This window comes from Zingiber officinale, chromosome 3A (assembly GCF_018446385.1).
Source record: "Zingiber officinale cultivar Zhangliang chromosome 3A, Zo_v1.1, whole genome shotgun sequence".
NCBI classification, from domain to species: Eukaryota; Viridiplantae; Streptophyta; class Magnoliopsida; order Zingiberales; family Zingiberaceae; genus Zingiber; species Zingiber officinale.
In genome coordinates, this window is record NC_055990.1 from 146310606 (window position 1) to 146371148 (window position 60543).

Consider the following 60543-nt stretch of genomic DNA (forward strand, 5'->3'; position numbering starts at 1 on the left):
TGTACCAGAAGTCCAAACGCAGAAGGAGAATTTCTTGTGTTGGATTGTAAACTATGGGTGCATGAGGAGTCCTAAGATTTGCTTACTACCATAGTTTATAGAATCAGATCATAGAATCGTACGATCCTATAAAAACGTTTAAAATTTTACGATACATAATTAATAATTAGAAGAAAAAAAAACTACAACGAACATTTACACATAAATAAATTGGTAATTTTACATATAGCTACAATCATCAACACTTACATCACTAATGACATTATTACATATATAAATTTAAATTAACTAGTAATTTAATTATGAGTAAAGTAGAGAAAAATCTTCAATCACAACTTTAATTTTACGTGCAATCCCCACTCATAAAAAACTTTGTTTCCACTCTCTGCATGCAAAGTTTTATTTGCTTCAACTCTTTCGTACAAATATTATTACCTAATTGGCCATCAGATTTTTTAGGTACAAAAGGTCAAAAAATGAGTTTAATTCCTCTTAAAGTCAACACTTTACACTAGAATTGAGTATATTTTCTATTAAATTGAGCATGATTTTTTTTCTTGTTTTAATATAATTCCTCCTAAATTCAATACTATTTAAAAAAAATCTAGTACATTTTCTATCCAATTAAGTATTATTTAAAGAAAATCTAGTATATTTTCTATCCAATTGAGTATCATTTAAAGAAAATCTAGTATATTTTCCATCCCATTGAGGGGAAAAAAGAATCATGCTCAATTTGATAGAAAATATACTAAAATGAGTATAATTCCTCTTAAAGTCGATACTTTATACTAGAATAAGAGTATATTTTATATTAAAATTGTTCTTCATATTTTTTAGGTATAAATAGTTTAAAAATGAGTATAATTCTTATTAAATTCAACACTTTAAATTAGAATCGAGTATATTTTCTATTAAATTGAGTAAAACTTTTTTCCTACTTAATATAATTCCTCCTAAATTCAGCACCATTTAAAGAAAATTTAATATATTTTCCATCCAATTGAGTATCATTTAAAGAAAAACTAGTATATTTTACATCCAATTGAGGTGGAAAAAGAATCATCCTCAATTTGATAGAAAATATATTAGATTCTAGTTTAATGTACTGGATTTAAGAAGAATTGTACTCATTTTTAGATTTTTTATACTTAAAATATCAAGAGCAATTAGGTAAGTATATTTGACTAGGGAGTGGAAATAAAGATTTATTCTAATAGAGACTGTATGCAAAATTATGTTTGTCAATGGAGAATGCATGAAAAATTTTCCTTTAATTATCATTCTAACACAATAACACTTAATAACATTTATAATTTTATATCAAAGAATGAAAGAGTATAAATTTTTTACTAACACAATAACAATAATATCATTCAACTTAAAGAATATTTATTTGATTCATAAGATAACTCGATTTAAAGATCAACAAAATAACTGACGTAGCGATTTTGCAAACTTGACTTAACACCTCACAATAGGCCGGAGGCTTTCTTTTCTAATTTAGTAGCTAGCCTTTAAACCATATATATTGACAATCAAATTCTATAGCGACCCACGATACAATTTGAATGGCACCATGTGATTGCCAACTAATCCCTAAATGAACTTGCCCTATTTAGGACTGAACTGGTGCGTATGTACTTCCATTAATTCGGCGAAGCAAGCGTCGTTAGGGCAAGGAAAGGACCGGGGCTCCTGATGACATTCATAAGGACCGCGCAATCTGGTGAAAATCTAATTAAAGTTGCCTCTTTCAACCTCCAAATGTGGCTCACTAGACAACTATCTATCTATCCATCTATATATATGCAACAATCTATATATATATAATTTTATTTTATTTTCTGAAGAACTTAACGCAAATCATGCATGCAAAATATACCTTTGCCATGAATGACGTCCACGGTGAATTCAGGTAATGAGATCGATAGGCTTTTTATCCTGCCAAAATGAACAGAAGAATGGCTCTCAATACTCACATTTATGATTTATATATGATTGACCGCATTGAAGATCTTGCAATAAGTTATTAAGATCAAGTTGAAGGCCTTGATCACATTTAAGATCAAGTTGATTGATCACACTGCACCAACTAAGCTGAAAGCCTAGCTAAATACATTATCGCGCGATGTGGACAGATCGAATTGGTCCCATCCAGATCGCATTATGTGCTGGTCCGGTTACCCGGAAGAGCGGATGAACAAGAGATAGATAGCTAAGTGGAAAAAGACTCATAGTGGAGATGGAGAAAAAAAAACACAGGCGAGTTCAATATTCATATTCATAGAAGAAAGAAAGGGAAAACTAGCTACTTCCAATGGTAAACTTGTCAGCGTATGATCTGATGGTCATAAATTTAAATCATAAAAATAAACTCTTACAATGTATATATAATGAAACTACGTACAATTAACCTTATATGATTTAATCTTTTCTTAGGACCCTCATTATTAAAAAAAAAAAAAAAAGAAATCAGATGATTTCTTTCAGAACAATGTTAAAAAAAAGTTCAAGGATAGACACATAAATTCATGAGGCCCATAAAAAATATCCTTATGCTTTTCATTGAGATTTTTCTTTAAGTATATTATTTTTCTTTCATGAATACGTCTAATTGATATAAATATTTGTTATAAAACCTGAAAAAAGAATTGATAAAAAAAACATCTTTTTATCCATTTAATATTAAATTATAATTCAAATTGAGAAATGCATATTTCAAGAATTTATGATAACCACCATTCTAACTTTTATTAAACTGATAATTGCCGGTTTTGACCATTTATTCAAGTGTAATTGTCGAATATCGTATCCTATAATTGAACTAGATGGAACTTACAATCTAATTTTTTTTGGGGTGGAATTAATGATTGATCTTGTGTGAAATCAATAGAGATGGAGTGTTGAATATGTGATTATATTGTTGACTAAATAAAGACTCTTTGTTATCTAAAAATAATTATGAATCACTATTTCTATATATTGAAAGGAACGTTAGTAATTGGGTCACGATAGGAGTTTCCGACGTAAGTCCTCTTCCGCTCAAGTTAATGATAGATAGAAGATGATGAACACAATAAATAGGTGTAAAATTAAAAAGTAGGGAAGTTTGAAGGGCACTTTAATACCTTGGAGCACAGTATAACAAAAGGCGTTCAATGGATTTACATAGTATGATTTGAAATTAACTGAGATAAAAAAATATGGAACTGTTACATTAGCGGTCCTTCTAGAGCCGGTCCTATAGATATGAAGAAAGGTAAATATAAATACACAACTGAAAGTGCATGGCTGAGACGCTAACACTAGATAATGACATCCCGAGAATCGAACCATGGACCTCTTGGCCACGAAACCATGTGCCCCCAGTTGTGCTACGCCTTGGGGACAAACGTTAACTGAGATAAAGATAAGCCTTATAGTGAATTTTCGATCGTTAAGGTTAGTTGCTGAATAAATAACTATGAATATTGATGCAGCGAAAGGAGGAGGTTCACTTGGCACGGGGTCAACTACCAGGGTGGAGGTCAAAGTCATAATGGTCAACATCCCAGTGTCAAAGGGTCAAATGGAAGATAAATATAACGGCTGGTCGGGACAAATAGGGCTCGATCGGCAGGAGATATGCCTGAGCGGGCAATCCTTCTGACTCGAGAGAATATCATAGACAGACACTCAAGTCATATTATCAAGATGTCGAGGGAGACCGATAGTTTGTCCGAACGGAGGAAGACAGATTACTACACAGACAGCGCACGGAAGAGCAACTAAAGTTGACAGAGCGGAGGACTCTTGGCCGAGTGGCTGATCCACTCGGCCAAACAGCGGGACATGACTGTGAACCGAGTGGAGTCCTGGTCGAGCGGTTGATCCACTCGACCAAGCAACAAGACTGTGGTCCTCGTGACATCCTTTCATAGGACATAGTGGAGAGCGTGACCACGAACATGTTGGAGAACGTGGCCACGAACACATTAGAGATCGTATCCACGTCTCGAGAAGCGTGTACGTCGTCCACCAAGACTCTATATAAAAGGGAATCCATCACCGGCGGAGATACGCGTGATTTACGATTTGCGCATAATTCTACTATTTCACTTCTTTTCCACATTCCGATGACTGACTTGAGTGTCGGAGGGTCAACACTGGGGACTCCTTCTCTGACTCAGTACTGACATCATTTATTTTGTAAAATAAAATAGAATCCACATCCGATGACCAAAATCATTATATCTCAATTTTCCACTCGCCCGCTTTTAAATAGCATCAAATACTTTCAAATTTACTCAATTAGTGATTGAAAGGAAAATATCGTCCGCCTCCGAGATTAGTCAGGTATATAAGAACCTGCGATACTAAACTAATTGAAAAAAAAAATGAAGATCACTTTAATATTTTTAAATACCAAAAGCCATTTTGAAAAAATGAGGTAAAATATTTAATTAAACTCGACGTCTTTTTCTGTTTTGCCTCCTGAGTCAGTTTAAAACGGAATTAATGGATACCTTTGTCTCATCGAGCTTCTTCCACCGTGCCGACGGCCGCGCGCTGTTGTCTCCTCGTAACCGGAGCCAGAATGGGCAAGGCGAGCAAGTGGCTGAGGAGCCTCTTGACGGGCAAGACCGCGCCCGACGACAAGAAGGAGAAGGCCGAAGCCTCCCCGCCGCCGTCGCCATTGCCATCGCCATCGCCGACACAGTTGCCGGCTGCCAAGGAGAAGAAGCGGTGGAGATTCCGGAGGCCCACGGTAGCCAGGAGGAGCATAATAAGAACGCTGGGTGATGACCAGCCTCCGGAGGCTGAGTCTGCGCAGATAAGGCAGGCCATGGCAGTCTTGGCGGCCACGGCTGCCGCAGCGGAGGCTGCTTTTGCGGCGGCGCAGGCGGCCGCCGCGGTCGTGAGACTCACCGCCGGTTCCAGCCACCAAAAGACCGTGGAATTCGCGGCCACCAGGATTCAATCTGCCTTTCGGGGATACCTGGTTCTGCTCTGCTCTTCCTTTCTTCTATCTGTTTCGTGTTCAATCATAAAATTCTCTGCCTGTTCTCCCCAGGCAAGGAAAGCTCTATGTGCATTGAGAGGCTTGGTGAAGCTGCAAGCTCTAGTGCGAGGCCAGTTGATCCGCAAGCAAACCGCCGCCGCCACCGCCAATCGTCGATGCATGCAGCTCAAAACCTTCCCCTGGAGATCATCGCCACAGCGCCCAAGATCTCGACATTCACACGCAAGCCCAATCCATGCTTTAGACAGAAACGCCGAGGACATCAAGATCGTAGAGATGGATCTCGGGACACAGAGCTCATCAGGATACTGTGGCCATGCTGCTACGCCTTCAAAGGTCGATCAGTCCCCAGAGTTCTCGCCTTGCGGTAGGGCTCACGGCAGTCCACATTACTTGTCCTCTATCTCGGTGCCTGATGCAACTCCTCCTTATGACTGCCGCTGCTTTCCAAGTTACATGGCCGACACTGAATCTTCAAGAGCAAAGGCCAGATCTCAGAGTGCGCCACGGCAGCGAACAGATGCAATTGCGCGACAGACGAGCAGGCGGAGACCTCCTGCAAGCGTGACCAATTACGGCATATCACCGGTGGCCGATGAAAATTTTCATGAAATCGGATCGGTCACTTTTGGGATCGCTCATGGTAGAGTCTCATATGCTCGCAAGCATGACTAGCTAAGAGTAAATGCCAAAGTGATAAATCCTGAGGATTTATTCAGTATTAGTAGTATTTGCACCTGTCTGAACAAATCCTACCGAACCAACTCAGGCTAAATAAAAACTTTTAAATACCTATCAACTTAAGAAGTTTGGACGGTCTAGTGGTTAACATATGAAATACTACGACCATAAAGTTTGAAATTCAAATCTCAACATAACTCAAGTAAATATCTTCTTTATGCGTCAATCATTAGTCTAAAGACTAGTAATCATCCATGATTTACCTTCTCCATATTAACTTTGAGACAGATTGACAAGGACCAACGTAATCACCTTTTACTACCATATTGGAATCTTATAACATGATTATAAGAATGCAAGTTTGATGATAACATACATATCGTAGCTACAGTCCATAAACACAAGGTGAAATTTCAAACATCCAGCAGATCTAATAGAGGATGAACACTTACACTACTCTTTGTCCAAACTGCCTAATAAAAGTTCACAATAAGAGCTACAAATCACTGATCTAGTGGTATAAACATTACATGCCTAGCGATACCAACCAATGGAAACGACACCATCACTCCTTGGAGGACTTGTTGATGAGGGATTTGTGGATGTGTGGGATGACTCCGCCACCGGCAATGGTGCCCTTGATGAGGGTGTCTAGCTCCTCATCCCCTCGAATGGCAAGCTGAAGATGGCGCGGAGTGATTCGCTTCACCTTGAGATCCTTGCTCGCATTCCCTGCAAGCTCCAACACTTCTGCTGTCAAGTACTCCAGTATTGCAGCTGAGTACACGGCTGCAGTGGCTCCGACGCGGCCATTCGCTTGAATCCTGGACTTCAGCAGCCGGTGAATTCGGCCAACTGGAAACTGCAGACATCATGTGGTTATCCAATAAATCTTAAGCATTTTTTCTCAAAAATAAATGGATATAAGTGAATTTGACCATTCTGAATTTTAGGTTATTGACTATCAAGTAGCCATCAGACAACAACATTAATAAAAGACGTGAAAATGCAAGTAACACTGCATGTATTGACAGACTTTAGTTCAAAGCTAAAGAGTTAGTACCCCCAAAAGGATCAGGATGTAAATTGCATTCACAAAACCGTTGCTAAAGTTTCAGGAACATTCTTTAAGAGCTCATAATCCCCATAAAAACAAAAGCATTTTAAAGTTTGCCTCTACCCCTGCTTGCATCGTTGATCTTAATCAATTTGCTCTTGCTAACCTATCTGATCGTGTTTCATTGTCTATTGGGATTACAACTAATTCAAGAATTAGAGATGATATATTCCTGAAAATTTTCTTTGGTAATTTTTTGCTTTTTATTGACACTTAGATATAATTTCATGCATGAACCCTTACCTATCTCTCACTATATACAGATAAATTCTGGGAATCTTCTGTTTAAATTGATTCATTGAAGAAAATTGTCTATCAGTGAAACATTTTAGTGACCAACAAGGGATTCTTACCAATCAATCTCAACTATTCTCTTTATTTTTCGACTAGTATTGATCTGACTAAATTCATTTAATAATTTTATTTCAAAGCATTCCCCTTCAAGTATATAGACAGATTTTACATCTTATATGGAGTAACAAAACTTTCATATCTTGAGATCATTTGAAGAACAAGCAGTAAGATAAACTGAACTATGAATCCTCCAGCAATAGTGTATAAATATACATCCATGATGATTGAAAAGAGTGTTCACTGAAAGCAATTTGATCTAAACCTCTCGGTTTTTTTCGCATGACTACTTGAGGCTGCCTACATTTTGTTACAACCATCGATAACTAGCAGGTAATTGGGCACAACTAGATCAGTCTTTGTTGAAGTAGAAGCTTTGATTCTGACTTATTGAGAAATTTCTACACAAATTCGAGACCTAATATGCCTGCAAATATCGACAATATAATCTACAATATTTGTTGATAAAGCAGGAAATTACAAACGACTGTCAGTTCATGTTTGATACTGAAAAACATAGAGTTTCCTCTCTGATCCTTTGGAGGGAAGAAGCATATTTGAAAAACTAACCACAAAATGTATAGGTAAATAGCCACAAAATGTTTCTCCATAGTTCATGTATATTATCGCACAATTTATTTCACGACAAATTACTACCATTCTAGCTGTCAATCAAAGTTCTAACCAAATCAAACTAGATAACTTGAAACTAACAAATGCTTTCTTGCAGATAAAAGGGCATTGTAGAATGAGGACAACAACACATCCCATTCATCCAATTTCAGAGAACAGGAGAATTTCACGATGAGAAAAGGAACAAAGGGAGATTAACCAGTATTACCTGCAACCCAGCGCGCGCAGACCGGGAGACTGGCTTCTTCTTGTCTTTATCCTTGTCCTTGTTCGCCGCCGTCGTCTTCGCCGCAAGGAGCCCCTTCCCTCCCTTACCCGCCATTTCTCAACTCCCTAAACCTGAAAATCAAAGATTTAGAACCCCAAAAGACACAGAATACCAAAAACAACACGCCAATCCACCGTGTACAGACTCCCGAACGACAAACGATCACCAGAAACACAACTAAATCAGGAGAAATCAAAAAACCCCGCAAAAAACCAAAATCGTTGCGCCAAAACAGAAGTGAAAGAGCAAGACAGCGAGATCGACACATGACCCGACGGAAAACCTTAAGATCCGAGAAAAGCGAAGCCGTAGTAAAGGAAAAGCTACTCTTTCTCTTCTTCTCCTGCCTACGATACCTCGAGAGCGAGCCCGACTCTGACTGAGAGGGGAAACGGATAAATGAAAAGCCGAGGGGGTAAAAGATAAAAAGGCCACGTGGTGGCGGTTGCTTTCAGGAGAACCAATAGGAGTTCACGAGGAAATTAAGTTCCATAATTGCCCTCATCTTTTGTTCGCCATTTACGCCACGAGAAGTCACAGATGGAGAAGAGAATAGGGTTATTATTGTACATTCATTAAACAATGGGAAATGCTTCATTTGATTTCATTTTGTGGGCTGGCTAATCCTTCAACAGCGGGCCTCATTTTAAACATAGATCCGGCCCATATTGAACCATACATAACCTCTAGAAGGAGAATCGCGACCATAAAAAGGAGAATCTAAAACAGGAAACTTCCAGTTGGATTTCCTTTTTTCACGGCTTTATTTTAGGTATCTATTTTCCCGCCCTAAACCGCGGTGAACCCATAAATTTTAGAAGAAGAAAGATTCGCCACTTCTCTCGAACTCAATCTTCAATCACAAGTCTCAATTATCTGTCTTTTAATTTTTATATCCCGCATAAGATTTCAGAGTTTCTTCTTCTTCTACTTCTCAAATTCGCTTTTCTCTATCGCAAGCTTTTCTTTGATATCATAATTTTAGTAAATTATTTTTTTGGTAATTTTTAAACTATTAGGGGGTTAAATTAAAGTTGCATGGGGAGAAACCTTGATCAAAGTAAATGACAGATTCCGCTCCGTCTCCAGCAACTTCCGACAATGATACAACGCCGACGACGACGACCACATCGCCTCCTCCGACCTCTTCTGATGCGGTTCCATCGCCTCCGGAGGAGGAGCCGGTGAATCCCAGTTCCCCTCCGCCGGCGTCGCCTTCGGACTCTCCATCGCCGCCTGCGACCACAGCTGTCCAAGCTCCGCCTCCTGCCACCCAGCCTCCTCCAGCACAGCCAACGGCGACGCCGACGAATTCCAGCCTAAACGCTCCCACTCATCCGTCAAACACCGTCGCCTCGCCTCCGCCCCCCGACGGAAATATCCCCTTAAACCCGCAGTCGACTAATCAACCGACGACGACCCCTCCTCCTCCTCCTCCTCCTCATCCCCTGCCTCTGCCAGATGAGAAATCGTCGGCCAACGCGTTTCCGCCTCCGACGACATTGCCTCCGCCGTCTCCTCCTGCGGCTCCGAAGAGCCCCCCGACGACACCTCGGCCGTCGACGGCGACGGCGAATGCTACTCCAATTCCTAGTCCTCCGACCGGCATTTCTCCTCCGGCGAACGCGATGCCCACGCCTCCGACCCCGCCTGGCACTCCTCTGCCTCCTCCCTCGACGGTTACTGGCCAACAGAGAACCAGCACCGACAGTGTGAGCTATCACTCATCGAGAAGCGCTGCCCCTGAGACGGTCGATTCATCGAGGCGCACCGAAACCGACGTTTTCGTCGTCGGAATCACCGTGGCCGGAGTGCTCGCGGTCCTCGCCTTAGTGTTCGTGGCTTTGAGGCGGAAGAAGAGAAGGCGGCCGGGAACTGGAGGGCGATACAGGCAAACCCCCAACGCCGAAACTTCTCCCGGCGGTCAGTTTAATTTCTCGACTGCAATGCTTAATTATTGGCCAGTTCTGAAACCGCGATCGAACTCACCCCATTTCTATTCTAGACATGATTCAGAGTTCCCACAGAGGGCCGGCGAACTCGTACGGGATCTACGTCGCAGACTCAATCGACGCCGGCGGATCCAAAGCCTGCTTCGGATACGAGGAGCTGACGCGGATAACGAACGGGTTTGCCCAGGAGAACCTGATCGGGCAGGGAGGGTTCGGGTCGGTGTACAAGGGGGCGTTAGTGGACGGGCGGCAGGTGGCGGTGAAACAGCTGAAAGACGGGAGCGGGCAGGGGGAAAGGGAGTTCCGGGCAGAGGTCGAGATCATCAGCAGAGTGCATCACCGCCACCTGGTGTCGCTGGTCGGTTACTGCGTCGCGGAGCATCACCGCCTGCTGGTGTACGAGTTTGTGTCGAACGACACTCTGGACCATCATCTACACGGTAAATACGTCAGATTCCTCGAATTTTTTTTTTTAATATGAAATTTGAAATATGAAATATATATTTGAAAATATTTTTTTAAAAAAAATAAATTGATAAAAATCAAAATAACATCTACTGGCATAGATTCAATAGGAGAGATGACGTGTTAGGTGAGTAATTGGTTGTACTATGACGGTAAATGAGCTGAGTTAAATTTAGGTCGGCTCGAGTTCAAGCAAATTAAAGAGACATAGCTCGAGTTCAAGTGAGTTTTTGAATTTGAACTTGAGCTCGGCTCGGTCATTTAATCATGAGCTCGAGTTAGGCTCGAAAACAATGAATTTAAATATAAAAATAAGTGTGCACAAACTAAGGTTCAAACCTTCAACCTCTAATAACCTTATGAAACAACTCTAGCTACAAATACTTCCTTAACATATTACTTAATTTTAAAGTAATAATTGTTTTAAATATTAAAATACTAAATTAGTCGAGCTCGAATAGGCTCGACGAGCCTTCGAGCCAGTATTAAATGGGTTCGAGGTCGGCTCGAATATTAAACGAGCTAGCTCGAGCTCGGTCAACTTCGAGCTCGAGTTGAGCTTTGACCGAGCCGCTCGTGAGCGGCTTGACTCATTTACACCCCTAGACAGTACTGTTGACTACGTGAAGACTTTGAATTAGAGAAAAAGCAATTTCTTCTTCTTTTCTGCATACACCAAAGAGAGCAAACAGGATGTCGGTACCAAAAATCAGGGAAGGAGTCTATGACGTAAGCTCTCCGACACTCAAATCAACATTTTGGTCAAGCGGAAACAAGAACAGTAGATAAGTGTGGATAGCTGAGCGTAATTGGGAAGCCTAATTGAGAGTAACTTAATGTGATTTCACATACCTCACAAATAGAGAAAATCCCTCCTTTATATACCATCTCTAAGAATCTCCTCAATCATGAGGTGATAGAGAATGTAGGGTGTCAGAAGTTTTCTAGTAAGAAAATATGTATAACCTAGGAGTCGTATAGTTACCATTCGAGGAATCTTCTGTTACTCATGTACACTCCTTTTGTAACTTACGTCATTAATGAGACGGTTAAAGAAATGTGTTGTCATAAGTTGTCGGCTGATAGGAAGTGTAATCATCTTCGAAGAAAGTTCTAGTGAATGCTCATATTACAATAGAGGAATATTGTCTAACAAAATAGTTGTTATTCTGACATGTTGTTGTGATTTTTTATCATGTTGTTTGCTGAGTCTATCTCGACCGGATCTTTAAATCGGCCGACTGTATAGCCGTCCTTTCCTTAAGCCGCTTGGTTATGCACTAGGTGATGTTGGAGAGCTGCTCTAGAAGTAATATGAAGTTAAGTCTCCTAGGTCTAATCAGTTCTTACCAATCGGCCATATACCGGGATACTTGCCTCTGAGAAATAGGGAACTAAGTCTTGAGAGATTCGATCGATACTTCAAGTCGATCGCCTAGATGATCGAAGACTTACCTTTGAAGTGAGACTAAGATCTAGAAGTCCAGCCAAGTTTATAAGGAGAGTTAATTTACACTTAGAGCATCCACATCAGTTACCTTATCCAAAGTTTTTACCTTAAATTTTGGATAGGGTAGCTAAAAAACCTTTGCATCAGCTATCCTATCCATTCTCTAAATTTAGGAAATGGATTTCATTCCCTATACATCATAGATGAGAGAGAATAAATAGGAAAGCTGATATATGGTGTAGTGAAAAGTGGATATCCAAATTTAATAAAATAACTCTTTTATCTTAAATTATGTATTTTGGATAGAAAAGTTAATGTTGATGCTCTTATCCTCTGTATGTATAAGGGACAAGCATACTACACTATATAATTCTGATCGGAATTATTACTGATCGATTATATGAAGGAGGACTATTATGTGAGGAAACCTATAGGGTCAACTGGTAGTGTGACGATCAGTTATATGCTGAAAGACTTTTATTGAGAGTGGGAAGCTGGATCCTCTTACGCCGGTTGGACATATGACCGACCGACTCTTTGGTAGGTTAAGCATCCTTTGAACTTGGTTGACTATCGAATGGTTGAAGATACAATAGATATCTTAATATAGGAATGGAATACTAGGTCCCCTAGGTCCGACTAGCTCATAGACCGTTCATCCTTCTACTAAAGGTCTTAGCACCGAGCGAGAAGTAAAGTACTATAGAGAATGACATGCTGGTTGTCACCTCCCTATGAATTTAACTATCACGTCATCTTGATTTTAACTATCATGTCGTATCCGAGTTCACCCATAGCATCCAGTATCAACCGTTTTTTTTATCAGGAAGTACTTTTTTTTTTTAAAAAAAACATCAAAATATATTTCTTATTTTAAAGATATTTTTTTGGGACCTTTATGATGGTAGGGAAGGATATTCCTGTGTTGGATTGGTCCAAGAGAATGAAAATTGCTATAGGCTCTGCTCGTGGATTATCATATTTGCACGAAGATTGTAAGTATTTTTTTTCTTTTAAATGTAAATTATAAATTATAAATTATTTATTTATTTATTTTTAGGTCATCCTCGAATTATTCACAGGGATATCAAGTCCGCTAATATACTTTTGGATGAATCCTTTGAAGCACAGGCAATTTGTTCTATCACTTGAAATATTAAATTTAATATTTTAATCTGTTTAACATTGATAACTAATTAATTATTCATATTTCTAGATATTAATTTTCTTTAATAAGATTATTTGCTTATGTACAGGTTGCAGATTTTGGGCTAGCAAAGCTAGCAAATGACACCAATACTCATGTGTCGACTAGGGTTATGGGAACATTTGGGTGATCTCCTAATTTACTTATATTCAATGACTTATTTGCTTATTTTCCTAATTGCAAGTTCGAATTATAATTATTTATCGGTTGAAGATACTTAGCGCCCGAATATGCATCGAGCGGGAAATTAACGGATAGAAGCGATGTGTACTCATTTGGAGTGGTGCTTCTGGAACTCATAACCGGGCGAAAGCCCGTGGATATATCGTTACCTCTAGGGGACGAGAGTTTAGTCGAATGGGTACGTAAATTATCCACTTCAACCCTCTAAATTCTATTTAGATGAGTAAAATGTACAAGTTATTTTTTTGACATATAAAGGCTCGGCCCCGTTTGATTCACGCTTTAGAGAGCGGTGAGCTTGAGACGCTAGTAGATCCAAAGCTCGGGAACAACTTTTCGAAAAGCGATATGCTATGCATGATCGAAGCCGCGGCTGCTTGTGTTCGCCACTCGGCTCCCAAGCGCCCGCGCATGGTTCAGGTATACGAATATATTCATACTGTTTTACTATTTTAGAAACATACTGATTTAAATTTTGAGTAAATTAATTATATATTTAAAAAATAAAAATAATAAAAATAAAAATAAATTGTTTTCAGGTGCTGAGAGCACTGGACAGTGATGGGAACATGGCTGATCTCTCCAATGGAGTGAAGTTTGGGCAGAGCATTGTGTATGATTCCGCACAATATCAATCTGCGGACATCCAAAGGATGAGGAAGATGGCATTTGAGAGTGATAGTTTCAGCATCGATTGTGATAATAATTCTTCCTCGGAGCATTTGAATCCAAACAGGAGCTCGAATTACAGCAGCAGTTAATTGTTCATCAACGTTAATCGTTAGATTAGCAGAGGAAGCTGGACCTGTTATATTATCATTAATCATTTGATTTCTGTACAGAAAGGTATATTGGATGAGTCTATGTGTATATGACTTCGTGAGGAATTATGCGGGCGGGAAAACAAAGAATACTCTGGATTGTTTTAACATTAAAAGATGAAATTTCAATTTGCCCCCTGTAATTAACTAAATTTCGCATTTCATTTTTTTTTCCCTCTTCTCGATTTCTTTAATTCCAACGCGAGCAGAGCGGAGTAGATCGTCGAAATGAGGGCAACGGAGCGGCTGCTCCAGGAGGTGGCGAATAGGGTGGAGCGGCAGCCGCGAAAGCTGAAGGCGTTCGTCTCCGTAGTCTTCGGCCGTGAATGTCGTTTCCTTCGTCGTCTACGACCGGTAACCTGTTCGTCGGCTCTGACGCCGTGATCGAGGAATCTCCGCCCTGATCTACAAGCTCGTTGAAGCGAGGAACAGCGCAGGCACACTACTTTTTTACCTTTCTGTTTTATTCTATTGGTCTATTCAGCCTTATTTTCGCGTTGTTTTGATCTCGTCTCGATTCGATCGATCGGCCTTCATTTCTTCGAAGTAGATTCAAGAGATTTTGCGGTTGTCCGCTTTAATTGTTATGTTAATGGTGGTTTGGATATCTATTTTCCTCGCTCCTGATCTACAAGCTCATCAAGGAGAGGACCTGATCAGGTACCCTGATCTATCTATTGATCTATTTACCTTTTTTTTTCCCTCTCTCTCTTTCGCCATTTTGGTTTGCTTTGTTGAGATTGTTGGGTTCAGAGCGCAGCTGAAGATATATATTGATCATGGATCTTTTCATGATACATATAGTATTACATAAAAGTAACATAAAAATATATCTCGAATCCTCAATAGACTTGAATGATATTACAGACAGATAAGAGTCTCACGTGTGACTCCTCTAGCAATATCCATGCACACTAGATCACGATCTTGATACGATTCGTTAGGTGTTAGCATCTTGAATTGACAAAATCTTGAAAGCACTACTGATCTCTTCTGGTGGAAGGTCCACGAAGAAGAAGTTGACGATGGAGAAATCGAGAGAAGGAATTCCACTCTTGCATCTTTCCGAGGATGATTATTTATAACCTCCAAGAAATACGAAGAGTTAAGGTCTCAATTAATTCATCATTTATGATCTTCATTAATTAGGAAGATGAAGAGTTATAGACTCCATAAATTCTTCATTTATAATATTCATTATGATAACTCTTCAAATTTTTCATTAATTATCATTATGATAACTCTTCGAATTCTCTATTAATCATCATGATTATGACTATTCGAATTCTCTTTTTTTTTTTATCAAATAAATTCATATTTGATCTGGATCTCTACTAGCTTCCGTTACCATTGTTCATGTCTAAGTGCTATGCGTGCGACCCTCTAGGTTTTATACACGAAGACAGTGTAGCATACACAGACTAAGCTAACCGTCTAGTAACAGTTTTTAGCCACCCAAAGTGATAAAATTAATATCAATCATAAACTGTAAATCACCGTGAACCGATTACTGTGTAATTCAATCTCTTCATCTAAGTTTACATCCCAATTAATTCGATACATTATGCATCATTACAAAATTAATTGTTTTACTTGATTTCCAAGATATAATAGACTCCTCTTGAATGATAAATCCTTCCTCCCATGACCATGGATTTTGAGTCACTAATATCTCTATCAAGCGGTCAGGATATTAACTCCTAATCCAAGAGAGCGGTTAATCGTCTATTGACTCAATACTATTCTCTCTACGCTTTGTCATACACCAAACTACTGTATTAATCACAATCTGATTAAAGACTGCTTTTAACGGCGTCAAAGCACATAATTCCACACATAGAATAAATGAAGGTCTCAAGTCAAAAGATCAGTTACATTCGTTCATAAGAGAAATAACCAATGATGCTTAATATGTGGTCTCCTCTTGAGCGGGTCGTGTCCAGTGTACCTCTAAACTCAAGGCACCCCCAAGTACAACTTGGATATCCATCTCTCGGTCTATCTCAATCTAGTCATACTTAGCGTTGATCTAGATATTCATGTCCCCTCTAGATATCTATCCGATCAAGGACGATTTTCAGATTAATATACCCATTAATCTGTGGGACTTTATCATTAATTATATTCCTACAAAAAAGTAAATAATTAATGATAAATACTTGCCTTTATTAAATAATTATCCATAAAATACATAAGGAGTGTCTTAGCACATAAGTGCACACACTAACAATCTCCCACTTGCATTATTACCAAAACTACGGACTCTCAATCCTAGGCTCACATGGGTCTCATGTTTCTGTAGAGGTAAGACCTTTATGAGTGGGGCTGTGATATTCTCGCTAATATCTACTCTGCTAACCAACTCATCACCCTTCTGAACAATCTCTCTAAGGAGGTGATACTTTCTTAGTACATGCTTGGATCGTTGGTGAGACTTTGGCTCCTTTGCTTGTGTTATGGCCGCATTATTGTCACAATATAGTACAACTGGATCAACAATGCTAGAAACCACTTCAAGCTCTGCTATGAATGTTCTTGATCCACATAGCTTCCTTTGCTGCCTCTAAAGCTGCTATGTACTCGGACTCAGCTGTTGAATCTGCAACTGTGTCCTGCTTGGAACTCCTCCAGCAAACAGCTGTACCATTCAGACAAAACGCATATCCTTACTGCGATTTCATATCATCCAGATCTGTCTGAAAACTTGCGTCAGTATATCCTCTGACGACTAATTCCTCGTCTCCTCCAAAAACTAAGAACATATTCATTATTTTTCTAAGATATTTGAGAACAGTCTTTATCGCAGTCCAATGATCCTCTCCAGGATCTGACTGATATCTACTCATCATGTTTAATGCATACGAGACATCTGTCGAGTGCATATCATAGCATACATTATGGATCCTATAGCTGAAGCATAAGGTATCTTGTCCATTCTACTTCTTTTCTCTTGTGTTTCTAGACACATAGCCTTGGAAAGATGCACACCATGTGACACTGGTAAATATCCTCTCTTGGAGTCATGCATACTGAATCTATTCAGCATTTTACCAATGTATACACCTTGACTCAACCCTAGTAACTTGCTTTGTCTATCTCAATATATTCTAATACCTAAGATATAAGTTGCATCTCCAAGATCTTTCATTGAGAAATACTCTCCCAACCAAGTCTCGGTAGATTCTAGGCTAGGGATGTCATTGCCTATAAGAAGTATATTATCAACATACAACACTAGGAACGTAATCTTGCTCCCACTAACCTTCTTGTAAATGCAAGGTTCTTCTGTATTTTTGGCAAAAGAAACATCTTTAATGGCTTCGTCAAATCACAGATTTTAACTCCGAGATGCTTGCTTTAGTCCATAAATGGACTTCTTGAGCCTACATAATTTATTGACATTCTCAGATTTTATAAAATTGAGAGGTTGTACCATATATATTTCCTTCTGTAACCTTCCATTTAGGAAAATAGTTTTAACATCCATTTGCCAAATCTCGTAGCCCTTGTAAGCTGTTATAGCTAGCAAAATTCTAAAGGACTTAAGCATTGCAACGGGCGAAAATGTTTCATCATAGTCAATTCCTTGACGTTGATTGAAACCCTTTGCCACAAGCTTAGCTTTATAGGTACTTATGTTCTCATCTATGCCAATCTTTTTCTTGAAAATCCATTTGCACCCTATGAGTTTTACCTCAATTGGCACATCAACCAACTCCCAAACTTGGTTGGTGTACATGGAGTTCATTCAGATTTCATGGTTTCCAGCCATTTCTCAGAATCATTTGAAGCAACTGCTTCCTCGTAAGTTGACGGTTCATCATCTTCGATGAGTAACACTTCCTCATCTTGGGTTACAAAGCCAACCATATCTGCTTGATTCTTGGTGTATTCTTGTGGACTTACGTTAATCTCGCGTTTCTTGAGCAGTCTCGGACGAAGGAGACACTTGTACTTGTGGCATTGCCTCATTATCCAACTATTCATCTTCCAACCTGTTTGTAGAGTCTATAATTTCTTTAAAACTTACTTTACTCCCACTACTTTCTTTAGAAATAAATTATTTTTCCAAGAAAGTAGCATATCGAGCAACAATAACTTTGTGCTCACTTGGGAGATAAAAATAATATCTCATTGTAGCTTTGGGATAACCTACAAACGTACATTTTATGGATCTTGCTGCAAGCTTATTAGAATTTTCATTCTTTACATAAGTATCATAGCCTCATATCTTAAGATAAGACAAATTTGGTTTCTTTCCAAACCATAATTCATAAGGAGTCTTATCTACATTCTTGGTTGGAACTCGGTTAAGTGTGTGTGCTGTTGTTTCTAAGACATAACCCCAAAATGACATTGGAAGACTTGCATGACTCATCATTGATCTAACCATATCCATGAGTGTGCGATTTCTCCTTTTTGAAATATCATTCCACTCCGGCGTTCTAGGAGGTGTAAGTTGGGAAATTATCTCACATTCTTTTAGATAATCAATAACTCTTGGCTTAGATACTCACCATCTCGATTACTCTGAAGGGTCTTAATCTTCCGCCACGTTGATTTTCTACCTCTTTCTTAAACTCCTTAAACTTGTCTAGAGTTTCAGACTTATGTCTCATTAAGTAGACATATCCATATCAACTTAAATCATCAGTAAAAGTTACGAAGTAGGTATACGCTCCTCTAGCATGAACTTGCAATGACCCACAAACATCACTATGTAAGAGTTCTAGTAGTTCCTTTGCCCGTTCACCTATCTTGGTGAATGACTTCTTGGTCATTTTGCCTTGTAAACATGCTTCACATGTATCTATGGGCTCTAATTCAAAAGAGTCCAAATATCCATTACTGAGTAATCTAGCGATGTGTTTCTGGGTTATATGACCAAGTGTACAGTAAGAGATATGTTAAGTTTGAGTCATGTAATTTCTGTTTCTTACTTTTAATATAATAGATCGGTTCATCTAAGTTAAGAATATAAAGACCATTATTTAATGAATCATTCCCATAGAATATATTATTCAAATAAAAGGAACATAACTTATCCTTGAATTGAAATACAAATCTCTTGATGTCTAAATTTGACACCGAAATGATATTCTTTGAAAAACTAGGAATAAAATAACAGTTTTTTAAATTCAAAACAAGTCCACTAGGCAAATTTATTGAATAGGTTCCTACAGCTAATGCAACAACTCTCGCACCATTAGTTATTCGTAGGTCCATTTCGCCCATGGACAACCGTCTGCAGTCACTTAGATCCTGCATGTTCGCACAAATGTGAGAACTACTTCCAAAATCTATGACCCATGATAAAGAAACAGAAAGATTGCACTCTATCATAAAGATACATGAAGCAGCCGCTCCATTGGCATTCTTCTTCATGAAAATATAGTAATTTTTCTTCCAGCGACCTTTCTTGCCACAATGGAAGCACATGACCTCCTTCTCATCAGATTGGGGTACATGCATCCCTTTCTTAAGCTTCTTCTGAGTTTGATATCTAGGATTCTTCACTGCATTATCCTTGAGATTAAACTTCTCGGTGCTAGGGCGCTTGTTGGTCTTTCTGACCATTATTGCATGCAGTGAAGGATTTACCTTCATATCCTTCTCAGCAGTTTTCAACATTACCATCAGATCAGTCAAACTCTTGTCCATGTTGTTCATGTTGAAATTCAACACGAACTAGGAAAATGATGGAGATAGTGATGACAAGATTAGGTCAACAGTCATGTCCTGGTCCAACTTGGAACATAAGCTCTCGACCTCTCTATGTACCCGATCATCTTGAGTACATGAGACCCAACTTAGTTGTCTTCCTCTAGCATGATATGAAATAGTGCTCGAGATGTTTCATACCTCTCTACTCTCGTACTATCTTGGAAGAGGTCACACAAGTGCTGATCAATCTCCCTAGCACTCATGTTCTTATGATGTCTTTGCAACTCGGGAGACATAGAAGACAACATGATGCATTGCACATCCAGTGCATCTTCCATATACTGAGAATAATATGACTGATCTTCGTTTGAAGCATTGGGTGTAGGCTCTTTCAGTGGTTCATTTTCGAGTACGTAAATTTTTCTCTCGTGTTTTAAGACGATTTTCAGTTTCCTATACCAATCCAGGTAGTTGGAACCGAGGAGGATATTCTCTTTCTCGAGAATGCTTCGCAGTGATAAGGTACTTGTGTTTGTCATCTAAAATTTAAAGCAGAGTTTTAGTATTTGTGGAATATATTTAATAAAGGTCTTTTATAACTCCTATTATTTTATTCAAGTCCAACAACCCTCACTGTTACAATCGGGAATTGGTTGGTAACAATTCCTAATAGGACCGAAATCCTAAATCATATAGAATGCACACAATTGAGCTGTACCTACATACTATATTCATCAAGTAGGCCTTAACTTGCCAATCACAAATCTATGTGACTTTCGGTATGTTCTTGTTGAGCCTTATATTCTCAACACTTGCCCTTCAAATCAGTTAACCTTAGCTGAGCTAAACAAGTCAACGAATTTGTGTTAAGTCTACCCATTAATAATTATGATAAATTACAGATGTTTTGACATAAGTTCATAGCTGAGCTGTACCGACTTATGTAAAAACTCTAACTATCATCATAGTTATTAGTGGAGGTCTTTTAACAGATTTTGACTTTAATATATTTAAGGGATTTTTATAATTATTAAAATGTCTCACCATAATTAGCTTCTTGTGTATTTGCACAATCTAATTATGAGATTTATCTACATTAATCCTCTTAGTCTTTTAAGACAAATAGGTCTCGGAGATTTTAACATGTTAACCTACTTATGCCATAAGGAATTTATATCTAAATTACAACATGTATTACTTTATAGGTTTTAGACAAAATTCATTTCTATCATGAAATGTTACGACATATAACTTGAAATAAAGAAATTAAGATTTCTTTGAAATCTCTCGAAACACTGATTCCTCAAATAAATTTTGAAGAATCGACTTTGTACTATATGATCCAACCACGAATTGACTCTGATACCACTATTGAGATCAGAGCGCAGCGGAAGACATATAATGATCATGGATCTTTTCATGGTACATATAGTATTACACAAAAGTATTATAAAAACATACCTCGAGTCTTCGATAGGGTTGAATGATATTACAGATAGATAAGACAGATAAGAGTCCCATGTGTGACTCCTCTAGCGGTATCCACGCGCACTAGATCACGAACTTGATACGATCCTTTAGGTGCTAGCCTCTTGGATCGACAAAGTCTAGGAAGCACTACCGATCTCTTCCGGTGGAAGGTCCACGAAGAAGAAGTTGACGAGGGAGAAATCGAGAGAAGGAATTCCACTCTTGCATCTTTCCGAGGATGGCTATTTATAGCCTCCAAGAAATACGAAGAGTTAAGGTCTCAATTAATTCATCATTTATGATCTTCATTAATTAGGAAGATGAAGAGTTATAGACTCCATAAATTCTTCATTTACAACCTTCATTATGATAACTATTCAAATTCTTTATTAATTATCATTATGATGACTCTTTGAATTCTCCATTAATCATCATGATTATGACTATTCGAATTCTTTTTTTTTTTTTATCAAATAAATCCATATTTGATCTGGATCTCTACTAGCTTTCGTTACCATTGTTTATGTTTACGTGCTATGCGTGTGACCCTCTAGGTTTTATACACGAAGGCAGTGTAAATCCATCCACAGACTAAGGTAATCGTCCAATAATAGTTTTTAGTCATCCAAAGCGATAAAATTAATATCAGTCATAAACTGTAAACCACCATGAACCGATTACTGTATAATTCAATCTCTTCATCTAAGTCTACATCCCAATTAATTTGATACATTATGCATCATTACCAAATTAATTATTTTACTTGATTTCCAAGATATAATAGACTTCTTTTGAATGATAATTCATTCCTCCCTTGGCCATGGATTTTGAGTCACTAATATCTCTATCAAACGGTCAGGATATTAACTCCTAATCCAAGAGAGCGATTAATCGTCTATTGACTCAACACTATTCTCTCTACGCTTTGCCATACACCCAACTTATCGTATTAATCACAATCCGATTAAAGACTGCTTTTAACGGCGTCAAAAGCACATAACTCCACGCATAGAATAAATGAATGTCTCAAGTCAAAAGATCAGTTACACTCGTTTATAAGAAGAATAACCAACGATGCTTAAAATGGTATGATCCTCTTGAGCGGGTCGTGTCCAGTGTACCTCTAAACTCAAAGCACCCCTAAGTATAACTTGGATATCCATCCCTCGGTCTATCTCGACCTAGTCATACTCAGTGTTGATCTAGATATCCATGTCTCCTCTAGATATCTATCTGATCAAGGACGATTTTCAGATTAATATACCCATTAATCGATAGGACTTTATCATTAATTATATTTCTTAAAAAAAATAAATAATTAATGATAAATATTTATCTTTATTAAATAATTATCCATAAAATATATAAAAAATATCTTGACACATAACTACACACTAACAGATCTCGTCTTGATTGGATCAATCGGTCTTCATGTCTCGAAGTAAATTCAAGAATTTTTACGGTTGTCTGTTTTATTCGTTCTGCTAATAGTGATTTGGATATCCGTGTCCCTCTCGAGCTTTATTTTTAACCATACATCTCACTTTTACCTTGATTCATAGTTCCATTCTGCATCATAGAAGAACATATAGCCACTATTTTTTTTTCTTACTTCGCCATGTAACAAGATTATTACCAACTAATGCTCAATGATGAATGATCGAACGAAGATTGCTTATAGACTTTGACATAATCAACGTAAAAAATATTATTCTGCCTTAGAATTATATAATCGAGAGAAAAGAATATCTCCCTTAGGAGTCTAGGACAATGCCAGGGTATAACATTCTTAGCATCAAAAGCGTCTTGGGATGCTAACAAACTCACTAATTTGACAGTATTAATGGATCGATCTCACCAAGCCATCCTCTTAAAATAGTTGCACCAAACGCTTCAAGCAAATGTTATAGCTCATTGTTTCAATTTAATATGGTATTATTAATGAGTTGATCCCACTTGATGATCCATCTAAAACTGTATAATTTACCCTTAACAACTTGTTAATAACAAAATAAATTTAAAATATTCTCATACCTATCCGGAGCTGAATGGAAGTAGCAATTTAGATTATCGGTTCATGTCTTGAATATTGCATAAACATTATTATAAATTATCATTTTGCGTGATGGTAATAATTAATTGTCCTGGTTGAGAATATGCTATAAGTTCTTGAGCCTATGATGTTAATAGCTCATCATCTGGTTCGAGAAAAGCAACATAGACGAGCTAAGACCATCAATCCTATTATGCCACGCATAATAATTATGTGGCCACTAATAGGATGAGCCCACCAAGCCACCCACTAAGATACTTACACTCATCTGGTTCGAGTAAAGCAACATAGACGAGCTATAAAGACCATCAATCTCAATGAAGTTAGTATTTGCAAATGTGTTGAACCCACTAAACCACATCCAAAAATTGTGTTAGATTTTGTGCGAAGGTAATAATGGCTCATCGGTTGGGAGAAATCTTGTATTACTAATGGGTTGGCCGCCGTCCACTCACTAAAATTGTGGTATCCTTAAAGGTGATTGATCATCATTCAGGATCAATCAATGTAGTATTATTAATAGGTTGACAGTACCATGCCATTCATTTACTACTAACAGGTTGCATGGCACACTTAATTGAAGGGATGAATGCCTTACTAATCAGTTAAACCCACTAAAACTGACCGATTAGTATTACGGTAATAATAACTGATCATTTTGGCTCCTAACAGTTCACTGGTGTTATTACCTGAAAAGGCTAATCTAGCATGTCCATCTAACGTGTCAAACTAAAAAGACCATCTAAGAGGGCCCTAAATATTGTTTCATCAAGATGAAACCCATTAACCGAATAATGTTGAACAATGATCCTAACTTGTCGATAACCATTCTCATAGCTCAGCAGACCAGTAAGACAGCTCACCAGAGAGTACTGCCCATCGCAGCCTACCAATAGCCAGTGCCTGCCTATCAGCAGACCTGTATTCGCCATCACAGTCCACAGAGGCCATCAATGTCAGTACCAACCCAATCGATCTCATTAAATTACTCAGGCGATAGAGTTCATTAACGGACTAATAGTTTATTACCGGTCTCCATAGCCCGATGGAGAGATCATCCCCCTTGTTAGGCTTTGATCCTGACTTATTGAAGGGTCATCATGCTAATATACAGAAATTTCTACAAATTCGAGACCTAATATGCCTGCAAATATCAACAATATAATCTACAATATTTGTTGATAAAGCAGGAAATTACAAACGACTGTCAGTTCATGTTTGATACTGAAAGACATAGAGTTTCCTCTCTGATCCTTTGGAGGGAAGAAGCATATTTGAAAAACTAACCACAAAATGTATAGGTAAATAGCCACAAAATGTTTCTCCATAGTTCATGTATATTATCGCACAATTAATTTCACGACAAATTACTACCATTCTAGCTGTCAATCAAAGTTCTAACCAAATCAAACTAGATAACTTGAAACTAACAAATGCTTTCTTGCAGATAAAAGGGCATTGTAGAATGAGCACAACAACACATCCGATTCATCCAAGTTCAGAGAACAGGAGAATTTCACGATGAGAAAAGGAACAAAGGGAGATTAACCAGTATTACCTGCAACCCAGCGCGCGCAGACCGGGAGACTGGCTTCTTCTTGTCTTTATCCTTGTCCTTGTTCGCCGCCGTCGTCTTCGCCGCAAGGAGCCCCTTCCCTCCCTTACCCGCCATTTCTCAACTCCCTAAACCCGAAAATCAAAGATTTAGAACCCCAAAAGACACAGAATACCAAAAACAACACGCCAATCCACCGTGCACAGACTCCTGAACGACAAACGATCACCAGAAACACAAATCAGGATAAATAAAAAAACCCCGCAAAAAACCAAAATCGTTGCGCCAAAACCGAAGTGAAAGAGCAAGACAGCGAGATCGACACATGACCCGACGGAAAACCTTAAGATCCGAGAAAAGCGAAGCCGGAGTAAAGGAAAAGCTACTCTTTCTCTTCTTCTGCTTCCTACGATACCTCGAGAGCGAGCCCGACTCTGACTGAGAGGGGAAACGAATAAATGAAAAGCCGAGGGGGCAAAAGATAAAAAAGGGTGGCGGTTGCTTTCAGGACGACCAATAGGAGTTCACGAGGAAATTAAGTTCCATAATTGCCCTCATCTTTTGTTCGCCATTTACGCCACGAGAAGTCACAGATGGAGAAGAGAATAGGGTTATTATTGTACATTCATTAAACAATGGGAAATGCTTCCTTTGATTTCATTTTGTGGGCTGGCTAATCCTTCAATAGCGGGCCTCATTTTAAACATAGATCCGGCCCATATTGAACCATACATAACCTCTAGAAGGAGAATCGCGACCATAAAAAGGAGAATCTAAAACAGGAAAATTCCAGTTGGATTTCCTTTTTTCGCGGTTTTATTTTAGGTATCTATTTTCCCGCCCTAAACCGCGGTGAACCCATAAATTTTAGAAGAAGAAAAATTCGCCACTTCTCTCGAACTCAATCTTCAATCACAAGTCTCAATTATCTGTCTTTTAATTTTTATATCCCGCATAAGATTTCAGAGTTTCTTCTTCTTCTTCTCAAATTCGCTTTTCTCTATCGCAAGCTTTTCTTTGATATCATAATTTTAGTAAATTATTTTTTTTGGTAATTTTAAACTATTAGGGGGTTAAATTAAAATTGCATGGGGAGAAACCTTGATCAAAGTAAATGACAGATTCGGCTCCGTCTCCAGCAACTTCCGACAATGATACAACGCCGACGACGACGACCACATCGCCTCCTCCGACCTCTTCTGATGCGGTTCCATCGCCTCCGGAGGAGGAGCCGGTGAATCCCAGTTCCCCTCCGCCGGCGTCGCCTTCGGACTCTCCATCGCCGCCTGCGACCCCAGCTGTCCAAGCTCCGCCTCCTGCCACCCAGCCTCCTCCAGCACAGCCAACGGCGACGCCGACGAATTCCAGCCTAAACGCTCCCACTCATCCGTCAAACACCGTCGCCTCGCCTCCTCCCCCCGACGGAAATATTCCCTTAAACCCGCAGTCGACAAATCAACCGACGACGACCCCTCCTCCTCCTCCTCCCCTGCCTCTGCCAGATGAGAAATCGCCGGCCAACGCGTTGCCGCCTCCGACGACATTGCCTCCGCCGTCTCCTCCTGCGGCTCCGAAGAGCCCCCCGACGACACCTCGGCCGTCGACGGCGATGGCGAATGCTACTCCAATTCCTAGTCCTCCGACCGGCATTGCTCCTCCGGCGAACGCGATGCCCACGCCTCCGACCCCGCCTGGCACTCCTCTGCCTCCTCCCTCGACGGCTACTGGCCAACAGAGAACCAGCACCGACAGTGTGAGCTATCACTCATCGAGAAGCGCTGCCCCTGAGACGGTCGATTCATCGAGGCACACCGAAACCGACGTTTTCGTCGTCGGAATCACCGTCGCCGGAGTGCTCGCGGTCCTCGCCTTAGTGTTCGTGGCTTTGAGGCGGAAGAAGAGAAGGCGGCCGGGAACTGGAGGGCGATACAGGCAAACCCCCAACGCCGAAAATTCTCCCGGCGGTCAGTTTAATTTCTCGACTGCAATGCTTAATCATTGGCCAGTTCTAAAACCGCGATCGAACTCACCCCATTTCTATTCTAGACATGATTCAGAGTTCCCACAGAGGGCCGGCGAACTCGTACGGGATCTACGTCGCAGACTCAATCGACGCCGGCGGATCCAAAGCCTGCTTCGGATACGAGGAGCTGACGCGGATAACGAACGGGTTTGCCCAGGAGAACCTGATCGGGCAGGGAGGGTTCGGGTCGGTGTACAAGGGGGCGTTAGTGGACGGGCGGCAGGTGGCGGTGAAACAGCTGAAAGACGGGAGCGGGCAGGGGGAAAGGGAGTTCCGGGCAGAGGTCGAGATCATCAGCAGAGTGCATCACCGCCACCTGGTGTCGCTGGTCGGTTACTGCGTCGCGGAGCATCACCGCCTGCTGGTGTACGAGTTTGTGTCGAACGACACTCTGGACCATCATTTACACGGTAAATACGTCAGATTCCTCGAATATTTTTTTTTATTTGAAATTTGAAATATGAAATATATATTTGAAAATATTTTTTTTTAAAAAAAATAAATTGATAAAAATCAAAATAGTATATACTGGCATGGATTCAATAGGAGAGATGAAGTGTTAGGTAAATAATTGATTGTATAAATGAGCTTAGTTAAATTTAGGTCAGCTTGAGTTGAAGAAAATTAAAGAGGCACGGCTCGAGTTCGAGTGAGTTTCTGAATTTGAACTTGAGCTCGGCTCGGTCAATTAATCATGAGCTTGAGCTCGACTCGAAAATAATGAATTTAAATGTAAAAATAAATGCGCACAAGCTAAGGTTCAAACCTTCAACCTCTAATAACCCTATGAAACAACTCTAGCTACAAATACCTCCTTAACATATTACTTAATTTTAAAGAAGTAATTGTTTTAAATATTAAAATACTAAATTAGTCGAGCTCGAATAGGCTCGACGAGCCTTCCAGCCAGTATTAAATGGGTTCGAGATCGGCTCGAATATTAAACGAGTTAGCTCGAGCTCGGTCAACTTCGAGCTCGAGTCGAGCTTTGACCGAGTCGCTCGTGAGCGGTTTGACTTATTTACACCCCTAGACTGTAATGTTGACTACGTGAAGACTTTGAATTAGAGAAAAAGTAGTTTCTTCTTCTTTTCTGCATACACCAAAGAGAGCAAACAGGATGTCGGTACCAAAAACCAGGGAAGGAGTCTATGACGTAGGCTCTCCGACACTCAAATCAGCATTTTGGTCAAGCGGAAACAAGAACAATAGATAAGTGTGGATAGCTGAGCGTAATTGCGAAGCCTAATTGAGAGTAATTTAATGTGATTTCACATACCTCACAAATAGAGGAAACCCCTCCTTTATATACCATCTCTAAGAATCTCCTCAATCATGAGGTGATAGAGAATGTAGGGTGTCAGAAGTTGTCTAGTAAGAAAATATATATAACCTAGGAGTCATATAGTCACCATTCGAGGAATCTTCTGTTATTCATGTGCACTCCTTTTGTAACTTACGCTATTAATGAGACGGTTGAAGAAATGTGCTGTCATAAGTTATCGGCTGATAGGAAGTGTAATCACCTTCGAAGAAAGTCCTAGTGAATGCTCATATTACAATAGAGGAATATTGTCTAACAAAATAGTTATTATTCTGACAGGTTGTTATGATTTTTTATCATGTTGTTTGCTAAGTCTATCTCAACCGGATCTTTAAATCGCCCGACTGTATAGCCATCATTTCCTTAAGCCGCTTGGTTATGCACTAGGTGATGTTGGAGAGCTGCTCTAGAAGGAATATAAAGCTAAGTCTCCTAGGTCCAGTCGGTTCTTTATCAACCGGTCATATACTAGGATACTTACCTCTGAGAAATGGGGAACTGAGTCTTGGGAGATTCAATCGATCGATACTTTAAGTCGATCGCCTAGATGATCAAAGACTTACCTTTGAAGTGAGACTAAGATCTAGAAGTCTAGCCAATTAAGTTTATAAGGAGAGTTAATTTATACTTAGAGCATCCACATCAGTTACCTTATCCAAAGTTTTTACCTTAAATTTTGGATAGGGTAGCTAAAATTTTTTTGCATCAGTTATCTTATCAATTCTCTAAATTTAGGAAATGGATTCCATTCCCTATACATCATAGATGAGAGAGAATAAATAGGAAAGCTGATATATGATGTAGTGAAAAGTGGATATCCAAATTTAATAAAATAACTCTTTTATCTTAAATTATGTATTTTGGATAGAAAAGTTAATGTTAATGCTCTTATCCTCTGTATGTATAAGGGACAAGCATACTACGCTATATAATTCTGACCGGAGTTATTACTGATCGATTATATGAAGAAGGACTATCATGTGAGGAAACCCATAGGGTCAACTGGTAGTGTGACGATCGGTTATGCTGCTGAAAGACTTTTACTAAGAGTGGGAAGCTGGATCCTCTTACGCCGGTTGGACATATGACCGACCGACTCTTTGGTAGGTTAAGCATCCCTGAACTTGGTTGACTATCGAATGATTGAAGATATAATAGATATCTTAATATAGGAATGGAATACTAGATCCCCTAGGTCCGACTAGCTAATAGACCGTTCATCCTCCTACTAAAGGTCTTAGTACCGAGCGAGAAGTAAAGTACTATAGAAAATGACATGCTGGTTGCCATCTCCCTATGAATTTAACTATCACGTCATCTTGACTTTAACTATCATGTCATATCCGAGTTCACCCATAGCATCCCGTATCAATCAGTTTTTTTTATCAGAAAGTATTTTTTTTTAAAAAAAACATCAAAATATATTTCTTATTTTAAATATATTTTTTTGGGACCTTTATGATGGTAGGGAAGGATATTCCTGTGTTGGATTGGTCCAAGAGAATGAAAATTGCTATAGGCTCTGCTCGTGGATTATCATATTTGCACGAAGATTGTAAGTATTTTTTTTCTTTTAAATGTAAATTATAAATTATAAATTATTTATTTATTTATTTTTAGGTCATCCTCGAATTATTCACAGGGATATCAAGTCCGCTAATATACTTTTGGATGAATCCTTTGAAGCACAGGCAATTTGTTCTATCACTTGAAATATTAAATTTCATATTTTAATCTATTTAACATTCATAATTAATCAATTATTCATATTTCTAGATATTAATTTTCTTTAATAAGACTATTTGCTTATGTACAGGTTGCAGATTTTGGGCTAGCAAAGCTAGCAAATGACACCAGTACTCATGTGTCTACTAGGGTTATGGGAACATTTGGGTGATCTCCTAATTTACTTATATTCAATAACTTATTTGCTTATTTTCCTAATTGCAAGTTGGAATTATAATTATTTATCGGTTGAAGATACTTAGCGCCCGAATATGCATCGAGCGGGAAATTAACGGATAGAAGCGATGTGTACTCATTTGGAGTGGTGCTTCTGGAACTCATAACCGGGCGAAAGCCCGTGGATATATCGTTACCTCTAGGGGACGAGAGTTTAGTCGAATGGGTACGTAAATTATCCACTTCAACCCTCTAAATTCTATTTAGATGAGTAAATATACAAGTTATTTTTTTGACATATAAAGGCTCGGCCCCGTTTGATTCACGCTTTAGAGAGCGGTGAGCTTGAGACGCTAGTAGATCCAAAGCTTGGGAACAACTTTTCGAAAAGCGATATGCTATGCATGATCGAAGCCGCGGCTGCTTGTGTTCGCCACTCGGCTCCCAAGCGCCCCCGCATGGTTCAGGTATATATTCATAGTGTTTACTATTTTAGAAATGCACTGATTTAAATTTTGAGTAAATTAATTACATATTTAAAAAATAAAAAAAAATTGTTTTCAGGTGCTGAGAGCACTGGACAGTGATGGGAACATGGCTGATCTCTCCAATGGAGTGAAGTTTGGGCAGAGCATTGTGTATGATTCCGCACAATATCAATCTGCGGACATCCAAAGGATGAGGAAGATGGCATTTGAGAGTGATAGTTTCAGCATCGATTGTGATAATAATTCTTCCACGGAGCATTTGAATCCAAACAGGAGCTCGAATTACAGCAGCAGTTAATTGTTCATCAACGTTAATCGTTAGATTAGCAGAGGAAGCTGGGCCTGTTATATTATCGTTAATCATTTGATTTCTGTACAGAAAGGTATATTGGATGAGTCTATGTGTATATGACTTTGTGAGGAATTATGCGGGTGGGAAAACAAAGAGTACTCTGGTTTATTTTGACATTAAAAGATGAAATTTCAATTTGCCCCCTTTTAACTAAATTTCGTATTTCATTTTTTTTTCCTCCTCTCGATTTCTTTAATTCGAACGCGAGCGGAGCGGAGTCGATCGTCGAAATGAGGGCAACGGAGCGGCTGCTCCAGGAGGTGGCGAATAGGGTGGAGCGGCAGCCGCGAAAGCTGAAGGCGTTCCTCTCCGTAGTCTTCGGCCATGAATGTCGTTTCCTTCGTCGTCTACGACCGGTAACCTGTTCGTCGGCCCTGACGCCGTGATCGAGGAATCTCCGCCCTGATCTACAAGCTCGTTGAAGCGAGGAACAGCGCAAGCACACTACTTTTTTACCTTTCTGTTTTATTCTATTGGTCTATTCAGCCTTATTTTCGCGTTGTTTTCATCTCGTCTCGATTCGATCGATCGGCCTTCATTTCTTCGAAGCAGATTCAAGAGATTTTGCGGTTGTCCACTTTAATTGTTATGTTAATGGTGGTTTGGATATCTATTTTCGTCGCCCCTGATCTACAAGCTCGTCAAGGAGAGGACCTGATCAGGTACCCTGATCTGATCAATGACCCTTTTTTTCCCCTCTCTCTTTCACGATTTTGGCTTGCTTTGTTGAGATTGTTGGGTTCAGAGCGCAGCTGAAGACATATATTGATCATGGATCTTTTCGTGCTATATATAGTATTACATAAAAGTAGCATAAAAATATATCTCGAGTTCTCGATAGACTTAAATGATATTACAGACAGATAAGATAGATAAAGGCCCCATGTGTGATTCCTCTAGCGATATCCATGCGCACTAGATCACAAACTTGATACGATTCGTTAGGTGTTAGCCTCTTGGATCAACAAAATCTTGGAAGCACTACCGATCTCTTCTAATGGAAGATCCACGAAGAAGAAATTGACGAGAGAGAAATCGAGAGAAGGAATTCCACTCTTGCATCTTTCCGAGGATGACTATTTATAACCTCCAAGAAATACGAAGAGTTAAGGTTTCAATTAATTCATCATTTATGATCTTCATTAATTAGGAAGATGAAAAGTTATAGACTCCATAAATTCTTCATTTACAACATTCATTATGATAACTTTTCAAATTCTTCATTAATTATCATTATGATAACTCTTCGAATTCTCCATTAATCGTTATGATTATGACTATTCGAATTCTCTCTTCTTTTTATCAAAAAAATCCATATTTGATCTGAATCTCTACTAGCTTCCGTTACTATTGTTCATGTCTACGTGTTATGCGTGTGACCCTCTAGAATTTATACACGAAGGCAGTGTAGATCCATACATAGACTAAGATAACCGTCTAACAACAGTTTTTAGCCACCCAAAATGATAAAATTAATATAAGTCATAAACTGTAAACCACCATGAACCGATTACTGTGTAATTCAATCTCTTCATCTAAGCGTACATCCCAATTAATTCGATACATTATGCATCATTACCAAAATAATTGTTTTACTTGATTTCCAAGATATAATAGACTCTTCTTGAATGATAAATCATTCCTCTCATGATCATGAATTTTAAGTCACTAATATTTCTATCAAGCGGTCAGGATATTAACTCCTAATCCAAGAGAGCGATTAATCGTCTATTAACTCAACACTATTCTCTCTACCCTTTGTCATACACCCAACTATTGTATTAATCGCAATCCGATTAAAAACTACTTTTAACGACGTCAAAGCACATAACTCCACACATAGAATAAATGAAGGTCTCAAGTCAAAAGATCAATTACACTCGTTCATAAGAAAAATAACCAATGATGCTTAATATGTGGTCTCCTCTTGAGTGGGTCGTGTCCAGTGTATCTCTAAACTCAAGGCACCCCGAAGTACAACTTGGATATCCATCCCTTGGTCTATCTCGATCTAGTCATACTCAGCGTTGATCTAGATATTCATATCCCCTCTAGATATCTATTCGATCAAGAACGATTTTCAGATTAATATACCCATTAATCTGTGGGACTTTATCATTAATTATATTCGTACAGAAAAGTAATAATTAATGATAAATACTTGCCTTTATTAAATAATTATCCATAAAATACATAAGGAGTGTCTTAGCACATAAGTGCACACACTAACAATCTCCCACTTGCATTATTACCAAAACTACGGACTCTCAATCCTAGGCTCACATGGGTCTCATGTTTCTGTAGAGGTAAGACCTTTATGAGTGGGGCTGTGATATTCTCGCTAATATCTACTCTGCTAACCAACTCATCACCCTTCTGAACAATCTCTCTAAGGAGGTGATACTTTCTTAGTACATGCTTGGATCGTTGGTGAGACTTTGGCTCCTTTGCTTGTGTTATGGCCGCATTATTGTCACAATATAGTACAACTGGATCAACAATGCTAGAAACCACTTCAAGCTCTGCTATGAATGTTCTTGATCCACATAGCTTCCTTTGCTGCCTCTAAAGCTGCTATGTACTCGGACTCACTGTTGAATCTGCAATTGTCTCCTGCTTGGAACTCCTCCAAGAAACAATTGTACCATTCTGACAAAACGCATATCCTTATTGCGATTTCATATCATCCAGATCCGTCTGAAAACTTGCGTCAAGATATCCTCTGACGACTAATTCCTCGTCTCCTCCAAAAACTAAGAACATATTCATTATTTTTCTAAGATATTTGAGAACAGTCTTTATCGCAGTCCAATGATCCTCTCCAGGATCTGACTGATATCTACTCATCATGTTTAATGCATACGAGACATCTGTCGAGTGCATATCATAGCATACATTATGGATCCTATAGCTGAAGCATAAGGTATCTTGTCCATTCTACTTCTTTTCTCTTGTGTTTCTAGACACATAGCCTTGGAAAGATGCACACCATGTGACACTGGTAAATATCCTCTCTTGGAGTCATGCATACCGAATCTATTCAGCATTTTACCAATGTATACACCTTGACTCAACCCTAGTAACTTGCTTTGTCTATCTCAATATATTCTAATACCTAAGATATAAGTTGCATCTCCAAGATCTTTCATTGAGAAATACTCTCCCAACCAAGTCTCGGTAGATTCTAGGCTAGGGATGTCATTGCCTATAAGAAGTATATTATCAACATACAACACTAGGAACGTAATCTTGCTCCCACTAACCTTCTTGTAAATGCAAGGTTCTTTCAGATTTTTGGCAAAAGAAACATCTTTAATGGCTTCGTCAAATCACAGATTTTAACTCCGAGATGCTTGCTTTAGTCCATAAATGGACTTCTTGAGCCTACATAATTTATTGACATTCTCAGATTTTATAAAATTGAGAGGTTGTACCATATATATTTCCTTCTGTAACCTTCCATTTAGGAAAATAGTTTTAACATCCATTTGCCAAATCTCGTAGCCCTTGTAAGCCGTTATAGCTAGCAAAATTCTAAAGGACTTAAGCATTGCAACGGGCGAAAATGTTTCATCATAGTCAATTCCTTGACGTTGATTGAAACCCTTTGCCACAAGCTTAGCTTTATAGGTACTTATGTTCTCATCTATGCCAATCTTTTTCTTGAAAATCCATTTGCACCCTATGAGTTTTACCTCAATTGGCACATCAACCAACTCCCAAACTTGGTTGGTGTACATGGAGTTCATTCAGATTTCATGGTTTCCAGCCATTTCTCAGAATCATTTGAAGCAACTGCTTCCTCGTAAGTTGACGGTTCATCATCTTCGATGAGTAACACTTCCTCATCTTGGGTTACAAAGCCAACCATATCTGCTTGATTCTTGGTGTATTCTTGTGGACTTACGTTAATCTCGCGTTTCTTGAGCAGTCTCGGACGAAGGAGACACTTGTACTTGTGGCATTGCCTCATTATCCAACTATTCATCTTCCAACCTGTTTGTAGAGTCTATAATTTCTTTAAAACTTACTTTACTCCCACTACTTTCTTTAGAAATAAATTATTTTTCCAAGAAAGTAGCATATCGAGCAACAATAACTTTGTGCTCACTTGGGAGATAAAAATAATATCTCATTGTAGCTTTGGGATAACCTACAAACGTACATTTTATGGATCTTGCTGCAAGCTTATTAGAATTTTCATTCTTTACATAAGTATCATAGCCTCATATCTTAAGATAAGACAAATTTGGTTTCTTTCCAAACCATAATTCATAAGGAGTCTTATCTACATTCTTGGTTGGAACTCGGTTAAGTGTGTGTGCTGTTGTTTCTAAGACATAACCCCAAAATGACATTGGAAGACTTGCATGACTCATCATTGATCTAACCATATCCATGAGTGTGCGATTTCTCCTTTTTGAAATATCATTCCACTCCGGCGTTCTAGGAGGTGTAAGTTGGGAAATTATCTCACATTCTTTTAGATAATCAATAACTCTTGGCTTAGATACTCACCATCTCGATTACTCTGAAGGGTCTTAATCTTCCTGCCACGTTGATTTTCTACCTCTTTCTTAAACTCCTTAAACTTGTCTAGAGTTTCAGACTTATGTCTCATTAAGTAGACATATCCATATCTACTTAAATCATCAGTAAAAGTTACGAAGTAGGTATACATTCCTCTAGCCTGAACTTGCAATGACCCACAAACATCACTATGTATGAGTTCTAGTAGTTCCTTTGCCCGTTCACCTATCTTAGTGAATAGCTTCTTGGTTATTTTGCCTTGTAAACATGCTTCACATGTATCTATGGGATCTAATTCAAAAAAGTCCAAATACCCATTACTGAGTAATCTAACGATGTGTTTCTGGGTTATATGACCAAGTGTACAGTGCCAGAGATATGTTAAGTTTGAGTTATGTAATTTCTGTTTCTTACTTTCAATACAATAGATCGGTTCATCTAAGTTAAGAATATAAAGACCATTATTTAATGAACCATTCTCATAGAATATATTATTCAAATAAAAGGAACATAACTTGTCCTTGAATTGAAATACAAATCTTTTTGTGTCTAAATTTGACACCAAAATGATATTCTTTGAGAAACTAGGGACAAAATAACAATGTTCTAAATTCAAAACAAGTCCACTAGGCAAATTTATTGAATAGGTTCCTACAGCTAATGCAACAACTCTCGCTCCATTAGTTACTCGTAGGTCCATTTCGCTCTTGGACAACCGCCTGCAGTCACTTAGATCCTGCATGTTCACACAAATGTGAGAACTACTTCCAGAATCTATGACCCATGATGAAGAAACAGAAAGATTGCACTCTATCATAAAGATACATGAAGCATCCGCTCCATTGACATTCTTTTTCATGAAAATATAGCAGTTTTTCTTCCAGCAACCTTTCTTACCACAATGGAAGCACATGGCCTCCTTCTCATCAAATTGGGGTACATGCATCCCTTTTTTAAGCTTCTTTTGAGCTTGATATCTAGGATTCTTCATTGCATTAGCCTTGGGATTAAACTTCTCGGTGCTAGGGCGTTTGTTCGTCTTTTTGACCATCATTGCATGCAGTGAAGGATTTACCTTCATTTCCTTCTCAGCAGTTTTCAACATTACCATCAGATCAGTCAAACTCTTGTCCATGTTGTTCATGTTGAAATTCAACACGAACTAGGAAAATGATGGAGATAGTGATGACAAGATTAGGTCAACAGTCATGTCCTGGTCCAACTTGGAACATAAGCTCTCGACCTCTCTATGTACCCGATCATCTTGAATACATGAGACCCAACTTGGTTGCCTTCCTCCAGCATAGTATGAAATAGTGCTCGAGAGGTTTCATACCTCTCTACTCTCGCACTCTCTTGGAAGAGGTCACGCAAGTGCTGATCAATCTCCCTAGCACTCATGTTCTTATGTTGTCTTTGCAACTCGGGAGACATAGAAGACAACATAATGCATTGCACATCCAGTGCATCTTCTATATACTGAGAATAATATGACTGATCTTCGTCTGAAGCATTGGGTGTAGGCTCTTTCAGTAGTTCATTTTCGAGCACGTAAATTTTTCTCTCGTGTCTTAAGACGATTTTCAGTTTCCTATACCAATCCAGGTAGTTGGAACCGAGGAGGATATTCTCTTTCTCGATAATGCTTCGCAGTGATAAGGTACTTGTATTTGTCATCTAAAATTTAAAGCAGAGTTTTAGTATTTGTAGAATATATTTAATAAAGGTCTTTTATAACTCCTATTATTTTATTCAAGTCCAACAACCCTCACTGTTAGAATCAGGAATTGGTTGGTAACAATTCCTAATAGGACCGAAACCCTGAATCATATAGAATGCACACAGCTGAGTTGTACCTACATACTACATTCATCAAGTAGGCATTAACTTGTCAATCACAAATCTATGTGACTTTCAGTATGTTCTTGTTGAGTCTTATATTCTCAACATTTGCCCTTCAAATCAGTTAACCTTAGTTGAGCTAAACAAGTCAACGAATTTGTGTTAAGTCGGCCCACTAATAATTATGATAAATTATAAATATTTTGACACAAGTCCACAGCTGAGCTATACCGACTTATGTAAAAACTCTAATTATCATCATAATTATTAGTGGATGTCTTTTAACAGATCTTGACTTTAATATATTTAAGGGATTTTTATAATTATTAAAATGTCTCACCATACTTAGCTTCTTATGCATTTGCACAATCTCATTATGAGATTTATCTCTATTAATCTTCTTAGTCTTTTAAGACAAATAGTCTCGAAGATTTTAACATGTTAATCTACTTATGCCATAAGGAATTTATATCTAAATTATAACATGTATTACTTTATAGGTTTTAGATAAAATTCATTTCATCATGAAATGTTACGACATATAACTTGAAATAAAGAAATTAAGATTTCTTTAAAATCTCTCGAAACACTAATTCCTCAAATAAATTTTGAAGAATCGGCTTCGTACTATATGATCCAACCACGAATTGGCTCTGATACCACTGTTGGGATCGAAGCGCAGCGGAAGACATATAATGATCATGGATCTTTTCATGGTACATATAGTATTACACAAAAGTAATATAAAAACATACCTCGAGTCCTCGATTGGCTTGAATGATATTACAGACAGATAAGACAAATAAGAGCTCCACGTGTGACTCCTCTAGCGGTATCCACGCGCACTAGATCACGAACTTGATACGATCCTTTAGGTGCTAGCCTCTTAGATCGATAAAGTCTTGGAAGCACTACCGATCTCTTCCGGTGGAAGGTCCACGAAGAAGAAGTTGACGAGGGAGAAATCGAGAGAAGGAATTCCACTCTTACATCTTTCCGAGGATGACTATTTATAGCCTCCAAGAAATACGAAGAGTTAAGGTCTCAACTAATTCATCATTTATGATCTTCATTAATTAGGAAGATGAAGAGTTATAGGCTCCATAAATTCTTCATTTATAACCTTCATTATGATAATTTTTCAAATTCTTCATTAATTATCGTTATGATGACTCTTCGAATTCTTCATTAATCATCATGATTATAGCTATTCGAATTCTCTCTTCTTTTTATCAAATAAATCTATATTTGATCTGGATCTCTACTAGCTTCCGTTACCATTGTTCATGTCTACGTGCTATGCGTGCGACCCTCTAGGTTTTATACACGAAGGCAGTGTAAATCCATACATAGACTAAGGTGTCTAACAACAGTTTTTAGCCACCCAAAGCGATAAAATTAATATCAGTCATAAACTATAAACCACCATGAACCGATTACTGTGTAATTCAATCTCTTCATCTAAGTCTACATCCCAATTAATTTGATACATTATGCATCATTACCAAAATAATTGTTTTACTTGATTTCCAAGATATAATAGACTCCTCTTGAATAATAAATCATTCCTCCCATTACCATGAATTTTGAGTCACTAATATCTCTATCAAGCGGCCAGGATGTTAACTCCTAATCCAAGAGAACGATGAATCGTCTATTGACTCAACACTATTCTCTCTACGCTTTGTCATACACCCAACTTATTGTATTAATCACAATCCAATTGTAGACAGCTTTTAACGGCGTCAAAGCACATAACTCCACGCATAGAATAAATGAAGGTCTCAAGTCAAAAGATCAGTTACACTCGTTCATAAGAGGAATAACCAATGATGCTTAATATGTGGTCTCCTCTTGAGCAGGTCGTGTCCAGTGTACCTCTAAACTCAAGGCACCCCAAGTACAACTTAGATATCCATCCCTCGGTCTATCTCGACCTAGCCATACTCAGCGTTGATCTAGATATTCATGCCCCCTCTAGATATCTATCCGATCAAGGACGATTTTCAAATTAATATATTCATTAATCGGTGGAACCTTATCATGAATTATATACGTACAGAAAAGTAAATAATTAATAATAAATACTTACTTTTATTAAATAATTATTCATAAAATATATAAGGAGTATCTTGACACATAAATACACTAAGAGATATCTTATCTTGATGGGATCAATCAGTCTTCATGTCTCGAAATTAAAAGTAATTTCAAGAATTTTTACGGTTGTCTGCTTTATTCGTTCTGCTAATAGTGGTTTGGATATCCGTGTCCCTCTCGAGCTTTATTTTTAACCATACATCTCGCTTTTACCTTGATTCATAGTTCCATTCTGTATCATAGAAGAACATATAGCCACTATTTTTTTTTCTTCGCCATGTAACAAGATTATTACCAACTAATGTTCAATGATGAATGATAGAACGAAGATTGCTTAGAGACTTGACATAATCAACGTAAAAAATATTATTCTGCCTTAGAATTATATAATCGAGGGAAAAGAATATCTCCCTTAGGAGTCTAGGACAATGCCAGGTTATAACATTCTTAGCATCAAAAGCGTCTTGGGATGCTAACAAACTCACTAATTTGACAGTATTAATGGATTGATCTCACCAAGCCATCCTCTTAAAATAGTTGCACCAAACGCTTCAAGCAAATGTTATAGTTCATTGTTTCAATTTAATATGGTATTATTAATGAGTTGATCCCACTTGATGATCCATCTAAAACTGTATTGTACTTCATATGCAGAAAACTTTTAAAAAAAAGTGTGTTAATACTTCATGCGAAGGTAATAACTTTTTTTTTTGAAGAAGGTGAAGCTAATAATTCATTGTTAAGTTGAGTTTAATAGATGAGCCCACCAAGCCACCCACTAAGATACTTACACTCATCTGGTTCGACTAAAGCAACATAGACGAGCTATAAGACCATCAATCTCAATGAAGTTAGTATTTGCAAATGTGTTGAACCCACTAAACCACATCCAAAAATTGTGTTAGATTTTGTGCGAAGGTAATAATGGCTCATGGGTTGGGAGAAATCTTGTATTACTAATGGGTTGGGCCGCCGTCCACTCACTAAAATTGTGGTATCCTTAAAGGTGATTGATCATCATTCAGGATCAATCAATGTAGTATTATTAATAGGTTGACAGTACCATGCCATTCATTTACTACTAACAGGTTGCATGGCACACTTAATTGAAAGGATGAATGCCTTACTAATCAGTTAAACCCACTATAACTGACCGACTAGTATTACGGTAATAATAACTGATCATTTTGGCTCCTAACAGTTAACTGGTGTTATTACCTGAAAAGGCTAATCTAGCATGTCCATCTAACGTGTCAAACTAAAAAGACCATCTAAGAGGGCCCTAAATATTGTTTCATCAATATGAAACCCATTAACCGAATAATGTTGAACAATGATCCTAACTTGTCGATAACCATTCTCATAGCTCAGCGAGACCAGTAAGACAGCTCACCAGAGAGTACTGCCCATCACAGCCTACCAATAGCCAGTGCCTGCCTATCAGCAGACCTGTATTCGCCATCACAGTCCACAGAGACCATCAATGTCAGTACCAACCCAATCGATCTCATTAAATTACTCAGGCGATAGAGTTCATTAACGGACTGATAGTTGATTACCGGCCTCCATAGCCCAATGGAGAGATCATCCCCCGACCATTAGAAATCCATTAACGGCCCATTAGGTACAGTAAACTTGCGTTCTAACTGGATCAATAGAATAACCCATTAATGGACAATTATGCAGAACTTCCGTTACTCTTGATTAGGAGCCCATCAACGACCAGATACGGATCCAATGGACTTACAAGCAGATTAAGGCTGCCCAAGGCCCATTAATGACCCAATATAGATCCTTTACCCATTACTACACAAGAACCTACTAATGGCCCAGCTCTGACCTAAAAGAGCGCCCATCAGCTTCCTTTTACTGGCTCGATATAGATCCCATTAGCTGCCGAGTTTCAGACCAGAAAGCCCCTTTACGTGCTTTACTAATCCAATAGGGCCCATTATCAGTCAAACATCCTTGAAGAGAATCCATTAACGTCTGTTTAGTGGCCCAATAGATATCCAATTAACAGCCATTTGCTAGCCCAATAGAGATGCCGCTGGCGCTGGTAATGGCACATCACAATGCCCAATAATGAGCCAGATACTTGCCCATCAACGAGTCCATCAACGGCCCATTACCGGCCACCAGAGAACATTACGAGTCGGAAAGGGCCAATACGGGCACACTTTCTAAAACAATAGGATATGATTGCCCTACAAAATACGACGACACTATTGAGTCGTGCAAGAAAACAAGCAAACCCATACGACTAGAGAAACAAAGTTGCACTTCTTTATAAGCCGTAAAAGAAAGGGCGAATAAATCGATTTTAAAAGTAAAGAAGTCTATTTCATTAAACTCTTCATGTTGTGCCATCAGAAACTAGCCAATTGCCATCGTCTTTTATGGATCATTCCACCCTCCCTTCCCACCCTGGAGCAAGATTCATCACAAGCTAAGGACAAACAACTTTCTACACCAAAAGAAAGAGTATGATTGTCCTACAATAATTGAAAAACTGAAGGGAAGAGAGATTTTTTTTTCTTTTCAAACAAAAATGGAAATGTGAGGTATACCTGCTACTACATGTGAGTCTTGTTACTTAGGTGATGAATCAATGCAGAACTTTTTGAAATCTAAACACTCGTCTACCACGAACTCGCTGCAAAGGTGTCATAATAAGAAAAAAGTTCTGATAGGTTTTCTAATATTACTAGGAAAAAGATGCTTACAATATTCGTTCCGCCATCTCTGCTGGTTCCCATCTAGGGCTCCAAGGGTATTCATTCACAGGGGGTGAGGATATTGGTAGGCTTTGAGAATTAAAGTGCTGCATAGAAAAACAGAATAGCTTTTGATTGAGGAACATTAAAAATATTGATCTAAAAAGGAAGCCGATTGAAACTCATAATTATCTGAGACTACTTGATGAAGCATCAAGGATAAGTGATCTTTCATAGAGAAACAAATAGTCTCGTACACAGAATGGAGGAAATTTATCAAATCAAAAGCAGTTCAAACATAGTGTGGATTGAGACATTTTTAAAGGCCATATAAAATTTAAAATGGATTAAAATATTTTAGGAAAGTCATATCTGGTCATCGCCCTAAATCACAAGCCTTTTCAAAGTAACTCCTTTTCCCTTCCCACTAACAGGACCCTCAATCTAAATGATTACTTCTTTATTCCCATCCAGACATGAATTCTATTCTCCAATGAATCCAAAGAGATCTTACATTCTCTGATTTTACAAACAAATGGCACCCATCCTCATCCTCATGGTATTCCATCGAGGATGATACGAGCTCATCAATCAATGACTACAAAAATCACTAGAATTTGATCTAGATCAAATTAAGCTTCTTGTGAAAGTGTAAGCAATTTGTGCAACTTGAAGAACCCAGTAGAACTCAAAATGCTCTAGAATTCTTAGCACAAAGGCTATACACACTCGCACAATAAGGTCAATTACTTGGGTTAAATTCTTGCTTCAGTTATAGTAGGGATGGGGTATAACAGCACATACAGAAGTTAATCTTCAAACACCAAGAGGAAAGAATGAATACCTGAGAACTTTGCATTACCAATATGGGTTGCTGCTTTGGGAACTGTGTAGGAATAGAAAAGTGAACCTGCAAAAATAAAGCAAAGAGAGAAAAAACATGTTCAGTTACTTCAGTATACCAAAGAATTGCACAATAAAAATCTTCAAAAGCATTCTTGATTGCTGAGTATTTGAGACTAATGTTGAGTTGTATTCAAGGATCAAACTTCTTCTACTCACAAAGTAAAAATTCAGCCATAATATCTAAGTGTGACAGGGCTACTTGTTTATCGTTTTAGGGATTCTTTTATATGTAGAAACAATGAACATTGCACAGTAGCACTTTCATGCACAAATGATGATCTTTTGATAGATGTTGGTTTACAAATCTAAGCTGGTCAATTGCTGTATATGAGCACAAAAGGCATTCACAACATACCAAAAATGTAAAAGCCCCAGAGCCACAAAGCACAGTAGCTCTTCTGCAGAATACCTAATAAATTGATAGGCCATAAAAGCATCCTTAGTAAAATAAATAAGATTATGAAATAAGGTTGAATAATGGAATACCGGATCAACTTCTAGTGGTCTTCCAAAAAGAGGAGCTAAAGCCTCTATAAAACGTCTTCTTGCACCAATGGATGCAATTGCCTCCACAACCTTGAGAAGAACAAGTTTTGATACAAATGTAGCATTCAAAACTAACAAATGAATGAGAGAGAAAAAAGATTCCACAAATCAAGCACATTACATATTGACTGTCGGTAGATTAATGGGGAGTACATCACACTTTACTATGGCAAAATCTATATTCTACCTACAGACAATAAGACATGAAAGATGCTCTTCTTAATCAATTGAAGTGAGCATCACCATATGTAAATTTTTTTGATGTGACAATTAACAAGTGCTAAGTGCATTTCTGTGAAAAAACAAATATACCTGAACCTTGAGGTGATCTTCAATAACAGGAAGGTATTCGGCCATGCACCTTAAAAGAAAGAAAACTTCTTCAATGGTTTACTATATCAATTACGAACTACATTTGAAAGAAATTTTAATGTATAACAGAAACAGATGTTGGACCAACATCAGAAGAAATTAGCATGACCTACATCCCATCTAACCATTGTGGAAGTTTGACATCCTCGATAGAGAATAAGGACTTTAACTCTGGAGTAGAAACTAATTTTATTCTTGGAGCTGCAGGTGCCGAAGAATAACTTCTGCTAACAGGAAATATAACCTGCAGAATGCAATAAACTGACTAAGGAAAGAACTACTCCCTAGAAGGACACTGAATTATATGAGAACCAGTTTGCCAATGTTTTATCACCATAGTTAAATATATGAGAACAATTTGCCAGTGTCCTATCGCCATGCTATGGACATATCCAAAATTTCATGTACTACAGAAATAAAAAACAACAGCAAAAACATATAAACCTTTCTGGTATCTGTTTCACTAATGATCCATCCTTCAAGCATCTATACAATCAAGCCCATAAAAACCCTCCAAAATTACACTACAGCATACAATTTATTCTGCCACATCTATTCACCTTAAGGATACTGAGCTTAAGCAAATTCATTCAAATTGTCAGCCTGATTGTTAAATTGCTTATCCTCAGGTGCGCTATATATGGCACTAAGCAAGGGTAAACCATTATCCCAAGGTTCATTGACATTCCACAGTCAATAGCTTGCCAATGGATGGTCAGATCAGGCAAGAAGATACTTGCTTCTAAGTAGAGTTTCCCTAAGCCCACAAGTGGACCACCAATCGGTCAAAAACACAACTATATAAATAAAACTGGACCAATCCAATTGATTTGGACACATTTTCACAAGGTTTACCCATTCAACCATAAAAACGATTTGTTGTTAAAAAAACACTGTTGCAAAACTGTGTATTGAAAGTGCAGCTATTAAACAACTTAAAGATCTTACTGGAAGCTAATATGGCAAGAACTAAATCCAAGGCATAGGTAACTCACATGATCATAGCCTCATACAATCAGAAAAATAATAGTTCTGTTTTTTTTACTTTTGTTCTTGTCTTAACAAATTGCCATTCTATTGCCTATTGTATGGAAAAGAGAAGAAAAATGTCCACAATATCAACATTATTTTCTCTATCACTGACAACAATCCAAACTAGAGTAAAAGATATCACAAATAGCCATAATGTAAAATTCACAACCAACATATTTAACAAAAATAACTGATGATCAGGCATCATTTTCTTACAATATAAAATCATAGGAAATGATGGGAAAAGTTAAGGCACGTTTGGTTTGGTCATTTTCCATTTTCATTTTCTGAGAAAAGGAAAAACATTGTTTGGTTGGCAGTTTCCACATTTTTTTTTCTAGAAAAGGAGATATTATTTTATGGGAAAATAGAGAATGTCTAAAAGTCATTTTCTAAGGGAAAACACATGTTTTTTAGAAAAATGAAAATGAAACCAAACACTTTCTAAATATTCTACCCAATGAGAACTAGCATGTCGGCAATAGGTGAAGATGATACATAAAGAGAAATTATAAGATACTCTCCTGCACGCTATGACAATGTGACAACAATCAAAACTTACAATCAAAAAGGTCCATAATGCAACATTATTTTCAGAGCCAATTGGTATCAATTCTTTGAAGAATTGCAGAAAGGAATATGACAGTTTCATCAACTAATTCAGTTCGTTCAACAAAACAATTGCCATAAACATCTCCGTGATAAAGTTTGAGTGTTTTACCACAGTTAATCTTTACAACAAAACAGCTTGTTTGGTGGACAGTGATAATTGGGTTGGCTTTGCTATTAGTAATTATTAAAAAACCTTAGAATTACCAATTTATACACCAGCACAAAAATGACAAATATCTCTAGGAGAATCACTGATTCACATTTATCAATATCACTGGAAAATAACAATATCTAGACAATTGCAAGTCAAGTCATAACTGAATTATTATATGTGCCAGACCTGACCTGGCATTATCTCAGCAGACTGTCGCGATGAACAAATCTGATTTTCTAAACCTGGCAATATCTTCTCTGAGTGTTCCATTAAACCATAAAAAGTTTATATAACATATCAGGTGTAGAGGTAGGCCTAATGTATATAGACAATTGGCAAAAAGGAAGTTTATAAATCCGTGCCCAAGTAAATCATAGTTTTCTGAAGTCCACAAACCATAGCAATCAACAGTCAGAATTTCTTTGAATATATCCTTGAATTTATTCAAAGCTTAGTGGCCAATGCAAGATTGGCAAGAGAAAGACAAATACAACTAGGGTATTTTACTTGAACAATCCAGTAACATACCATGTAGCGTTTTTTTTTTTTTTTTATTTGAACAATTATTCATTAGCTTCTTTGATGAAGTTGATTCTGTACCTAATAGTTGAACTGTTATGGAAGATAGGTAAGACAAATACAACTACAAGAATAACAACATAAGGTTCAATCCCAATTATTGCAGTCTGTTTAAACTGTTTCAAAACATGGAAGCGAAATTATGATATCCCTGGTAAAAGAAAAGAAAGATACCTGCAAGTAGATCTTCTGCTGATGTTTCCAATTGCATGATGTAACTAACTTGTTTAAGTCCGTATCAATTAAGCGTACAGAAAATTTTACTTCCTCTGGCTATATGAGTGTTTAATACAGTATGAAGAATTAGAGGTTTAGCATTCATATACTTTAATTATTCTCAAAACAAACAATAAGTATAATTTCTATTGGAACTTACCCTATCAGGAGATGGAACCATACATACTTCAATCCCCTGTACAATAACAACTGGAGTTACCAAAAATAAAGTGCTATCTCTCAGATTGTCATCTATTATTAACAACATATCGAAAAGGTAAAAAATGCATGAAAACAAAGTCACTAGATTATCCCATTTATGAGAATGAGCTATGGTAATTTCAAACAGAAAAAAAAAACCATCAGTGAAGGTTAAGAAAGGATTAGTAATGCAAGCAGTAAGTTAAGAGTAAACTCTGGAAGAAGTAAATGGAAGAGAAAAATATGGTGTATGTGGTAAAGCATTTTACAGAAGCAAAATTCAGTAAAAAGAACAAACTATCTAAGAAACTGCAACTTTTTTTTTCATAAACAACAAATTTACATGACCGATCAGCAACTAGAAACCAATAATAGCAACATTTAAAAAAAAAATAGCCAAGGCAGATCTCAAAATTTTTGGAGGTAGATTCTATGAATCATTTCTTCCACTATAATTTTATCTTGGATATATCTTCCGCAAACACAACTTTAGTTCCAGTTAAGCCACATGAAAAGGAGACAAAGAACAAGCTTATGGCAATTACCTCCCTCGAAAGCATAGTATTAAGTTCAAACTTAAGCCTAGCATCATCAATCTCCCCTACCCTCCTCCTCTGATAATGTGTGTACAGATCCCTAATTTCAGAATAAAAATAAGCAACCACAAACGAACTCAGACTATCGATCACACAAATATGAGTGGTCCAAGACGAAGAACCTGAGTTCATGGACAAGAGCCATCAGCTTCGATGGATCTTTTCCGTTCCAATCACACAAGCTGCTCTTGCTCAACCGCATTTCCCCCTCCCTTGCTATATCACCTAGGGGATCGAAGTCATCGTCCTCCAGCGAAAAGACGACATCCGGCGCTAGTGACGGGTGGAGCGCGTTGTAGATCACATCCCCTGAAAGGAATCCGATTCCAATTAGGGCAAAAAAAAAAAAAAAAAAGAACGGCAATAACTCAAACAGGGGGGTCTTCGATTATTCTCACATTTGATGTAGTCAAGGCAGAAGGGGATTGAGAGAGTTAAGCGGTCGGAGTATCGAGCGTTCTTGGATCCGGACCATACCCGCTCGACCTACATCAAAAACATCGCCGTGAGATCGAGAGAAGACGAGGCACACGGAGAGGATCGAAGGGTTTGGGGAGAATACCTTGACGGAGAGGGGAGAGTATGTGAGAAGATGGTTGAGCTGAGCGGCGATCGGCTGCGGCAGTGGTGGCTCCACGGACATTGGGTTGCTGCTTAATCGCCCTTCAAACAACTGGGGAAGTTACCTAGAGGTCACACCGCCTTAGCGCCGTTCCACAGAAGTAAAATGGAATTTTATAAAACTCTGTATCCATGTATAAAAATGTCCCTCTTTTAAATTTATTAAAATAAAACTCCATTCAATATCTACAATACTCTTCTGGTTCCTTTAGCAGTAATTTTCAAATTTACCTAAACACAAATAATTTTGGCCCGAATTAAAATACTTTAATTAATTTTAATTAAAATTATATCACTTTATTGATCAAAATTATATTATTTTAGTCCCGGGGCAGTGCAACGATTAGACTTTTTGATGAATAATTTAAAATTTAAATTTTAGTTACATCCTAGAGAAAAAAATTTTCTACAGTCAAAAATGGGTCTAAGAATATTGATAATTTAGATGAAAATTAGTCTAAGAATATTGACAATTTAGATGAGTATTCATGAGCATTTCTTGATTTATTTTAGTAGCTGGTAGAAAACTTATGTGGTAAGAATGATAATGAATCAAGAATTGATCGGAATTCATATCCTCTTTTTTTATACTCATTACGATCACATATCCATCCTTATATCTATATTCATTAAAGGACCAAATATATTATATACTAATAATTTTTTATCATTTCATCCCACTATTATCATCGTGTGTGTGTATATATATATATATATATATATATATGCACACACGACAATAGATATGGTGAATTGACATGTCCCTCTCTCTTCAGTAATTTTGCATATAATCTTTTTCCTACAACTATGCATACACGACGTGGTGCTCTTTTGATATAGAGTTATCTTGTCTTCCTTCTAATTTTCTTCTTCCGGATTTTTGTTATAGTCAAAAGTTTCTACCTGCTAGTTTGATATCATCATTATCATCATCTACAGTGTGGTAACCTCGACAACTTTGACGACGACAACAGCAGCTTTGGCAGCAGCAATTTTTCTTCTTCTTTCATCAACGACTCTTTTCTATCAACGACAACAACTTCAGCAACATCAATCGTAGTAAGGTAAAATTGTTATTTGTTCGTTTTATTTCGCTCTTCATTTTTTTTTTCTCCTTCTCTGTTCTAAAAAAACAGAGTGAAAAAAAATAAAGAGACAAAAAAAATATATCTTATTTTAGTTCTACTGAGATCCCTGCGCCATCATAAAATACCTCTTTTCCTTTTCATATGATTCCCTCTTTTTTCGTTAAAATTGACCATGATAACTATTTACTATAGAAATTATAATTTCTTCCTTTACTTTGTGTTCATGACTTACTCGGTCATGTTGATGGTACTTCATCCCCACCTTAAAAAGATCATCCATCCTATGCTATTTGGTTTAAGAAAGATCAATTAGTCTTGACTTGATTAATCACATCAATTACTAAGGATATACTTCCCATGCTCTTTGGGCTCAACACCTCTCGTCAGGTTTGGGAATCTCTTGATCATTCTTTTACATCCACTCTCAAGCACGACTTCTCCAACTTCATCTACAGTTACAGTCTGTGCAACAAGAAGATGCCTTTATCAATAACCATATGCAATCAGTCAAGACCACTGCCAACAACCTAGCTACAATTGGACATCCGATCTCTGATCCAAAATTATTAATGCATGTTCATGCAAGTTTGGATCCTCAATATGATAGCTTTATTCCCAGTATGACGACTTGCATAGATCAAGTGTCACTCAAAACTCTTTATGGTATGCTATCCTCTCATAAAAAGCTTCTACAAATACAATCTCAAAGGATGTCAAACTCTCTGTCTTTATCGACACACATGATTAGCAAAGCTCTACAACCTGATCAACATAATCAGCATCCTCCTCAACATGGTCATCAAAATCAAATTACAGGTTTCAAAGGTCGAGATCGAGGTCGAGGTTAAGGACGCTGCCAGATTTGCTTCAACTATGATTATTATGCTTAAAATTATTATAAAAGATATGATTCAAATTTTCGAGGAGAACTTGCATCATCAAATCGACCCCCTCCCTTATCTTGGCAATCTAGTACTCAATCATCTCATTCTAAAGTATTCTCACTCTCTATCTCTCCTAATGCAACGTCATCAATTCCTGAAACCCCAGGATGACATTTGAATTCTAGAGCGACTCATCATGTTACACCAAAGTATGATATTCTAATAGAAGGTTCGCCTTATCATGGACCTAACATGGTACAAATAGGCAATGACTCAAGTTTACAAATTGCTCACATTGGAAATATATCCCTTCATTCATGTGGTCATACTTTCGCATGTGCAACACTTTTCATGTTCCTTCTATCACTAAAAATTTATTTTTCGTACGTCAATTTACTTTTGATAATAATATATTTTTTGAATTTCATCTTCATGTTGTCTTGTAAAGGATCTCGCGGCAGGAACTATTCTACTCCAAGGGGACACTAAAAATGATCTTTATCATATTTAACCCACCTCTCTCCAAACTTTTGTTGGAGAATGCATGGACAAATTCTCTTGGCATACATATATTGGTCATCCGTCTCTACGTCATGTTCAATACATTATTAATTGTTTTAGTTTACCAACTTCTTTAGCATCATTATCTCATTTATGTAAAGCTTATATGAAAATAAAATCTCATAAACTACCTTTTGTATCCTCTACTTGCAACTCTAACTTTCCTTTGGAAATTATTCAATTTGATGTATGGGTCCTGCTCCTATTCTTTCTAATCAGGGTTTTCTTTACTATGTTATTTTTATTGATGACTTTAGCAAGTTCACTTGGATTTTTATATGAAAAGAAAATTTGATCTTTTCAATATTTTTTGTCATTTTCAAAAGCATATTGAACATTATTTTGATCGTAAAATACTCTCCCTTCATTTTGATTGGGGTGGGGCAATATCAAGTGTTTCATCGTCATCTTACTTCCTTTGGCATCTTCCATCGAGTCTCTTATCTCCACACTCCTAAACAAAATGGATGCACCGAGACAAAACATCATCATGTGGTTGAAACTGCGTTAGTTCTTCTTAATCATGTTTCAGTTCCACTTAAATTTTGGGATGACATCGTCCAAATCGCAGTCTACTTTATCAATCGTTTACACACTTCACTACAAAATAAGTGTCCCTTGAAAAAACTTTATAATTGTCTTACAGATTACTCTTTTCTTTCGTATTTTTAGTTGTGATGTTATCCTTAAACCCTCGCTCTCTACAATGTGTTTTTCTTGGTTATAGTAATTTGCATCATGAGTATTGTTGCCTCCATATTTTAACCGGGCGGATATATATTTCTCGACATGTTACTTTTGATAAAAAAAAATTTTCGTTTGCAATTGCTATCTCGGATCCCCTTCAGATAATTAGGACACATATCTAAGATCACCGAGTAATATACTAGAATCCTCATATATTGATTCATCAGAACATATTGAAAATACAAGAGGAGATGGTATCTTGGGTCTTGCTCCATCTCCATAAATTCCAATAGACTAGCAGCTAGTGGTGATTCATTCTCTAGTTCTGATTCTCATCCGTCTGACTACTCATCTTCGAGTAACTTTGGTGATGATATTTATGCAAGATGTTAGCTAGTTTCTACTCGTTATCCTTTTTCATGTGCTTTTATTGTTTCTTCAAATTTTGATGAACCTTCTGACTTTAAACAGATAGTCAAAGATCCAAATTAGCGTGTTATGATGACTATAGAATTTGATGTTCTTCTTCGCAATACAGCCTGGAGCTTAGTTCCTCGTACTTCATCTATGAATATTGTGGTCTCTAAATGGATTTACCAAATTACATATTGTGCAGATGGATCTATTAAACATTACAAAGCTTGCCTTATTGCTAAAGACTTTAATTAACAACCAGGTATTAACTTCAATGATACTTTTATTCTAGTCATCAAAATTATAACTATCATATTGCTATTATCTATAGTTATTAGCTCCAATTGGCCGATACGATAATTAGATGTTTCCAATGTTTTCCTTCATGGACATTTTAAAGAAACTGTTTATATAGAGCAACCACCTAGATTTATCCACCCGCAACTTCCAACACATGTGTGTCAACTTCAGAAATCTATATAAGATCTTCGGCAAGTACCTCGTGCATAGTTTCATCGTCTATCTACCTAGCTTCATACTTAAGGATTTTCTGACTAAAAAACTGACTCTTTCATATTTTACAAATGTAATGAGAAATTTTCAATATTTGTTCTGATTTATGTGAATGATATATTAATAACTGATAGTGACCAAAATGATGTTACTACTTTATTTCATCTTCTTTGTCAAGAGTTTCCTATTCGAGATCTTGGCAATACTCATTTTTTTCTTGACATTGAGTTTCTCTTATATTCTGAAGGTTGTCTTCTCTCTCAGAGCAAATATATTACTGGATTTTTACAACGAGCTAAAATGGATGGTGCATATCCTATCTCTACACCAATCATTGAAGGCGATTTCATTGCACTTTCACATCCTCTTCAATGACTGATCCTCAAATCTATCGAAGCATTATTAGTGTCCTACAATATATCACCATGGCACGACCTGATATTGCTTACAGTGTCAATCGTATCTATCAATTTATGCATACTCCTCCTAAACACCATTGGGAAGATGTTAAGAGAATTCTTTGATATCTCAAACACATTATTCTACATGATCTTCTTTTATATCATCAGCTCTCACGAGAGTTGATTGTCTATAGTGATACAGATTGGGCTAGATCTCCAGAAGATAGATGTTTTATTAGTGGATATGTCATATTTCTTAGATGAAATCTTGTTTCCTGGCATTCAAAGAAGTTACCTACAGTCTCTCGCTCAAGTACTGAAATTGAATATAAAGCTATAGCTAACACTATGTTAGAAATTATTTGGTTTATTCTTTTATTTAGAATTACACTTTTCACCAACTGTTATGCCCAAAATCTAGTATAATAATATTGGAGCAACTTATCTTGCGACAAATCTTATTTTTCATGCTCATACCCAAAAGCATAGCCAGTGCTGGGTTGGAGCCCAGTGCAACCCAACACTTTTTTAGGCTAATATTGAGCCCATCTTTTTTCTCTTCGTTCAAATTAATGAAGGAAAAAAAACAAAAGGATTTTAGTTCAAAGCCACTCATCGAGGAGCACTATCGCAGACTACAGAAAGCAATCCCAACCCTTCTCTCTTTATTTTTCAAGTTATAAGTCCAAGGTATCTCCTTTCCTCTTCTCCTTTCCTCTTTGTTCATGTTTTCAAGGTCATATCCTTTCCATTTTTTCAACTTGTTTTGTTTTCTTTATTCCTTACTTATACATAATCTTGAAAATAGTCTTAATTGTGATTTCTTACTTTTTATTTTTTTATGTTAATCTGTTGAGCATGTCAAAAGTTTATTAATTTCTATTGCAAGATTTATAGAATTTGTGTTGCCGTTGCAACCAATTCAATGTTTTGGATGATTATTAGTAATTGATAAAACATTATCACTATGATATTTTTAATTATGCTTTAAAACCAATATGTGTTGGCATTAAAACTTAATTATATTTCATAATAATTCATATGTTAAACATTGTCAATCTTAATTATGCTTCATAATGTGAAACAAATCTTAATTTCTACTTTATCTTTAGTCCCAAAGGTATATTTTAATGGCTAAGCTCAATAGTAGTATCCTTTTTTATGTTTGAGCTACGATTTATTATTATGTTTGAGTTTGTTATAAAATCAATAATATAATTAAGTTTATTTTAATTGATTGGTAGTCATTTTTTATTCTTAAGTTATAAAAAATTAATTTTTAATTATTTTTTTTCCTTAGGTTATAAATGGAACAACAACAACCTTCAAATAAAAAATCAAAAATATTATTGTCATTTTTTTTTAAGAGGGATGATCAGTCTGAATCTGATAATCAATTACAATGTGATATACCTCTTAAACCAACAGTTGGATCCTCTACTTCCGATTTACAATCTCCTTCTATATCTAGGCCAATAGAACAAAGAAATGAAGAATTTGTAATTTCTTCTATTGAACGAGATCTAGGATTACGAAAATTGATTTGTGAATAATTTGTTAATGAGCAGGATGAGATTAAAAGAACATATATCAAAGCAGGGCCTTATCAACCCAAACTTGCTGAGTATCCAAAAACAAAAATTAGAAAGCAAAATCATCGATTTCAATATGCTTGATTCAAACAATTTCCTTGGCTAGAATATTCACCTTCAAAGGACAATGCATATTGTTTTCCATGCTTTGTTTTTGAGAACATAAGTAATCCAATGGCTCGTTTTGCACTTGTTTATGAAGGATTTAACATTTAGAAGAGAGTTAATGATGGAGAAAAATATGCATTTCTTATTCATATTGATTCATTTTCTTCATCACATAATAGATGTGTGAAATGTGTTCAAGATTTGATGAAACCAAAGCAAAATATTGACAAAATAATGAATGTTCAGTTCATAGAAGAAATTGTAAAGAATAAGTTGCGTCTAAAGGCAACAATTGAAGGTTTATTATGGCATGCAACTCAAGGATGTCCTTTTAGAGGTCATGATGAATCAAAGAATTAAACCATGGAAATTTTATTAAATTGTTGAAATTTCAAACACATTTAAATGATGAAATTGCAAAAATTGTGTTACATAATGCCCCGCAAAATGTTAAATACACTTCTCTGCAAATTTAAAAGGAAATATTACATATTCTTGCTAATAAAGTGAGAAGAATGATTCGAATGAATTGGGAGATGCCAATTTTTGTATTCTTGTTGACAAAGTTCAAGATGAATCTAAAAAAGAGCGAATGACTCTTATTTTAATATTTGTTAATAATTCTGATTTTTTGGTGGAACGTTTCTTTGAGATTTTGAATGTTGAGGACACAACATTGGCAAACCTTAAAAAATCAATTTCTGAGATCTTTGTTCAACACAATATTCAAATCCACAACATGAGGGGACAAGGGTATGACATCGCTAGTAATATGAATGGTGAATGGAATGGACTTCAAGCATTATTTCTTAGAGATTGTTCATATGCCTATTATGTACATTGTTTTGCTCATCGTTTACAGTTAACATTGGTTGCAGCTGCTAAGGATGTGTCTTCTATTTGGCAATTCTTTTCTTATCTAACTTCCATTGTAAACTTCGTCACCTCCTCTCCTAAACGCCTTAGTGATTTACAATGTGCTCAACAAGAAGAGATTGCATATATGTTAGCTATTGGTGAGCGTGAGTTTGGTACAGGGGCTAATCAAATAGTACATTGCATAGACCTGGTGCTACTCGTTGAAGCTCTCATTATGATTTTGTTTGGAACTTGATAGACATGTATGCAACAACTTGTAAGATCCTGGGAAATCTCAGTGAAAATGGTGCAATACGTGGGGAAACTAGTGGTTTATGCAACATAATTATGAGATTTGAATTTGTATTTGTGTTATTTTTTATGGAAAAGATCTTGGAAACCACTGACACTCTTTGTCAAACTCTACAAAATAAATCATAATACATTGTGAATACTTTAAAATTTGTCTTAGCCACAAAAGCAACCTTTTAAAATTTAGAGAAGATGGTTGGGATAAATATTTTAGAAAGTAAATATTTTTTGTGAATGACATAATATTGAGGTGCCTGATATGAATCGTGGTTATAAAGTTAGTCGTTATTGTCAACAACAGGAACATGTCACAGTTGAGCATCATTATCACTATGCTATTTTTAATACTACAATAGATTTTCAAGTGACAGAACTAAATTATAAATTTAGTGAGACAACAATGAACTTCTTGCTCTCTATTCAACTTTGGATCCTACTGATTCATTTAAAAAATTTAATGTAAACAACATTTACAAGCTTGCATCAAAATTTTATCCTGGTGATTTCACTCAACAAGAAATTCATGTTTTGAAAGTTGAATTGGAACACTATCAACTTGACATAGTTTGTGATCCTAAGTTTTAACAAATTTCTATTCTTTCTACATTATATAGAGAAATGGTTGTGACCAAAAAGGCTGAGAGTTATATTATGATTCAAAGATTGATTCGTCGAGAAAGCCTTTTCAGCCATGAAATTTCTCAAAAAGGCACATCACAACAAGATGGACGATGATTTACTTTCCAATTGCATGATTCTCTACATAGAACGATAATTGTCTGAGAAAATAGACATGAATTCAGTAATAGATGAGTTTTATACTCTAAAATCTCGTTGAGCACAACTTAAGTAGATATTTGAACTATTTTGTATGAAATTTGAACTATATAAAAGGATATTGATATATCTTTGTTAAATGTTCATTATACATGTATATATTGTTAATTTTGTAATTTAGCCCAAGGTAGTTAAAGATCCTGGCTACGTCATTGCTCGTACCAAGCATGTAGAGGTTGATTTTTATTTTGTTCGTGAGCATATGACAACTCGACAACTTTCAATTTCTTACATCTCTACTGAACATTAAATTACTGATATATTTACCAAACCATTATCCAGACAACGTTTCACTAAGTTAACACTCAAACTCAACATTCAAGCACTCCCTTTGAGTTTGTCAGGGTAATGACAATAATGGAAAATAATCTCGAAATGATTTCAATCAATTTAAATTTATTATATTTGACATCACAATCAAGATCGTCATCACAATTAAGATCTACATGAATCAAATAGCAAAAATAATACTTCCAAATCTATTATATTTATTACTATGCTTATAATTGTATGTCATATTTAATCTTTCTATTATTGTTTGGATAATTTATATAAATAAGCTTAGCTATTGACTTTAGTAAATAATAGATCAAAGAATTATTCTATATTTTATTTCTTTTCTCTATCTATTAGTTTCAACATCTTCTATAATTATACATGCATTGCGTGGCACTGTTTTGAAAAAAAAAATATCTCCACGTAGTGGTGTTTTGAAAAAACATCATGCTGAAAAAAAAGCACCAACGTGACACTATTTTTTTTTTAAGCAGCACCACGTTGAAAAACAGTAGCACCAACGTGGTGCTATTTTGAAAAAAATGACACTACATTAAATGGTGTTGTTTACAACACCATGTTGAAAAAAACAACACTAATGTTGCACTGTTTTTTTTAAACAGTGTCATGTAGTGCTGTTTTAAAAAAAAAAAATAACACCAATATGATATTATTTTTATGAAAACAATGTTGGTGCTATTTTTTTTCAACATGGTGTTGTTTTTTTTTAAACAACACTACTTGGTATTATTTTTTTTTTCAAAATAGCACCACGTTGTACATGCAAAATTATAGGAGAGAGATTATATGCAGAATTGTAAAAGAGAGAGCGATGCGTTAGCTCACCATGTCTACTGTCGCCTACGATCACCAATATAAGAGTGTGCAGGTTATCATTCTTTTGGTCACGTCAGATTGCACACGTCGGACGTTGCCTATATATATATATATATAATTTAATTCGGTATTCTGATCAGATATCGGTAGTCCCTCTATATCGTTTTCCATTTGGTCAGATATTAGATCATTTATCATATTTGGAGGAAATTGTTATCCCTATTCTATAGGGTCGGGCTAAGATTAGTCAATTCAAAAAGCTGGATACACAGTGGCAACTAAAAAAAGTATTATTTGAAAATAACTTTTAATTAAAATTGTATCACCTTTAAAGTTTAAGATATTTTAAAAATTAAATGAATAAAAAAAATAAAAGAATATTTTTTTAATCTTCATTTTTATTTTTTTTTAATCAAAACCGTGCCTCAACTCATCAGCTTTCTTGGTAAAATGATACACCGTCTACATTATTCGCATTAGTTTTTTTTTCTATAAATTCATAATCGATCCAGCCCCGGCCCAGAGGCCGGGCCGTCCTGGGCGATTGCCCAGGGCCCCAAGTTTGGAAGGGGCCCACAATTCTAAATGTTTATATAATATATATATATATATATTAATTGTTTTAAGAATTTTGTAAACCTTGCACTGTGCACCTGCTCTTCCGCCGCCGCACAATCTCGTGCTCTTGGAGGGACCCACAACTTGTAAATGTTTATATATATATATATATATATATATATATATATATATATATATATATATATATATATATAAATTATTTTAAGAATTAAGTTTTGTAAATCTTGCACTGTTTGTCCGTTGCACTTGCTCTTCCGCCGCCGCACAACGGCATAAGAAGACAAGCTCGAGCAAATTGCAATCTCCGCCAGCGCTATCTCCTTTTTCATATTCTCTACTTCTCAGATTTTTTTTACAATTACATCACTTTTCTTTTAACCTTCTCTTTTCATTTTTATTTGCTCTCATTTTTATTGGCGACTCCACGACGATATTACAGTGAGACTGCGCCTTTGCCACTTCTCTACACGGCTGCATCAGCACCAGCATGATTTTAAATGGATTAGTAATTTTATCTATTGAAAAAAAGATTTTAAAAAATCTTAAAATTAATAATATTATAGATGATTTTACATCTAGAAAAATTAGAAGAAATCATTATAAATAATTTTTATTTTATAAAAAAATTAAAGACCTATTTTGATTGTTTCGCCCCGGGCCTCCTGATTGTTAGGATCGGGGCTGAATCGATCTACTAGTTTGTAATTAATTATGAAATCGTAATTAGCAGTTATAATTTTATAATTATTATCATATAACAATTATACTTTTATAATTATTATAATGTAAATATTATTGAATAAAATAAATTTATATTCTAGTAATTTAGATTTATCGGGTTCCGATCGATTAAAAATTTAATACATGTGAGGACAACAATGCCATTTGGATCGTTGGGTGCGACACTTTTTTCATAAAAAAATAAAAAAAAAAAACGGCGCTCATGTGGATTCAGAAAAAAATAAAAAACTAAAAACAAAGATTTTTGCCCAAATTAAATCACGGATGGTGAGGTATTTTAATAAATTTTAAAAGAGTAATATCCTTTTTGGTAATACAGATCAAAAGAAGTTTAGGGTGAATTATTTACGTATGTTTCATTTTTATTTTTTTTAAAATATATATTTTTTAAAAAATAAAATTAAATTTTAATCATTTTCTATTTTTTTTAAGAAATACTATCTATTTTTTTAAAAAATAGACATAAAAAATATAAATCAAATATCATTTTTTAGAAACATGTATTTTTAAAAAAATAAAAATAAAAATAATGTAAACTCCTTAAAATCTTTTCATTTTTTCTAAAATATAAATTTTATTATCCAAAATTATAAAAATACTCTACCAAAAGGAATCTTAAAGACTAGTCACATGCTCTAGGGCGCAAGCTCACGATGAACGGATAACATTTCTAACTTAATACTTAAGCATAAATTTTTATAAACTGATGATCTATTATTTATTATACCATACGTCTAATATTTATATATTTATATTTATCTTTCTCTATATTTATAGAACCAACACTAAAGGAATCGTTAATATAACATATCTACATATATATTTTTAAGACTAAACACATTAATATAAGGCTAGATCCCTTGATCCATAAAAAAGTGAACTATGGGATGGATCACTTATAATTGTGGTTGGATCGTGATTGCGATTCGATCATAATTAGTTGTGATCTCTCCCTTAGGTTCACCGTCCCCCTAAGTTATAGTTAGGTCGGGGCAGATAAACAGAGGTCATTGGAGGCTGCTCCCGCTCGACACCAGGTTGCCTAGCCACTTGACCACTACTAACGCCCTCCAGCCACCTGTCCAAACCTAAATTATAACATAAAGGAAAAATAGACCTAGAAATGATTGCAATTAATTATAGTTAAATCATAGCTATAATTTAACTATAATATCATTTTTTATGGACGAGAGGATTTGTCCTATGTTGACGATTAAGAGAATTCATATCAGTTATCTTATCAACAAATTTTGTTTTAAATTTTGAATAGGGTAACTAAAAAATCTTTGCCTCAGCTACCATATCCATTCTCTAAATTTAGATTTGATAAAAAATGAGTCTCTAAATTTAGAGAATGAAACTTTTATCCTAAAAATAAAATAATATTTTTTTAATCTCTATCATTCCATTTATTTTTTCAATTTCTCTTAACTTAATAATAAGGTTATTTGACGGAATAATCTTATTGAAATTTTTAAAAATTTTTAAGTATTTTCTGAGAATTTTTCGAAACTTATATGACGTATTTAGAGGGGATATATGTATAGATTTGGAAAAAAATCTTTTAAATATCTAAAGATGAGAGTTATTGAGAAGCTACTACTCCTCTTTTCTCTGAAGGCAGGATCTTCTGGACCACTTTTTGTGGTCCAGGGGATGTGGTATTCGTATTTACGATCGGATTATGATCGTGATCCGGTCGCAAATGGTTGCGATCCCTTCTTGGGTTCACCGTCCTCATTAGGTTATAGTTTTTGTTTGGAGCGGAGGACCGGAGGCCGCTCGGAGGACACCCTCGCTCGATGCCCAGTAACCTGACCACTTATCGACCACCAAAAGCCTTCGGCCGACCTCCAACCGTCCGCTC

General features: G+C 36.7%; 5 protein-coding genes across 11 annotated transcripts; 3 read left to right on the top strand and 2 right to left on the bottom strand.

Moving 5' to 3' along the window:
* The first annotated feature begins 4493 nt into the window (after positions 1-4493).
* LOC122050751 (protein IQ-DOMAIN 19-like) lies at positions 4494-5770 on the top strand. Its single transcript, XM_042611633.1, has 2 exons — positions 4494-4984; positions 5057-5770. Exons 1-2 carry the CDS (start codon positions 4580-4582, stop codon positions 5678-5680), a joined length of 1029 nt encoding a protein of 342 aa, XP_042467567.1. The 5' UTR covers positions 4494-4579; the 3' UTR covers positions 5681-5770.
* A 205-nt stretch (positions 5771-5975) lies between these two features.
* LOC122052684 (histone H2A variant 1) lies at positions 5976-25306 on the bottom strand. 5 transcript variants are annotated; one of them, XM_042614350.1, is made up of 3 exons: positions 25218-25306; positions 7996-8120; positions 5976-6548 (listed from the first exon to the last, which is right to left on the bottom strand). In XM_042614350.1, the coding sequence occupies exons 2-3, from the start codon at positions 8107-8109 to the stop codon at positions 6252-6254; spliced, it is 411 nt and encodes a 136-aa protein (XP_042470284.1). In that variant the 5' UTR covers positions 8110-8120; positions 25218-25306; the 3' UTR covers positions 5976-6251. The 5 variants fall into 5 exon arrangements, with proteins under 5 accessions (XP_042470284.1, XP_042470285.1, XP_042470282.1 ...); XM_042614351.1 differs by lacking the exon at positions 25218-25306 and adding an exon at positions 8412-8488 and having other exon boundaries at positions 7996-8126; XM_042614348.1 differs by lacking the exon at positions 25218-25306 and adding an exon at positions 8339-8475 and having other exon boundaries at positions 7996-8126.
* Positions 9102-14206, top strand: LOC122052686 (proline-rich receptor-like protein kinase PERK13). The gene is made up of 8 exons (XM_042614353.1): positions 9102-9978; positions 10061-10447; positions 12831-12917; positions 12983-13053; positions 13179-13255; positions 13343-13490; positions 13571-13732; positions 13852-14206. Exons 1-8 carry the CDS (start codon positions 9120-9122, stop codon positions 14071-14073), a joined length of 2013 nt encoding a protein of 670 aa, XP_042470287.1. The 5' UTR covers positions 9102-9119; the 3' UTR covers positions 14074-14206.
* Positions 25307-25989: 683 nt separating the features above from the next.
* On the top strand, positions 25990-30910 carry LOC122050752 (proline-rich receptor-like protein kinase PERK13). Its single transcript, XM_042611634.1, has 8 exons — positions 25990-26839; positions 26922-27308; positions 29691-29777; positions 29843-29913; positions 30039-30115; positions 30203-30350; positions 30430-30591; positions 30689-30910. Exons 1-8 carry the CDS (start codon positions 25990-25992, stop codon positions 30908-30910), a joined length of 2004 nt encoding a protein of 667 aa, XP_042467568.1.
* Positions 30911-41700: 10790 nt separating this feature from the next.
* LOC122052687 (BRISC and BRCA1-A complex member 2-like) lies at positions 41701-48010 on the bottom strand. Of its 3 annotated transcripts, none has more exons than XM_042614356.1 (14): positions 47930-48010; positions 47766-47853; positions 47490-47676; positions 47317-47407; positions 46731-46766; positions 46529-46627; positions 44091-44221; positions 43918-43966; positions 43546-43635; positions 43415-43468; positions 42998-43063; positions 42163-42260; positions 42007-42092; positions 41701-41863 (listed from the first exon to the last, which is right to left on the bottom strand). In XM_042614356.1, the coding sequence occupies exons 1-13, from the start codon at positions 48008-48010 to the stop codon at positions 42029-42031; spliced, it is 1134 nt and encodes a 377-aa protein (XP_042470290.1). In that variant the 3' UTR covers positions 41701-41863; positions 42007-42028. The 3 variants fall into 3 exon arrangements, with proteins under 3 accessions (XP_042470290.1, XP_042470289.1, XP_042470288.1); XM_042614355.1 differs by having other exon boundaries at positions 41701-41899; XM_042614354.1 differs by having other exon boundaries at positions 41701-41903.
* Between the last annotated feature and the right edge of the window lie 12533 nt (positions 48011-60543).

Excerpts from the sequence above, each read along its gene's own strand:
- LOC122050751 (XM_042611633.1), top strand. The coding sequence starts at position 4,580 with ATGGGCAAGGCGAGCAAGTGGCTGAGGAGCCTCTTGACGGGCAAGACC. Across the intron at positions 4,985-5,056 it reads CTGCCTTTCGGGGATACCTG|GCAAGGAAAGCTCTATGTGC; the intron begins GTTCTGCTCTGC and ends TGTTCTCCCCAG.
- LOC122052686 (XM_042614353.1), top strand. The coding sequence starts at position 9,120 with ATGACAGATTCCGCTCCGTCTCCAGCAACTTCCGACAATGATACAACG. Across the intron at positions 13,054-13,178 it reads ATGAATCCTTTGAAGCACAG|GTTGCAGATTTTGGGCTAGC; the intron begins GCAATTTGTTCT and ends GCTTATGTACAG. Across the intron at positions 13,733-13,851 it reads AGCGCCCGCGCATGGTTCAG|GTGCTGAGAGCACTGGACAG; the intron begins GTATACGAATAT and ends AATTGTTTTCAG.
- LOC122050752 (XM_042611634.1), top strand. The coding sequence starts at position 25,990 with ATGACAGATTCGGCTCCGTCTCCAGCAACTTCCGACAATGATACAACG. Across the intron at positions 27,309-29,690 it reads TCTGGACCATCATTTACACG|GGAAGGATATTCCTGTGTTG; the intron begins GTAAATACGTCA and ends TTATGATGGTAG. Across the intron at positions 30,592-30,688 it reads AGCGCCCCCGCATGGTTCAG|GTGCTGAGAGCACTGGACAG; the intron begins GTATATATTCAT and ends AATTGTTTTCAG.
- LOC122052684 (XM_042614350.1), bottom strand. The coding sequence starts at position 8,109 with ATGGCGGGTAAGGGAGGGAAGGGGCTCCTTGCGGCGAAGACGACGGCG. Across the intron at positions 6,549-7,995 it reads CTGCGCGCGCTGGGTTGCAG|TTTCCAGTTGGCCGAATTCA; the intron begins GTAATACTGGTT and ends TGATGTCTGCAG.
- LOC122052687 (XM_042614356.1), bottom strand. The coding sequence starts at position 48,010 with ATGTCCGTGGAGCCACCACTGCCGCAGCCGATCGCCGCTCAGCTCAAC. Across the intron at positions 46,628-46,730 it reads TGGTTCCATCTCCTGATAGG|CCAGAGGAAGTAAAATTTTC; the intron begins GTAAGTTCCAAT and ends ACACTCATATAG. Across the intron at positions 42,261-42,997 it reads TGGTAATGCAAAGTTCTCAG|CACTTTAATTCTCAAAGCCT; the intron begins GTATTCATTCTT and ends TTTTCTATGCAG.